Consider the following 72,089-nt stretch of genomic DNA (forward strand, 5'->3'; position numbering starts at 1 on the left):
GAATCGACAAAATTCGGGGAAAAAAGGAGATAAGTTTGTTTTTCATTTTCCATTGAACACTTCATTTGATACTCAAAATGAGAGTCTGGGCGATAACAAAACAAATCAAATGACATTGATAGATTAACTAATACTATATTTTCTGCAGTACAAGGTGCACTGGATTATAAGACCTACCCTCAAATAATAGTCTTTTGTCATACATTTTTCATACATATGGCGCAGCGGACTATACAGCACGTGAAATTGAGGCTACAAAAAAAGCTACGTTTTTATTTTGTATAACCGTTGCGCTCTTTATAGAATTACGGTATATATGTGTGCAATAATTGATCAGTCGATAAGTGTCGCTGACAAAAATTTCAAAACATTACACGCAACAGGAATCGAAACCGGGTTGCAGTGGTGAGAGAACCGACACTTGAACACTAAACCAACAGTGATACAGATGATGAAAGAATGGTCTTTTGATTTGATTTTATTATCACGCTATTTTTGCTCAAGGTGCCAGTAACACTGATGTGCATAATACATTTTGTTCGGCATTCTATTATACAGTCTCCCCACTTCTTCCTCTGTGAGTCAATAACGTCGTGGTGTAATATGCATATGTACAGATGCTGCCCAGCTTATAAACGAGATCGTTCATAAATTTAATTTGTTCGTAAGTTGCTTCAGTCACATATTTTGTATGTTTAAGGTTTGTATAAGTATGTTCAAGGTTTGCATAATTAACCTGTATTGTTTCAAAACTGAAAAATAAATGTACTATAAAAAATATGCTATATAACGTTACAAAGCAGGCTGAATGATAAAGCATGGAACTGAAAAACAAAACTTCACATTAGGTGTTGACATTCTGTGATGTGAAAAGCCCTTTGAGACTCCTTGTGATTAAGGGCTATACAAATAAACATGACTTGAATTGACTATAAAGATAAGTAAAGTTAAGTTTAACTTACTTTTGGAAGAGTTAGGCGACTTCCTCCTTCTTGCTAAAAAGTGGCCAAAAAAAATGATCCAACTAATTAACCAGATAGGTTTCGGACGATCGTTTGTAAGTTGAATTTGTTTGTAAGTTGCTTTAGTGCTATGTTTTGTATGGAATGTATGTTTAAAGTTTATATACGTATGGTGAAGGCTTGAATAAGAAACATGTATTGTTTTGTACTAAAATAAATAAATAAATAACATAATATGCTCTATAAAAAAAAATAAAGTTTAACTTATTTGTGTAAGATGGGCTTCAAGAGTTAGGCTACTCCCTCCTCCGTGGTAGAAAGTGGGCGAAAAAAAAATGTTGCGACCATTCTCTCAACCACATCAAGCTTTCTTATTCCACTTTCATTTCAAAAGAAACGTCTCGCCTCTTCTTTACACTTTACACGAACCATATCAAATGGATGCACAAGATATTAAACACAGTTTTCAAAGTTATTAGCGTGCTTAATTTACAGTGCAATGTGTTTACACACGAATTAGTAAGTAGAAGCCAGATTTCTTCTTTAGGTAGATGCTGGGTGACCTCTCACAGCGCTACGCGGCGGAAAGAAGCTCTGCAGTAATGTACTGTACTTGGAAAAAGGTGCACACAATACAAAATCTAACTTACAGTAATGTCCGGATATTTTTCGATATCCCGAAAAAAATTGTTGATATCTACCGTTTTGCCTAAGTCGAATGGTCGTGAGTAAGGGAGCGTCTGTACGTGAAAGAGATGGTATATCTTCATTCTCTAATATTTGCTTTTGGCACCATGAGCCAATATTGTGATCAGCGATGTTTATCGATTGATCAATCATTTGATCAATCATTGCACGAATACGGTTGAATAACGCCTAGAAATACTGTATCTTATCTTTCGTATTCTGGTACACATTTTTGAAGTATCGTTTCTAGATGAAAGTTTCTACATTATGCAGTGTCAGTGTTAAAACATAGCACTTTGGAAAGTGTTAACCCTCAAGGATGTAAAAAACTTTTTAAACACAAGCCAGAAATGGAGGTCTTTATTCTGAAAGGGTTCAGTTCACAGGAAGTCAGTAGCGAGCGGGGCAACAATCATGGTCTGAGATGCAGAATAGCCAGAAAGAAAGAAATAAAAAGAGAAAAGGAGAAACGTGACACGGAGAAAGAGTGAAATAAAAAAGAGAGCGAAAGCAAGTCAAAAGTTAGAAAAAGAAAATAGAGAATGATAGAAAGAAAAAACAGGAAAAAAGAGGAAAAAGAGAAATCCAGAAAGATGCAGAGAAAGAGAAAATGAAAGAAAAACAAATAGATGGAGCGAGGGAGGTAGATAAAAAGTAAGGGAGGGACAAATAAAAAACGTAGGAAAAAAGAAAAAAGAAAAAAAGACAGGTTTTCTGAGGTATCTTTGGGCAATTGACCAATTATAATGTAATAATATTTATACAATGAATCACTATTGTATCTATTCTACTAAATTGAAATAGCTTTTATTTTTTTCACAAACCAGTGAACTTTTAACTTATTTAAACTTTGAACCTTTTTATATTGAGCAACTAAAATCCCTGCATAACACAAGAAACTGTCAGTTAAACATATTGGCTTCAGTGCAACAACAAATAAACTCCAAAATAAATCAATATGTTATACAGTTTTTTGAAATTGTAAAATTCCTCCCTGAAAAACACTGCAAACATACAATAAAATAATTACAGATCTAAAGAAAAAGTGAGAAATACATATATTCTTAAGTATGTTATATACTTAACGTATATAAAGTCAACAACAGAGAATCCATGGGAAAATGCATATTGACCAATTACAAGAGGGAAAAAACGTCTGGAAAGAGAGCCGGCTGTCTATTGTTTTGAAATATGAAGCTTGATAAAAACTGTTGCTGGATGTGCCGTTACGTTTGACGTGCAGTACTACTAGGCACACATTTTTACCTTATTTTGTATAATAATAGTTGTGCCCTGTCTGCCCACCCCCTTTCATTTGATCTGCCCCACCCTGAAACTTATGTCTGGTGACGCCACTGCTACAACTCATGAAGCAGTAACAATACTGTTTGAAGAAAAATCAAAACATGCCTTTCTGCTTATTACTGTACACATAATACTGGATGATACACATTTTTAAAGGCACTAATTTAAAATCGTGCCCCTCGGTATTTCCAGCAGCAGATCCGTGTTCGGGCGATGACTCGGCTTGTTAACATTACTTGGTGAAGACTGACACCTGCTGGCTGTTTCGAGAGGCCATACATTTCTGCAGAAAGAAAAAAAAATAACATTCAAAAGCAATGGATGAATTTTAATTCTGCGAGCCTGCACTGCCACCTGCTGGATTTAACATGCTCTCCACTGCTCAATATTGTATTGGCTATCATGTGCTAAAACATTTTTTTTTGTTAAATTAAAAGGCGTGGAGTCCCCCTGTCAAATAGAGAAACGTTTTATTTTGAAAAATACATGCATTTCTGTGCATTATTCCTGTAATACATCACAGGGAGGTGCGTTTCTGATTTTGTGGCCCTGCCATGATTCAGATACTGCAGACAAACCAATGGAAATGCCATTATTATGTCAACCATTCTTTTGCATTTTGCATCCTCATTTGCATGGATTAAAACTGATCACTTAAGTTAATAATGTGTACCTTATGCATCGGTTTCTTTACCTTTTGAACATGTTTCAAGATGTAAATCATTTTATCATTCCGTCAAAATGACAGTATCTTCCATGGTTTTATTCTTCCTGGAGTACTCCATCTCCAACGGTATTGTAACGTGAAAAACTGCATTGCTTTTAATGGTTGGAAAACATGAAAAATAAGCAGCACATCGTGTATTATTGTCATAAACATACAGTACTCATAACATATTTCAGGGATTCAATGCACACATTTATTAAAACACGTACATTTTTTTTATGATTTCAAAGAGACTTCATGTGGTACAATTTCTGAGGTGAGTAAAGATACTTGATTTTAGGTAGTAGGGGAAAATGATTTGCTGACATCTTGCGGAATCTATTTGAAATAACATACATGTAGGCTCAGACAATTTGTACATATAAAATCCATAAGCAATTAACTTAAAACCAAAACCAAGGTATTTATTCTTATTGTATACCGAAAATATCATAATGTTACTTAGATAATATGAATGTATCAGTATTTCAGAAATAAACTATATTATTTCAAATAAAGACTATTTTTTCATCCATTCATTCATTCACTCAATTATTATCTGCACTGCTTATCCTCAGTAGGGTCGCAGGGGTGCTGTAGACCATCCCCGCCATCCTCGGACAGTGGGCAGGGGAAACCATGAACTGGTCGCCAGCCATTCGCAGGGCACAGAGGGACAGACAATTCCGTCGCTCATTCACACCTAGGGACAATTTGGACCGGCCAATTGACCTGACATACATGTTTTTGGAATGTGGGAGAAAACCAGAGTGCGCGAAGGAAACCCACGCAAGCACGGGGAGAACATGCAAACTCCACACAGGAGGTACGATCTCATGACCTCAGAAATATGCCGCACACGCGCTAACCACTGCCCCACCGTGCTGCCACTATGATTTTACTCAAATTACATTATTAGTTGGTATCACCTTGTGAAAATTACTTGAAGGGAGTGAGGTTTGAGCAGTTGATCAAAAACAAATAATTTGAGTGATATGCAGGATTGATTTAAATGAGCAAAAAGAAAAGACCGTCTTGCACCCAAGAATGTTTCATTTCTGATATTTTCTTTTCAATGACAGGGATGGTGGAGTCCAAGTTCATAATTTAGCCAAATAAACCCAAGAATGTAGGTTATGAATATTTATATTACCAACGGCCCATGTTTCCACCCGCATACTGAACGTGTTTGAATGTAAACATATCCAAAAGACAGTTTGTTCGTAGGTAGCAACCGTCTGGTGCAGCCAGGCAATATGTTTCAACAAAAATGTAATAAATTAATATGTTTATGCCTCTGTAGGTATAAAAAGGTTTCTAATTATTGTACATAAAATAATAACCACATATGTTACACTGAATCCTGCTCGGAATGTAACCCCAATTTATCCAAACTAGCCAAGCCATTGTCACACTGTACAGACACACACACAAATAAAATAAAATAGAATTACAGCTTATTCATTTTAACGTTTACATGTTTTAGGTAATACATCTTTAAAATGTATTTCATTCTTTAATACATTTATAGTCCAACAGCTCATTGCAGCTATTTACTTAAAAAAAAATGAATGCATTTTATTCCCCTGATCTATTCAAAATTTGTGTTGTTAGCGCCTGGCTTCACAGTGCGGAGGCCCAGGGTTCAATTTGAGCATTGTGTTTTTTAACAAATGTTGTTCTTATTTCTTACCCAGGGCCTTCACCACCCTTAACAAGCACGCAGCACGGTGAAAAATGTATATTTTGCCAGTTGTACTGAAAAACTCATTTCTTGTTTATCGACTTGTGGCTGCTAAATATCATTGCACTACTTTTCATTGAACTATTCTTATGATGCACTATTTTTCATTAGATAGATAGATAGATAGATACTTTGTTCATCCCCGAAGGGAAATTCACATTTCCAGCAGCATCCCTGAGCTGAGAACAATCGAGAACAATCGAAAATAACACGGGAGCTGCTGGAGTGGCTGCCATTCGTGACGGCGCCGGAAGAAAAGATTCAATTTGAATCATGTACAAACAAACAAACAATTGAATCATGTACAAACAAACAAACAAACTATAGGCCGGTCTCTAAGCACTCATATATTTTTGCCTATTTATCCTGACATTCTTTTATCTTATTTTTCTCTTTTAAATCTTTATTACATGTTTATCCGTGAGTGCAGTTTGTTATCTTGTTGAAAAAAATGTTCATAATAATGTTTTTAATGACAATTAGGAAAATTCAATTTACTAAAATTTTCTTCCAGCATCACATCACAAATAACAATAATGAGGAAATTGTTGACCCGAAAAAAGATTTCAGTAGTGTACTGCATAGGCCAATATTTCACAATAAAAGCAGGTTAACAAACATTCAGAGAATATTCCTGGCCCTAATCAAGATTTAAGATTTTTGTTTCATTGTGCAATAATTCACCACTAGATGTCACTGTCATGTTTACTGCAACCGAAAACTAGAGCCCCCAAAGCCCAAGGACGAAAGACAATCATGTCAGCTCCCAGTAGTTGAGCCTCATGTTCTGTAGATAAATACAAATTTACCTACGAGTATTTAAAAGAATGCATGTTTAAATTATAGTTCATGTAAATGTGCTTATTATTCAAATCAATCAATGCTAATTAATACATGATGTCCCTTTAATAAAGACGGGATTATTCCTGTCTACTATTAATATGTAGGAAATAATTTATTAAACAAATACATCAAAGCATGCAGAAAATATAAATGCTGATAATGATGTCGTCCTGCAAAAAACAGAACAGCAAAATTGATGAACTGCATGTAACATTTTCAATGGCATCAGAAATAAATCGATACAAATAGAACATATAAACCCATCCACGAATCGGATGCCACATACGTAGCTAAACACTGATTTTATTTGTCTATTGCCATCAAATGTCCCCCCCAAAAAAATCAGTCAGTCTCATACTAACCTTGGTCTTGTTCCCTAATGATATAAGCATGACGAACAAACTGCGTGTTCTCAATCACCTGTGACCATTTTCGCTCTCCAACAGACATGTCATCGCTTGGCACCGTCTTTTTGATGCTATCGCTGTGTCAACATTCTCCCCGCTGAGAAGTCGATACAACCCGCTGGCTGAAAGATAAAAAAAAGTCCAAGAAATGATATGTAGATTCACGCAAGAAGGGCAACATATTTATCTCAGATACCTTTATGTCGCACATTTTTATTTTTTAGTCTGGCCCACCATGATTTCACATTATGTCAAAAACAGAAGCGAGTCCCTTAGTAAATTATATCCAAAGTTATGATTTATAAAACATAAGCAAACCAAATGCTCCCTCCAGCCGCTAGAGGGCCATGAAGGATATATTGTCAACTTTAATAGGGGCAGCCTAGTAGTTTGATCTGATGTGGTCTAATCGTAATGCCCATGCATTGCCAAAATTTTATTTTCTATTTCTTTTTGATTCATTTAAAACCAGTACGAACATTAAGGCAAAAATAATACATTTCTATACCACCCACTTGCTTTTCTATAGCGTGGTGAGTTGTTTTAAGTGTAAAACTGCATTCACACAACTGTTAGAATGAACCAGTTAACACATTTAGTGCCCAACATGAAAACACATAAATGTGTTGTGCATAGAAAAATCCCTTGTCATCCATGATTACAATATTTGGGGTGGACTACTACAGTTGGCTGAATGATAAAAAATAATACTAAAAAAACTATGGTGAGCTAATTTTTTTTAAGTGGACATGATTTTACTGATGTGGCCCGTCTGAGAACAGAAAGTCTGGATCTGAGTTTGACATCCCTGCAATAAGGGATCCTTCATTTCAATCAAAGATGATATTAAAACAAAAACCTCTGGTTTATCGGCTCCAATCTTGTAAGCTAGCTGGCCGTGTGGGTTCACAAAAGAAAACTATTACTAGTAGCCCATCAAACCTGTCCTCCAGGACTTGCCGGTGCTTGTTTGGGTTCAAGTTCAGTGAAGGATAAGGAGGCTTCTTATGAGTCACAAGACGTTCACTCTGAAGTTTGACTCAAAGGTTTAGGCAATGGAATACTAAAATAAGGACATGTCAACCTTGTGCTAACACTACAACTGCTCAATTATCAACAGGGTATATAACCACCATCGATAATAAGTCTTAATAGACCATATTTAATTATTTTTCGCACAAAAAACAAACAAAACACCCAAACATTATTTTCCATACATTGACATCTAATCGTTGCCCAATAAAATAGCAGAAGAGCACACTCAACTCTTTTCTAAAGGATTTTGTGGTCTAGTGTAGGTTTCAATGACATCGGCTTAATGAAACGCTGTAGCTTGGTTGCCATGGACACCACAACAACATGAACTAAAAACATAGTGATGTTGACACGAAAAGAAACCAGTAAGGTGCCAATTGACGACTCTGAGATGTTGAGGTGCTTTTAATGTGTGAGGCCTATCATAAGAATCTTGTCCCATTTGCCACGAAACATTGTTTTATAACAGTTTTGCATGTACAGACGCTGCCCTACATTTGAACCAGATAGGTTCCCGACGATCGTTCGTAAGTCGAATTTGTTCGTAAGCTGCTTTAGTGCTATACTTTGTATGGAATGTATATTTAAGGTTTATATAAGTATGTTGAAGGCTTGTATAAGTAATCTGTATTGTTTTGTACTAAGAAATAAAAACATCCATCCATCCATTATCTGCACCGCTTATCCTCAGTAGGGTCGCGGGGGTGCTGGAGCCCATCCCAGCCATCTCCGGGCAGTGGGCAGGGGACACTCCAAACTGGTTGCCAGCCAGTCGCAGGGCACACGGGGACAGACAATTCGCTCGCTCATTCACACCTATGGACAATTTTCGACCGGCCAATCAACCTGACATGCATGTTTTTGGAATGTGGGAGGCCCGGAGGAAACGCACGCAAGCACGGGGAGAACATGCAAACTCTGCACAGGAAGGTTGGTAGCTGGATTTGAACCCATGACCTCAGAACTGTGCCGCACACGTGCTAAGCACCGCGCCGCCGGGCTGCAAAATAAAAGCATTTAATACAATAATATGCTCTGCAAAGAAAAATAACGTGAAGTTTAGCTTACTTGTGAAAGATGGGCTTCAAGAGTTAGGCTACTCCCTCCTCCGTGGTAGAAAGTGGGTGAAAAAAAGCATTCTGGCCATTTTCTCAACCGCATAGTTTTCTTATTCCACTTTCATTTCAAAAGAAAAGGCTCACCTCTTCTTTACTCTTTACACCAACCATATTGAATGGATGCACAAGATATTAAACAATGAAAATGTTCTCAGCGCGATAGAGATACAGTATCGAATGTTTACAAACGAATTAGGAAGAGGAAGTGGATTTCTTCTCTGGGGTGGATGCTGGGTGACCTCTCAGAGCGCCACCACACACCAGTAGCGGCGGAAAGAAGCACAACAGTAATGTCCTGTACTCGGAAAAAGGTGCTCACAATACAAAATGTATCATACAGCAACGTCCAGATATTTCTCTGCATCCCGAAAAAAATGTTCATATCTACTGTTCTCCGTAAGTCAAATGGTCATAAGTAGGGGAGAGTCTGTATACCCAGAACGTTAGCAATTAATGATGATGAACAATTACTTAAATAGTCTTTAGTACCATCTGGTGGTTAAGAGATCTCAACACACATTTCTTGGCTTATTTTCACATCAAACATCAGGTATCAGTGATCGAAATTAAGCATTTATCGGGTTAACGAGATATAGAATAGAATAGAATAGAATAGAATAGAATAGAATAGAATAGAATAGAATAGAATAGAATAGAATAGAATATGCCTTTATTGTCATTGTTACAATATGGGATATATTGTAACAACGAAATTGGACGACTCCAGTTCCACATTTTACAGTGAGGATAATGAAACAAAGTGATAAAGGAACAAAACATGTCTTAACTGTCAAATGAACTAATGCTTACAATGCAAATCCTAGCCAAATAACATCACCTTACAGAAATCCCTTGTTTTTAGTGGGGTTTAGTTGTGTTCCAAAAAAACTCAGCGATGGGCAAAGCCTGTGAAGAAGAAACCTTTAAAGCCAAATTACAACCCTTTTTACAAACTCAAGCATTTGTTTAACCAATAAAAGGACGGTATACATGTTTTGTTGTATTTATGAATTTTCATAAATAACCATTGTGTAGTCAAATAAATATAAGCAGGACCATTGTTAAGTCAATCAGAACGCAGAACACAATGCACAATATAAAATCCAAGAAGAGGTAAAAACATGAAAATTAATTAAGTGTTATCGCGAGGGATTGCTGTACTTATAAATAGTTCCCTCACAAAATTTTGAACCTTAACCTCTTTTTTATTAACTCAGGTACATTTTTCAGAACCCTGAAGATTGATTTTAAATATTTTATTCTTAATTTAACACACCAAAAACAACAATAGAAAGAAATCGGACACTTTATACAAGTTTCTGTAACATCACCAGTTTAATGTCTGACACAATATTTACGACCCATTGATAATAACCACAACAATAATTATATAAGTAAATCTACTTTGTGATTACGTGCAATAACTGAGTTTCCTTATAACATAGCACCAACATCACATTAAATGGGCAAACTTAAGCCAACTCACTGGAACACATTTTGGTCACTATTGTAACATTTCTTGTCATGCTCCAAATTCATCCATCCATTATCTGCACCATTTATCCTCAGTAGGGTGGGGGCGGGGGTGGTTGCTGGAGCCCATTCCAGTCATCTGGGCAGTGGGCAGGGGACACCCTGAACTGGTTGCCAGCCAGTCGCAGGGCACGCAGAGACAATTTGCTCGCTCATTCACACCTAGGGACAATTTAGACCGGACAATTAACTTGACATGCCTGTTTTTGGAATGTGGGAGTGCCCGGAGGTAAACCCATGCAAGCACGGGGAGAACAGGCAAACTCCACACAGGAATGTTTGATCCGATGACCTCAGAACCGTGCAAACTTTCTATCTCTATATATCAATCCATTATCTGCACCGCTTATCCTCAATAGGGTCGTGAGGGTGCTGGAGCCCATTCCAGCTATCTTCGGACAGTGGGCAGGGGACACCCTGAACTGGTTGCCAGCCAGTCAAAGGGCACACAGAGACAGACAATTCATTTGCTCATTCACACCTAGGGACAGTTTGGACCGGCTAATTAACCTGACATGCATGTTTTTGGAATTTGGAAGAAAACTGGAGTGCCTGGAGGAAACCCACGAAAGCACGGGGAGAACATGCAACCTCCACACAGGAATGTTTGATCCCATGACCTAAGAACCGTGCTGCACAACCGCTAATCACTGCGCTGCCTGCTCAAATTTCCAACTCAACAAATATTCTATCTATCTTTCTACCTTGGTCATATCCCTCAAGAGGGGTGACCGACAGCAAGAGACACACATACAATAACAAAGAAAATAAAAGGGAAATAAATAGCAAAAAAAACACACAAAACATTTTTGGACCATGGCCAACCCAATTGCCCAAACACTCAAACAAGTTAAGCACCTCGGCACCCAAGTTGGTCATGCTTTCGTCCCTCCAGATGAAATGGGACATCAGAAAGCGGCCATGTCACTCGGGTCAGGGTGACACAACACACTCTTTTGTTCAACAGCAGGGCCCGACAGCTTTCACTGGTTTACCCCTGCCGCATCATACGGGTGCCCAGCCCATCCTTAAGAACGCGTCCACAATCCCACTATCCTTTCACAACACCTCTCCATTCCTTTCTATCACCAACAAGAGCTCTAGCTTCCATTATATTTAGACCTCTTTCCTGCAGTGCACCCATAACACCATCCATCCACGTCAATCGCGGCCTTCCTCTTGGTCTCCTTCCATTGACTTCTGCTCCGTAGATCCTCTTCAACATTCGCTCCTCATCCATCCTCTCCATGTGTCCAAACCAACCGAGTACTCTCTTATCAACATGCTTGCTCAGTTCCACGACTACTCCAGTTCTGTCTCTCACAATTTCATTTCGAACAAATATACCTCGCAAAAAGTGTATTTTGTATCGTGTGGACTACGAGCACTTTTTGTGTTCTCGACTTTAGGATCCCATTCTTAAATTCAAATGATGGATCTTTCCTAAACTACCAAAACTTTTTCCATGGTCGCTAGTTTGTTTCCTATCTTAGTAACATGACGTAGCAGGCTTAAGCTGACTATTTTTCATTGGCTATAGCTTACATTAAAGCACAGCCGTTTGGTTTGAATCTTCCTGAGTTGAGCTGCTCGAGAACCAAACTGCCTCAAATTCGAACGCACTGCTTTAAAAGCCCGGAACATGTTCAATGTGACCGTAGTGGTTTTAAATAATACCACGATAAGCAAAAAGTATTATATCTTATTATTGTATCTTCTTTCTTTGCCACCCTGTACTAAATGAACCAAAGCCTGCTTTTTTACTCCGGGTGGCTCCATCTTGCGGACCATGATCAAGGTCTGGACCTTGAGATCCTTTCATCAAGGCCTCCACAAATATGTCTTTGAAATACATTTTGTTTTTATAATAATTGATTATTGAACAGGTCTACACAGAAACAGATATGCCCTAGGCGGGGCTCCTTTGATTGCACATGTAATCCTTAATGTTCTGGGACATAAGGACTTCAATTTAATACACGCAGACATTTCATGTTTCGAAAGCCGGGAAAATGAAATAGGGATGTTAACGGGACATTGGGCCGTGCTACTAAAAATGAGTGCTAAAAAGCACTGGGAAGAACACATAATATGGAGACTCAAAGTAAAGACATCGCACCATTTTTCTTTTAATTTTTTTAACCAAGCATTTCTTGTGGTTTTTCGATTTTCTAGGGTAGTAGTAAATGCAGGAGTGTCAAACTCTAAACTTTCTGTTTTCTGCGGGCCGGATCAGTAAAAGATTTTTAACTCCCAAATCTTAGCTTTGTTTTTAAGTATAATGCTTTAACATTCAGCCTACATTGGTATCCCACCCTACATATTATGATCACAAGGGAGCTTTTTTAACACAAAAGATTTATTCACAAAGACTGGGCAACGAACATTTTTCTTGTTTGGCATTGAATCTGTTAGCTGTTTTATTTTAACAGTTGAGTAAATGCAGTTTTACACCTGAAGCAACACCAGGCTATACAAACTCAACACTGCACTCTGCGTTTGGTTGCATTCATTAAAAATATCACAACTTTTGACAGAAATCCCCTAGAGACTCACTTCTGTTTACGACTACGTAATACTCGGATATGTATGGCGAGCCGGATAAAATCATCCAATATGTATGCCTGGCATGCCTGCCGTAGTAGCAAGATGGCGGACAACTATGTCAGCTCTCATTAGGTGAGGCTCATGTTTTGTCAAAATAAATGCTAGTCAGTCAACCTACATTTAAAAAATATTACGTTTATGTGATAGTTTATGTATAGTTTTTTTTTTGTCCCTTTAAGGAGGTTATTTTGGAAGAAAACTTTTTGTCTGTCAAAAATAAAACATTTTTGCCACTAAAAAGGTTTGTGATCAATAAACAAGAATACACTCACTTTTGAAATAGTAAAACCTAGGTTTAAAAAAACTTAGCGTGTTGATTGATTGAGGTGAGGTTTTCGTCACTCACATCAAGTCAATCACTAAAAAAACATGTTACCAGACTAAAGGGTTGGTTGCATGCTCCAAGCAGAGCAGGAGAAGCGTGTCCATGCTTTTATCTCCAATTGACGTGAATACTGTAATGCTCCTCTGACTGACCTCAAATGCTTTTAAATGTTTTACTTGTAACAAAGTGAAGCAAGGTAACTCATACCCAGGTGTCCTTTACAGTGTTTATATTACTCCATCAATTTATTCTTGATGAAGCCATTATTCAACTTTTCCTTGAAACAAAACTGGCCAAAATTACCTGTAGGCTTTATACAAATTAGTTTGTTTTTTTTAATTCGGACAGCTGCCCTACAAAGTCCATATTTTCAATTGGGATCACTACTTGGACTTTCAATCTTATCAAAAAAGACCTTACCATTTTCGTCTTGGCAAATATTTGTTGGAAAGAGAAATTATTACTTTGTTTCTGGCAAATTCTCATGACCAATGGCAGGTAGTAATAACACATTTTTAGATCTGATATTGACTAGTGAGTTAAAGTAATAGAAGACAAACTTTTAAAAAGACAGTGTGTAATACTTAGGGCCTCCTAGTGGTACAAGAAAACTTTCATGTCGTAAAATAAGTATTGTATTGATTTGCTTACTGAGCCGAAATACATGAACTATCATACCAATGCTATCTTTCATTAAAAAAATCATAGATTGAGAAATTTGTATTTCTTTTACACAGTGGAATCCCCATGTTTGTACGGCATCCTGCTGCCACGCTATGCCATATGTCTCTGGGCCTTGCTTGTACCAGACAACACTGTGTCATCTAGTGGTCAATTAATACACACTGGGGCTTTAGAACAATGATTTATTTGGTTGTTAGCTTGTACTTTATCCTATAGTCAAACCAACCAACCTACCGACAAACTTACCAACCAACCAACCATCAACCAACCAACCAACCAACTAATCAATTAACTAACTAACCAAATAACATACCAATCAACAGATATACGTATAAAAAATAAATATGCATACCTGCATCCGTGCATATATATACAATGTATGCATGCATACATACTCAAGTAAATGTATTTTCTATAAAGTAGGTAAATATATGAATGAATTCATATTTTTAAACTGGCGTCAGTGTATTTCCATTAATCATAAGAAATGGATAATAAGTGTAACTGATCCAAGACCATTCATCATAGCGTCATAGCACCTTTTCTGCGCATGTGTGTATGTGTATTTGTACTTTTCAGTGTAGGACTTTGGCCATTACCATGTATTTTCAACTCATAGCTGACTAAAGTCTTCAGGAAACGAGCAGAGGGGAAATGTAGATGCGGCAGTCCCAATGTAATGAAATTAAAATTGTTTTTATAAATGAAAAGATATGGATTTATTTATTTATTTCTAAAATGTGTTGCCATAATAAATGCACACTTCTTCAGCTATCCTATTGTGAGTTTAGAATTACTTTACACATAGAGATGTTTACTGATTCATATTTTCTTTAAATAATTAGCAATATTATTGTTCATATGTAATATAAATATTTCTATATAGTAAACATTTGTCTATGTTTTATATATTTTTTAAATGTAATCATCCATTTTTGTATGTATTTATTAATTAAAATGCATTTCTTTGTTTATCTATCAATTATCTACATACATTTTGGTTAACTTTTTGACATAGACATTTGATTTTTGTGATTGATTTTGAGGCATTTTTCAAAACATTCAGTAAGTGTTGGAAGCCATGCAATTGAAAAAATAGTATCATATTTGTGTTAAAGCTTCCTGTTTGACCATATATCAATCCCACTCTTCCCTTTTCTGACGTGCAATGGGACGCAATAAATATTTCACCGCATTTCCTCCTCTAACATTGATTTAAATGAGCACCACAATAGACAAAGAACATCAATTATTACAACAACTGAAGTTGTCACTCCTGGGAGGGGGCTGCCTGCATGGGAAAACAGGGGAACGTTGAGGGTTTTTTCTCTCGACTTGCAAGTCTGGACTTGGTTCCAGACCCGTCTGTCCCGCCTTACTGCAAACATATCAGACATTTCACCACCAGGACATGTGAGCTCCCCCTATAGTAGCTTGAACTAATCTTTACCTTGCACTGACTGTCGGCTTGAAATGTGCAACATATTTACTGTACAATATTTTCTGGACTATAAGGCGAACCTAAAAACCCTAAATTGACCAGAAATTGAAAAGTGCCCTTTATAATCTTATGCACCCTATAAACCAAAGAATATGCTGGATACAATTTTGGGAAACATATAGAGTGGGTGTGGTCTTAGAATGCTTTCCTGTGGTTCACACGTAAATTGTTTGTTGCTAAAAAGAAACAAAAAGGAAGTGCAGAATTGTTGCTCGCTTGTTTTAAATCCTCTTGTTGTTGCTTTGGACAATAATTTTGTCAGTATGAAACATATTGTGATGACTTGAATGAAGATTTTTGTTTTTCAAAACGTTCCGTACAAAATTACCTACTCTTGTTTGATTTGTTGCTAAACGATACTGCAGACGGTAACTATTCTCCCTTTGATAAACATATAGAGTGGTCTTTGAGTGCCCCCTTGTGGTCAACATGTTGTTTGTTGCTAAAATTAATTGTAATGTTGAAACCAGACATTATAATGTAAATCTGTGTTCTAAGAAATCAATAATTTGAATTTAAATGTATTTATATATTTCTGCAACACTAGCTTTTGCTGTTGTTTTGATTCTATGTGCCTTACAGTCCAGTGCTCCTTATACTGTAATCCCTCGGTGTACAGCAGTTTACTTCGTGGTGTGCCTGGATTTTAATAAGATTGTGTTTTGTATTCTATTTCGCTAAAATGTCACCTCGCCCTTTTTTTGTGTCAAGAACCAGAACAGGATCAGGACCCAAACACGTGACGTTCTCAAAAAAGCCTTTTATTTTACAGGAATTGGGGAGTCATGCACGTTAGACAGCGGTCTGGCATGGAAAGACAGGAAGCCAAAGACCGACGAGATTGATTCCAATTGCCCGAGTAGATATCGGACAGATGGGGTCGATACCGGACAGGACGGGACAGACAGACAGGATAGATAATGAAACAGGATATAGAAACAGGACAAACAAGATGGGAACAAAAACTGGAGAGAATAATAAACAGGACAAAAATAGACGGGAACGAAACTGGAAACCGATATTAACCAGGACAAAAATAAACGGGAACAATACCGGACTGGAAATACCAACAGGAAAACAGGACCAAGTCAGAACCCACGTCTTGCGGGGCAGTTGGCAGACGTTGACGGACTTACAAAGTAAAAGAGAGCGCACTGAGCTTAAAAAGACGGAAAGCCAATCTGTTAATGAGCCGCAGTTGGCGCCACACAGGCGGGGCCAATTGGGTGCCATGGCAACCGTGACATTCTCCCTGTGTCCGCCTGTATCCGATCTGAGTTGTAAAACAGTAGTAAAACAGCTTCACATCTACATAACATTTGTACAAATAGTTTTCAATGTTAAGTTTCTACAAAAGTCAATCATAAGATTATTTTTTAAATTATAATTTGACAGTCCAAAAGTTGTTTGTTAAAAAAAAAATAAACTTATAAAGTACAGTATTTGTATCTATTAAACAAATGCTTAAGCCTGTGAATTGGGTTTGTTCTTTGGTTTCAATCTATAATAGAACACTTTAAATAAATATAGCTTTCTACTTTGCGGGTTTTGACTATTTCAGGACCTTTTTGGGACGCAGCCGCTGTGAAGAATGAGGGATTATGGTACACAACAAAATTATATCTTAGAAGACTATTTTGTAGGGAGTGCGCCTTATAGTGCGGTACTCACGCTGCTTAATTTTTAAAAGGCATGAAGTTATTCATTCTAAACGTCGGCCGCCCAATGAGAGAAATCAAGGCTTCCTGAAAGGCTTGAAAGGCTTCTTCTGCGCCAACCATAAAACAAATACAAATTTTTCACAAGCTGAAAGGCAATGTGTCTACATTTGACCGAAAAAGAAGCATGCGGGCTGAGGTTCTGACATCAGTCATCTACTCGCGTACACTGAAAGGTTCGTTTTACAGGTGCGGCCTTCTTCAATGCAAACTTCAGAACGCCATCACAATTCACAGAGGACCGATCTAGAGTTAATTAAAACCGTTGGCAGCGGGACGAACAAGTGTCCGTTATGCGGACTCTGGACTTGGGTTAGGCCGCTTTCAGCAGAATCCCTCCGTGACAGGTGACCGCAGGCGGGAAAACATAGTGTGTGCGATTCAGGATGTCCTGAAAGAGGAGCTATTGCGGGAATATACACAGGACACCCAAAACAAACCAAGATCTTGGCCTAAATGGGAGGCACAGAAGGGTAGAAATAAGGGAGCATATTTATGACTGTGTGGTTCACTGAGGTTGCAGCACAAGGCCAGATATGCTGGGCCACCAGAAGAGAAGGCATGATGATTATTATTTCCTTTTCAGACACGGCCGATAAAAAATTGTATTTGGCAGCAATTTTAGGTGCAGTGATCTGTGGTCAAGAGCTGCAGTACCCAATTTGGCCACTAGAGAGCATTAGACACCCTGCGATAGCATACTGCCCGAAAGAAATGGTTATTGATTTTGTTGGTATCTATTAGGGGTGCATTGACATGAAATCTAGCTAAAGACACTTTCGAAGACCCAAAGCACAACTGTGTACCGCAAAATTCGGACTATAGGCCGCAACATTTTTCCCAAGGTTTCAACCCTGAGGCTTATGCAATGAAGATGCAAGTATAATGTAACTTTGCACTTTGTGCATGAATGAAACGAGCAAGAACAGACCCTCATCATGGAAAAGGTGTAAATCAAACGGGTAGGGTTATAACCACCATATTGGGAACAATTTTACAAGTCTGTTTATTTGTAAACGGAAATAGTGTTGCGAAACAAACGGATTACAAGAAGCAACCTCCAACGAAGCAGAAATGTTTTAAGGCGTATTTGTATGTATCTGTTTGCATTATCGTGTGTTTTGGAGTAAATACGGTTGGATTTTATGGATTATTATCAATGTAACATTTTCACAGGCATTCATAGAAGTTGAGTTATGCCAGCTTTATAGTTTTTGATTATCTTGTTTCAGACTATTCGTGCTGTTTCTCTGATGAGTATATTTTGAAATGGTCGTATCCCGAGAGTTTAAGCTCTCCAATGATATGTGGCATGACGTACTTCAGTGACTGAAGACACTGTACAGACATGTATTTGTTTAGCGACCCAAGGGCAGATCTTTGTGACATTAAAGGGGTTAAGGTACAGTATACTACCAAAACTCTTTCTGTGTACCGTCTTTCCTTGTAAATATCTCATGTTTCAATGTGGGCACATGCGGCTTATAGTCAGGGATGCCTTATGTATGCATGTTAGAATACATGTATTTCCTTTAAAAATGTAATATGATTATTATCAGGTGCGCCTTATAGTCCAAATGTAAACCAAAAAATGCTTTCATTTTTTCTTTAAATCTTTATAAACCTTGATTAAATTGACGGGCAAAACGGACTTATTCATGATTCTTGATTGCCCTACATCAATAAATAAAATGACTCTTAACAAATACAACATTTGAACCGTTTACACATATGAAAACAGCTTTACCTACAAATAAAACCAATCCTTGAAGATTATCATTGTATGCACATTTAAAGTTCTCTTGGGTTTTGACTTTAATTTTCATCCTTGGATTTCTTCTGTGAGGAGGTCCCATTGCATATCTCAGGGAAGAGTTTCGGAAAGAATACACACGGTTTTCATAAGGCTATTAATCTTAAAAGGAGTAGCTGTCAGAGCAAATACAATAGTCCTGTTCCTGACATAAAAAAGGCTTGTCCGAGGCCTTGATTTCTGGTTTGGCGGAAAAGAATATCACACTGCCTCTGATAGAAGGCCTTGACTTGCCTTTTCCAGACTTCTCCATAATGGATCCAGTATTCTTACACTTAAGGGCACCGCATTACACTCAAACACACAATTTGATTCCTCACTCCTCACGAGGTAAAAGCAAAGGTAAGACTCTTATTAGATGTGTCAAAGCTGCAAGTGAAAGCGGGGTAAGGTTTCATCTGAAAGACATCACGGTGCCTACATGTGAAAGATAGGCACAGGCGTAAACGTTAAACATCAGAGCAGACATAAAATGAAAATTGTGTACAAGGCTTATGTTAACAACCAGCTGTAACCAATATCTATATATTTTTTAACTCCGTGGCTGACGTCCAAGCAGAGCGAGCATGAATCAGCAGCAGCTGGAGATGAAGTCTGAAGTGCTCCCAAAGTAATAAGGTTGCTCAGCTAATTGATAACAGACTAGCGCAACAGAGTTGAAACCAGCTAGCATTTGATTCAAATAGATTCAAATGTGCAAACTGTGAAAGGGTTTGAGAGTATACCAACTGAAGACAGTTTTGTTTGGAGAACCCTAACCTGAACAATATATACTTAAATGTTTTCTGAAGACGCCTTGTTTTTTTTTTTTCTTTTGTGCTTTGTTTTGTCTTGTTTTTTTTGGGATAGGTACACATATCGAAGCGATCTTTAAACCTTTAAGATAAACATGACTTTTTTTGGGTGAATGTTTGTTAAAATGTATTGTAAAAAAATGAGTTATCAGCCAAAGAACCTAGTTTTCTTGAGTACGTATTACTGTTAGATGTAATGTTTAGTAGAAACTCAAAATAAGGGGAGAAGACATCAATAAACTTTGAACGTGCAAGTAGAACAGTGCAGGGAGAACGAACCACTCACAAGAAATTCCAAGTTCCTCATCTGGGCCCTTTTTTTAATTAAGTATCCTAGGTTACAAAAAGATGATCCACCATTTAGGATGTGAATATCAACGGACAACAACATGATTAGCCGATGCTGACAGTGTTGTAATCAGTGCTCAATAGTCAAAACAATAAACACAAGTGCACAATAATACTCAAAATAATGAACTGGCGTCCTGTGCAATCTCCTTTGCAGATGTCCAATATTAAATGTACAATACAATTATCAATCACTATGGTGCAATATCTTTGACTGGTTACAAAAGCAACCACATATTTTTCTTCGAACAAAGTAATTCGGATACCTTCTGCGTACTCGCCATAGGCACATGTTTATGTATTATATTATTCTAAAATTTGTATTGTACAGATTTTTTTTGTTATGCAACTGTTTTAACTGAAAAAATGTATAGGTTGTTTCAAAAATCAAATGGCAGGATGTTTTGGTGTAGCTTTGTTTAATGCAACCTAATTTGGGGGCTGGGCGGCACAGCGGCTGAGTGGTTAGCGCATCCACGGCACAGTTCTCAGGTCATGGAATCAAGTCTTCCATTAGGACAAATATATTCATTTTGACTGAGCATGAAGCCCCTCTCTGCATTCTAAAACCAAACCCTGCTCCACTTTTACTACTGTTGGTAAAGAGTTGATATCTCTTGTTTTACAAAGAAGGAGCTTGTAAGCTCCCAAGAGAGAAAGACATTTTGACAAAAACTATTTTAGAATCAAAACAACATACCAAGATTGGCTAATTGAAATAGACAAAAAGATAAGTAGATATACAAAATTATTACATTTTTGCTTAATAAATTGCGAACAATAAGCCGTAATAGTGACAAAAGAAATTGTGATCAGATTCCAATGTTTTCCCTATTTATTAATCACGGTTCTCTACTGGAAAGCATAAAACATTCATTATAAAGGTTTGAGTCCTACAATTGGATCACTAAAGTTGTTAAAGTCAAAGTGTGCAATATTCGACCACTAGAGGGCACTGTTTTCTAATTTGAAGGAAAACCAGAGCCAAATGTTCACTGTGTAGCAGCTTGATGCCAGAAATATCTGTCAGCGTCTACTAGGTATGGCTTCCACTATGTAAAAGAAATGCAAATTTATTGAACTATGATTTGTTATAAAAATTAAAATTGATATGAAAGTTTTAGTAATTTCGCCTGGTTTTAAATTCAATGTTTTTTTTTTATTGAGTATAGGTTTTTGTACCACTAGGAGGCACTAAATATCACACACCGTCCCTTTGAAGGGACATTTATTATTTAGCACCTCCTGTTGGTTACAACAGCAAGAAATTTGTATTTATTTTTTTAAAAAAAAACAGGATCACCTAGAGAGAGTTACCATTATTGCTTACTTGCTTCCATGGGTAACCCAAAAACCAATTACCTTGTAAAATCTTGGGCAAAAAAAGAAAGGGTGCGATTTGGGCACTTTGTGTCTCAGTAGTTTGTATTTTTCCTTGTGCTTATCAGCCCTCGTTTTTGGTCACACTACAAAACACAGTGATATCAAGTGTATATATAATAGTGTATAATAATAATCAATGTCCCTTTAATGGTATTCAATTAAGAATGATTAGGTTTTAACATTCAGATATTTGCATACGTTTAAAAATCATCAAAAATATTTGAAATTCAAACAGAAGTTGAGATACATTTTTCACAAAGTTTACCACTCATGTCTGGACTTCTATCTTTGTTGTCACTAACAAAAACACACACATCAGTCTGGACTACCATTACAATTTCTGCCCAAACCTGCTTGGAAGGTAATGCAAGTTCTTCTTATCAGGGACGGATAACCCATCTCCAAACAAATGGGGACACCACACCTGTTCTTACTGAAATCTCACATTACGACCGGGCTTATATATGCATACTAGTGTATTTGTGTATTTCCAAGTACGGTATATAATTTCCAGATTCACTTCTAGTCTAACTGAAGGCAGGACCACTTTATGTGTCCATTGCAGAATTAAGTCCTGGCATTTCCAAAGCACTTCTGCGGGTAGCAACCTATCTATTATAGGTTGTTATCATGGCATTTCTTTCAATGAGATCAAAACTGAACCACATATGAATCTCCAAACCTAAACTAGTAATATCTCAAAAAAGTAAAATAGAGCCGATGCAGCTGCCTTACTGTACAGATTACAACTCAAAGACATATGGTTTAAGATCAGGTAATTGTGTCATTGTAATCCTGTGCAGTCCTTTGAGACATTTTTGTGATTAAGGGCTATATAAATAATTTTGACTTGACTTGACATATGAACGTTTTTTATTGGCGGTCACAAGCAATTAGCTGGCTTGCTAAAGCTGGCATGTGTCACATGGCACCGCTGCACGTCCTCATTAAGTGTAGAGGACTGCTCAGAGTGTTTTTCAGGCTTATAAAAGAAGCTAGTTTGCTATCCTCCAGCCCACATTTTCTCTAGCCAGCAGAAACACAAAAACAGACGATGTTATGCACCAATCCTTATATCAGTTAGATGTGAGCAAACAACAGCCTATTGGCCACATGAGGCCCACCAAGTTTTTAGATGTGATAACAAACGCCCCATCAAACAAAAATGTTAAATATATAAGGATAATACCACGGTTCCACCTGGGTCATTGGTGCACCGATGACAACATCACTCTGGATAGCTTTCTCCACTGTCGACGGTTACTCGTCTATTTTTCGGTCGTTGTTTTTATATAAATCGAATACAATTTATCCATCTAATCTATTGGATTTTAAGTATATTATAAATTCAGATTAGTATGTGTGTGAACCAATTTTCGGGGAAATTTACACAGTTGTACTTGAGGCCTCCGCAAATATCTTGAGCTAGGTTTTGTGCCAAGGCCCCCCCACTAAATACAAACAAAAATTGATAAACATTTGCTTTGTGTGGTCAGCGTTGGCAGGGTCTGTAACGCCCTCTGGCGGGCAAATCAGGTACTGCAGCTCCCAATCACCGAACACTCAAAGCAGCCCAATCCAATTGTTCATCGTTTCGACAATGCGGGTTCATTTTTAATAATTTAAATTAATAAAAATGGTAATTTTGGTGTCCCTTGTCTCCAGTGTCCCTTTTGGTGTCCCTCCAACACATAAAAAATACATTTTTCATGAAGCATTGATGTTCACTAGACTAAAGGCCATCCCTCAAATAGTTGGGTACATTTTTCTGTACTTGCTGTTTTTTAAATTTTATTTATTTTATAGATCAAGATAGTTGTCGAAGGCCATGCAAAAATACTAAAAAAAATAAAACTTCAGAGCTAGCACTATTAGTTTTGGAGTTGTTCTCATTTTTACTTTGATTCTGGTGATTCTGAGGCAAGTTCATGAAATAAATCCATATACAAACAACTATAAAATGGAATATACATGTACGTGTTTGCATATTTATTCATAAATGTATATGAGAAAAAAACGATAAGTCTGCATGATCTGTTTTCCTCATGCATTGCAGAGGTATAGATTTGAGACTATCAGCTGATATACAGAAAATCAAATCAAGCATTCATTCATTTTTCTCTCTCATGGCATGGTACATCTTCCATTTTTTTAACCCAAAGCTGCCCGTCACTCAAAAATGTTTGCCCACCCCTAAAAGGTAAGAGCTGGACCTTCTGGGTAATTATGCATGTGTTTGCTGCATACCAATTCCTGGCGAGCCTAAAACGCAACATTAACAATAATAGTTGAACATTGCAAACCATTATTCATATCAATTACAGCATGCACACTTTTTCCCAGTGTTTGTTATACTTTATTTACATTTTCAAATAATTTTAATTCATTAAATATTATACTAAAAGCATACGCATTTTTATTTCAAATATGACTAAAAATATCTAATAATAACTCCCATTTCCATAAGCCCATTCTATATAAAATCATAGTGCTAGACAGTAAAGGAAGTGAATCCTTAATTTAATTATATATTAAACGAACGTCAATATTTACCTTCGGGGGTTTTGGAGGAAGGAAGGAATGGATTGGGTGTAGTAACTCGGTGATGTTGAATGCACCTTGCTGGTGTCAGGTGTTGACCAAGGGTTTACTCAGACGACATTTACTTTTGGATGGTTTTTGGATGCTAAACATATCCTCACGCAACAAACAAGTCATTAACCTCTGCAACTCGTTTTATAGTGGGCCAACCAACCCGGGTGTAGAAGCGAATTTGTTTTTGTAATTTCTTTTTTTTTTAAAACAAAAAAGATAATTTTATTTTTTTAGATAATGATTTTAATTTATCTAATAAACAGTTTGGTTTTCACTAACTCAACGCTAGCACTGAACATGCTTGTAATGTGTTTTGTGGCCTTCATACGGCTTCAATTTTGCTGTCCTGAATACTGTATTTGTGGTTGTGCCAAGTTTTGAATGAGAGTTATGTTTACAGAATAACTTCATTTGAAATAATTATGGTTTTTTTTGCAATAGCTCTCGTTGACAAAAACAAGGGTAAACATTTTTATTATTATTATTATTATTATTAAACTAATAGCAAGCCACGTTATTTTATATCAGGAAGAGTTCGTTGTTTAAAAACATGCACATTAAACCTTTAAAAGTGCATTGGTTGTATTACCGAAGTGAGTTTGAAAAGCATCAATAAAATATTGTTTTTGTTTTACGGATACACAAAACAATTACTTTCAATCAAACTACCTTGACTACCAGCATCGAATTAAGTGTTTGCATAGCTGAAAGCACGCAAAACCGCACGTTACGGCACACTATAACTCCACGATTGAAATATTGTTTTGAGTTTTATTTTTTGTGAAGCAATACTTTGTTTTTTGACCAAACAAAAGGAGTTATTTTATTAGTTATTAACTCCTTCAATGGCTCTACGCGGTTAAAATGGATATTTTAACTACTATCTGAAGATCAATTTTGAAATATGAAACAGGCACTGTTGCAAATAATGCTTTTGGAAATAAGCGGGTGATTTGTTTAAATTTTACCGTATTTCTCACAAAACTATTCAATTTCCTCCTCCTAATTTTTATGAAAACATAGTTAGTTTTCTACAAACAAAAATGATTCATGTACATTGGAGTGTTTTGGGAAAGTTATGTGATGTCATGTATTTTTTTATTAGTTTTTTTCTCCTTTATTTTTTGAATTTGTTGCATAGGGTGGGCAGTGGTGAGTTTCTTGTTGTATATTTATTGTTTTATACCGAGCTTTGGGTTGCATTTTGGTGTCTAAAATGTGATATACAAATATATTTTGATTTGATTGCATTTGATTTGATCAATGGCATCATAATAATGATAATAATAATAATAATAATAATAATAATAATAATAATAATAATAATAATAATAATAATAATAATAATAATAATAATAATAATAATAATAATAATCTCATCTCATCTCATTAGCTGCACTGCTTATCCTCAGTAGGGTCGCAGGGTGCTGGAGCCCATCCCAGCAATCATCGGGCAGTGGGCAGGGGACACCCTGAACTGGTTGCCAGCCAATCGCAGGGCACACGGGGACAGACAACTCACTAGCCCAGTCAAACCTAGGGACAATTTATATTTATTATTATTATTATTATTATTATTATTATTATTATTATTATTATTATTATTATTATTATTATTATTATTATTATTATTATTATTATTATTATTATTATATTAATAATAATAATACAATTGTCTATAGGTCGTTAATGGCAACGTTCTGAACATCGTCCAAAATGAGATTAGACCCTGCACTCCAGGATGAACATGTTATAAAGACTTTAACGTAGATAATATTTTTCTTAAATTATTGAAAATGTAATGATAGTGATAAAAAGGATAGTTGTGAATTTTGCATATGTAAGAGTCGACCAACCTGAAGATTTGCCCCATTTGCGGACAAGGAAGCATGCAGTTTTTGTAATGTCCAGCTGGAGGAGCCCTGCAATACACCCAAGAAGAAAGGGGAAAACACTTCATCTGGAGAGAATTTTTGCCATCAGAATGACAGACAACTATTTATGATGATGACAATCAAGAGAAAACATAGATGGTGTTAACCCTCCTCTCGTGTTAGGTTTGCCACCGACTTGTTTTGGATCTTAAAATCATACAGAAACACATAAATGTGTTCATTGTATCAGTGCAGTTTGACTTTATGGCCATTTAAACAAAAAAAAATTAAAGACATGTGTTTACAATATGATTTAATTAAAACTGTCAATTTTACTTAGTTAGAGTCAGTTTCAACCCGACTATAGAGACAAAATTCTAAAACACCAACCGCGCAAAAAATGAAATCATAGGTGAATTGTCAGTCAACAAGGTGACAGGCAGCCCACATCCCACTCATCTGAGCATTAGGGGAATGTCATTTGGCCTTTTATACCACTATATCTGCAAAAAAAAAAAAAAACAGCTCGTTGAGACATGTAAGGTCAATTCAGTATACGGCTGGTAATTTGCAGACTATTTTCCAGGCAACAATGCCAATTCAGACCTTTCAGATACAAGCTAGCCAGGGGAGTATGGCATAGAAAATATGGGCATGAATGCAAACACGAACTATATCTAGAATTTAAAGATTGACTCGCGTAAAGCAGTAAGTGGAATCACTAAGAAAAATATATTAAAACGAATGCATGCAGGGCCACAACGTCAATTGTGACATTTTTCACCATGCAGCTATGACCTTGGACAAGAACTTCTGAAGAGGAAATTTACCATATAAAGGAGAGATTAATTTTACCATTTAAAAAAAAAATCAAAATTAAAGGGTATATTATCAGAGAAAAATCCCAGAAACTCACACAAAAAAATAGAAAAAAAAAATATTTTCATGGTTTAGAAGCATAACAATGTACCCAATGGATGAGGGGACTAATGGGATGATATGTTTTTGTTGTGTCGTGTATTTTACAGATAATTAAAATTACCGGTCTCGACGGACCCGCTAACATGAGTTTTGTTACCCAAAAGCTACCACAAGAGGTGGGTTAATGTCGGCTTAGTGCGTGCATTTGGGTGCTGCATCTTGTTACTTCGAGGTCGGCTGTAGTCTTTTTACGAGGGCCATTTTGCGAGCGTGTAAATGATGCAGTTGCGTCGCAGGTCTGCAAACCCACTGTGATAACAAGCTGCGCGTGTCTGGAAAGGCGGGACATGCACAAAGATATCGATTACACCAGGTTACTCCAGTTTGATTCTCCCTTCGAGATTGTTAAAGTCTAGAGGCAATGTTTGTACAATCAGTATGTCAAATAGGAAATAAAATCTTATTATCTGCATGTATTTAAATTGTATGAAATTAAAACATCACGTTTTGCCCTCATTTATTAGTTCCGTTAGAAATACGTGTTATTGTTGTTTTACTACTATGTATTTTTGCTTATTTATGATATCTATAATTCTGAATTGAATTGTCTTTATTGTCATTGATATAAACTTGGTGAAACATTGGATGTAACGAGATTAGACATGACACTCCAGGATAAAACTAAGATAAAGGTGTCAGGATAAAGAAGCAAACATATTTACAAAGTAGTGCTTAGAGACTTTAGAGGTTATAATGAAACAGTAGTGCATCTCAACAGTTGTGCAATAAACAATAGTGCAACTACATTTAGCAGCAAAAATATTCCCAAATAAGTCACAAGATATATATTTTCAGTTTTTCAGGGTGGTGATGGCCCTTCAGGATGAACTGTCTCTGAGCCTGTTAGTTCTTGTATAGTTACAATTGCAACTTTGTGGTGGAATTCTTTTAACCATAATAAATATCCTTAATCTATATTTTTACGGTTTAAATTCTTACCTGGAGGCTGCAAGTTGGATGAAACCTTTCCACTTTCTGCTTCTTCCCCTATGTAAAAAAACTACCAAAAGAGGCTGCACCCCCTAAATGATATTGGACACGTTTTCTATTGGCTGAAAGCTCTCGAGGGAGCTCCACTCGACCAATGAGATACCAAACCCCGCCTCCGTCTCCACACAGCCACGATTGACGTGGAGAGGACGCATCAAATTAATTCCAGCAAAGTTGCCGCTCCCCTGGATAACTTCAATTTGCTTTTATCAGGGGAAGATCACTTTTTTGCCCGCTGCGCGTATTGCATGAACGATCGAAGAAGGACGTGCAGCACTGCACATCGGGGACGTTTAAAAGGACTATTTTCTCCCTCCCCCTTCTTATTGTGAGTTTTCTCTTCGCCGCCATCTAAAGAGGGACTAGTTGGTTTCCAAAAATTACGGAACATAAAGGAGCAAATGGGTAAGGCTGTGTTTCATTTATTGCACGCTTGGTTGGTTCAAAGCTTATGGAAGCGTGTCCTGGCAGGACGCATGCGTAACAATGCTCAGTGCGTGGCCGAGTTTTGGAAGCATCGACTACACGATGGATGCATCATGTTTTAAATAAAAAAGAGACAATTAGAACAACTTTCCGGAACTATAATATTTTTTTCCCTAAAAGCAAATGCATTGTTAAAATACAAAACGCAAAGTTAAGTGGTAATACATAAATACAATGATAAATAAAAAACATGTATTGGGATATAAAATAACTTCAAAACCTTATTTTTGAGATTTAAAATGTATATCTTTAGTAAAAGATGCATTGTTAAAATTAAAAGCAAAAAAATTAACAAGTTAAATTTTAATACATAACTACAATAATTAATACATACCCTGAGTTATGTTCAACGCCAAAACTTTATTCTATTACATCTAGACTTCATGTTTTTTTCTAGATCTAACGGGTGAATTATTTGAAGTATGCATAAAATAAAATATAAATGAAACACTCATTATAATGATACATGCAACAGATTTCTCTTAACATTGCAAAGACGATTTAAATAAAAACGAAAAAAAACAATTGGAGTCATTAATAATAGAGGATAGAGGATAGAATTGGGGAAGGATGTATTTTCCCCAAGAACAGGTAAATGCATTATTAGAATTGCAACGTAATGTAAAAATCAGTGATACATTACTGTCTTCTTTTTGAAATGCAGAAAATCTAAAAAAAAAAAACGTCAAAAGAGCACAAATATTGTCAAAACTATATAAATATATATATATATATATATATATACATATATATATATATATATATATATATATATATATATATATATATATATATATATATATATATATATATATATATATATATATATATATATATATATATATATATATATATATATATATATATATATATATATATATATATATATATATATATATATATATATATATATATATATATATATATATATATATATATATATATATATATATATATATATATATATATATATATATAGCGCTACAATGTTTGAGTTTTTCAAGGACAAACATATGCATGGTTTCATGTAGTCATATTAAAAATGCTAACGGTACAGTACAATTGAAAATAATAAGTTAATACATTTATACATAATCTACATATTGGTGTCTTTTAAATAAATAACACTTTACGTGAACAAAAAAGGACAACAACAGATAAAAACTGAAATCATTTATAACTACATGTATCATTGAAACTATCTCCCTTAGCATGCCCAGTTGTTAACAAAATAGTTAAAAAGTATACTGCTTTTTATTTATCCACAAATTATTTTGAACTGCTTTTTTTGCTTGTCTGTCTTGAGTTTGCTTGGGGTGGTATTTTATTTTAGTTTTTTATAAAAAATTGTAGAAACTTTAATAAAAATTACAAGATTTAAAAAATGAAGTATTAGAATTGTGTTTTCCATATTAATGACATGAAAATAAAATAAAGTATGACGTATATTACCTTTCATTTCAGCATACCTGTCAGCTGATAGATTTTGGCCGTATTATATACATTATTTGATATGTGACCATTTTTTTCCGAGATTTTTTTTAAAGGCCTATCTAGTCCTGCACAATTCTGCCCTAATCCTGATCGTCTCGGTCATTAGTATCAGATGACAACGTCACCGTAGATTGCTAATATCGTTGTGGTAATCTACGTCCATCTAGCTTTAATAAATAGGTACCACGTTGTGTTTGTAAGGTTAAAATGGCTGAATACGGGGAATTGCAACCATTCATGCGGGGAACAATTGGTTGAATTGACAGATATATGCATATAATCACCTTTGATGTTAAATACATATATTAAAGTTTTTGTTTTGTTTTTTTGGACGCGGTTGGACACAGAGCAGACCTACGGTGAGGTGAACCAACTGGGCGGCGTTTTCGTGAATGGGAGACCCCTACCCAACGCCATCCGGCTTCGAATCGTGGAACTGGCACAATTGGGCATCCGACCCTGCGATATAAGCCGCCAATTGCGCGTTTCGCACGGATGCGTCAGCAAAATCCTAGCACGCTACAACGAGACCGGCTCCATCCTTCCAGGCGCCATCGGTGGCAGCAAGCCCCGCGTCACCACGCCCAATGTGGTCAAAAATATCAGGGAATACAAACACAATGACCCCGGCATCTTTGCGTGGGAGATCCGGGACAGGCTCCTGGCGGACGGCGTGTGCGATAAGTACAACGTCCCGTCGGTCAGCTCCATCAGCAGGATTTTACGCAATAAAATCGGGAATCTGTCGCAGCCCGGCCAGTATGAAGGCGGAAAGCAAGCCTCAACGCAGGCAGCCCTGCCTTACAACCACATTTATCCGTACTCGTACCCCAATGCAATGTCTCCTGCTGGCACCAAAATGGGGGGCCCGGGTGGGGTCCCTGTGACTGGGGGTCACGTTAGCATCTCACGAGCTTGGCCCTCGGCGCACACCGTGAGCAACATCCTTGGGATTCGAGCCTTCATGGACCCTGCAGGTGAGAGCAAATGAATTGATTTTCTCATACTTGTCAACCTCAGTCAATATCTCCCCTTATTAATGATTGTGATTCCCCCTCATGTTGAAAAGGTGTGCGTCCGTGCGTCCACTTTCCATGCGTCTTTTCACGCGTGACGTGTGTGCAAACAGCTCGAGCCACCTTTAATCCCACCCGATTGGTCTTCTTTTGACATTTCAAATCGTTAAATAACTGTTAAAACAACCTGTTTGTTCAAATTAACGCCTAATGATATGTAACATTTCAAATACAGTAAATTAGCTCGTAGTAAAGAATTAACACTTTGTAAATAAGAAGCAAAACAATTATGTGAACTAATATGTTTTTAAAGTCACACAAAAATTGAATGAGAAAGAGTATGTATGCAAATGTTTCACATTTTAAAGGAGAGCAATTGGAATACGTAAATTTTCTCATGACAGGGACACCTACCTTCGGTCACCTGCAATAAATTTAAAGTGAAATTCACAAAAGAAACAAACTTGATTTAAAATAAGATGTTATAGAACAACATTTTTAACATTAAAGCAGATATTTAAAAAAAACTGATCTAATATCAGTCACAAGAAAACTCAATGTGCACGACTATTTATAAAAATGTTTTAAATCTTAAAGGATACATTATTAAAGCGATGGATAAAAGGATGCTCCAAAACAAAGTTTTGTTGGTCTACCAAGCTAAGGAAAACATATGTTCACTGAGGTAGTGTTAAAAGCTTACTCTTTAAATTTTACGTTTACACTATTACTGAGTACCTAAGAATAAACAGTGTTTTTAATGAGTAAAATTTTAACATTACCTCCTTGGACATTCTGTATTAAATTTTAACTGGGTATTTTACTGTGGCGTTATTAATATGTTAATTAAGATTTAGCTATACATGTGTTTAAGCTAGTGATGTTCATTTAATTTTTTATTTTTTAAAACATTTGAAATATTCGGATGAATCCTATTTTACATTAAATGTATATGAGACTCTTATAACACACTAGTGTTTTATTTCCTTTGAAATCCTCCCGTTATACCTACTTCTTAAAATGATTTTATCTTAATTGTGTATTTTATTATAAGAAAAACGGCAGCACACATAAGGAATTCGTTTCTCTCGTGTTAAAAAATCTCTCTCTCTCTCTCTCTCTCTCTCTCTCTCTCTCTCTCTCTCTCTCTCTCTCTCTCTCTCTCTCTCTCTCTCTCTCTCTCTCTCTCTCTCTCTCTCTCTATATATATATATATATATATATATATATATATATATATACATATATCATTTTTTTGTACTTTTTAATTGAATGTTACAATGCAAAAAATGTGTTTATTAAACGTATTAGCAGATGCTGGTGCATTGATAACATTTGAAGAGCACATAATGCAAAAAAAAAAGAAAAATAAAGAAAAATAACAAAAACAAATGTGTCCCCTGCCCACTGCCTGATGATTGCTGGGATGAGCTCCAGCACCCCCGCGACCCTACTGAGGATAAGCGGTGCAGCTAATGAGATGGGAGATGAGATGGGAACAAAAACATTACAAAAATAGGCATACAGTTTTTCCCCATAAGGTTATTTTAACATGGCAAATGCATACTATCAATACAAGGAAAGGAAAATAGCAAAAAGTGGAATATGTTTACTCGACAGCATTTGGATGCAAGTTCTTACCCCATTTAAAAGTTGTGTATACATTTTTCTCTCTCTTGTGTAGTTTTTCACGGTATAAACAATTTAAGATTTCATAAATGCAGAAAAAGAAGAAGAATGAAGAACGGTAAAAAAAAATGGCACTACGTTTTTTCCCACATGGCATCTTTGAAGTGCAACTTCTTGCCTTTTTCTAATGCTATTCCTAAAGTTTTTATTTTATCAAAAATCAGGGTCGCATAGAGGGATCGATTGTGGTTGTTAGATTTTGATTTAATTGGACACACAAATTATATTGACAAGAAAATACAACATTTAGATAGGTAAACAAAATCATTATTTGCAAATGATGTGCAAACAGTAGGGGTAGGGAGAAGACCTACTGCTAACTATCATATTATGACACCTCTAAATTAGTATTATCATCGTTTAGCTATTGCTGGAGCAGAAGGCTATCCGACGAAAATGGAAGATTGGGGCAGCGTCAACCGAGCTGCGTTTCCTGCAGCTCACACAGTCAACGGCATCGACAAATCAGCGATCGATGCTGATATCAAATACGCTCAGGTAATAATTGATCTTAAAGTAGGGTTTGGCTTTTTCATTTAGATGTCATTCATAATGTATTGATTTTCCTGCATGCAGCCGTCCTCAACCCTTTCGAGCTATGTGTCTGCTTGTGCGTACTCACCCACGAACCAGTACGGAGTGTATAGTGGCCCCGCGGGAGGATACGTGGCCCCGGGCCACCACCACTGGCAGCCGCAAAGCCCGGTTCTGTCTCACCCAGCCGGCGGGATGAGCATGCACGCGGGGGAGATTCACTCTCCAATGCCCTTCAAGCACCACGTACGAGAAGGTATATACAATAAGGTACATCGAGTCATGATTAACACAATCAAAGTGCGTGGGTGAAAATCACTCAAGTGTTCATTGGCTATTATATATTTTTTAAACCCTTTGACCCTCCCTTTGTGTTAGTTTTAAGGTAGCACGCCCTGTGTTAGCGTGTTGGCGCCGACCCGTGTTTATAAAAGGACAGCGTCTAATATTTAGTGCCTCCTAGTGGGACAAAAACCTTCATTCAGTAAAAAAATATTGATTAGAATGATGGAGGGAAAAACATTAACTATGATACCATTTTTTTATAAGTATTCATATAAGTCGAAAATCTGTATTGTTTTTATATATACCAGAATCCATACCTAGTAGTGGACAACATGTTTGTCTGGCATCTTGCTGCTACGCATCGTTTGGCACACTAAACAATACAGGTAATCTAGAAGTCGAATACTACACAACACATTTTTTAATCAACTGTAAGATTATACTATCCTCTTTTTCTCATCTCTTAGTTATCTTGTTAGTCTTCATAATGCAGGAAAATTTTGTTTTTCCTTTCTTTGGTTTCTTTTTCTTGCGAATCTCTAAACCTTTCCTCTGCCCAGTAAACACCTCAATATCAGTTTTGAAAAAATGTAAAGCTACATGTCGTTTAAGTTTAATATTGATACTATTAACTGCAATAGTGTTAGACCGCTCAGATATTAGATAGAAGACCTCAGCTCATTGCTGTGACCTTGCTTGGCGCATTCCTATCCAAAAGCACTCTTCCACACTTTACCCAGGCCATGAAGTTAAGACGATTGCGTCTCACATTTGCACAAGGGCGAAGATTGGGCACTATTTTATATGATACTTTTTATTCCGAGGCATACGGAAAAAGACACAACATTGAATACACAAGTGTATTCAAAATATCTGTAATCCAATAAACATTTAAAAGAAAATATGCAGTCTCTTGGTTTTTATTTCTTGCGACTATTTAAGTTAAAAGAACCAAGGTGAGGTTCAGGCGAACCTTACAACAGCACCTATAGTGTTTCGGCTCATATACATATTTACTTCAAGAACAAGGCTAATAATCATTGTTTCACCCGTAGAAATTTAAAATGAAAGGCACAACTGGTCGAAAAAAATATATAAATTTGCAAGACTAAACAGACAACAGCCAAAACGGACCAAGATTTATCTACTCATTCCTAAACAAATAGATATCACAATTAGAGTAAACGTCTCTGTGCGGAAGAACTTGCAGGTATGCGTTAAGGGTTACATTATATGGACTTTTCTTGCAGAAATATTATTTGTCCAGGCCACGTATGATTTCCTTTTTGGTTATAGCTAGTGTTTTATAATCTTGTTTTGGTAGCTGGGTTGAAAACGACCCCAAGAAAACAATTTCAATTAGGGTATTCTATAATGTAGTTTAATTTTATACTCGATTTTGTTAAAATAGGCATTTCTGACGGTCAAGAAACCTTGATGCAATAAACAAACGTAGGTGTTTTTTTATGCATTTAACACCCAAAACAGGTCGGTCAGTGGTGACCCTATCACAAGAGGAGGGTTAAAAAAAAGTAGTTTGAGCAAAGCTGTAATATTTTCTTTTTTATAATTTCAGGAGAAAGAAAACCCTCCAGTCCGCTAAGCAAGCAACAGCACGGAGACCTGAACAGTGTGCATGGACTCAGTCTCGCTACCTCATCATCATAACAGAGACATTTGTTTCCCAGCTTGCTACTCAGATTTAATTGAACGGAACTCATTTCATCTCCAGTAAGTCTGACCGCCATCAAACACGCACAGGACTTTCTCTCCATGTCGTGGTTGCAAAACGGGCCTGACGGCCTCTATGAATGTAAGCTTGCACGGTGCTCCGCAAAGTACAATTATTTTGTCATTAAAAAAAATGAAAAGAAAGAGAATGTTGTGCATGTCTGGTTTTTAATTAATTGAATAGGATGAAGTAATATTAGAAGAAAAAGCTGATATGGGTGTGTTATGTGTGCCTTAAACCATAGTAGACAATGTTGAACATTTTATTTTAAATGAAAGCATGTCGTTTTTTATAGAAATATACTTTTTTTCTGACTACATTATTTTGTCTTTCTTTTAAATAATCAATAAATTTAATGTTTAAAGGTCATTCTTCTATTCGTCCATTTAAAATAACATTTTAGGGGAATAGCTATATAGCTATAGTATTTTTGTCTTTGATTTTACCATGGCTTCCAATTTTCATGAATATTTCTTAATTCCCTTTAACACTGGAGTGTAAGTAGTAAAATAAATAGGAATTCTGCTTAAGAGTTTTTTGTTTGTTTATTTCAGAAAATCAGAGTACATGTAATCAATTTCTTGGAATATATTTATTTTCCATTTTTTAACATAGCATTTTTCTGTCTTTGTTTTCCCCAGTACTTCCCTGTTCCTTCTGAATTTTTTCATACCCTTTGAAGTTAGTGTCCAAATCACAATGTGTTATAAAAGATATCTGTAGGTTTTTTTTAATACCCCCTGGATATTTGTTATAAGATTATTTGTTGGATTTTTTTGCACTGTCTTGCGAAATGAATCGATTTTTTTTTCACGAGTATTTTTTTTTCTTTGCCCACTTCCCCCCATTCTTCCCTCTATTTTGAGAATATTTTTATTTTGAAATTAGAGTGCAAATTACATTGCAACTTGCAATCTACTAGGATGTTTTTTTGTTTTTGTTTTATTTTTTGGGTTGGGGTTCTTTCCTTCTGAAGTTTTATAGCATATTTCCCTCTGTTTCATAGGATATATTAATATTCTATTTTTCCCTAGCATTCTGGTCTTTATTCCTGTTCGTTCCTTTTTTTCAATGAATACTTTTTTAAATTCCCTTTTCAACACCCTGAGTGGAAATGCCAATGCAATATGAGACCTAACAGGAGATTTTAGAAACTTCAGATATATAAAGTTTTAAACAGTATTATGGCTGAGGTAATAAAGCAGGGGTAGGCAAACTACAGCCCATGGGCTACATGTGTCCCATAGGCGAACATAAATGGCAAAAAAAATGGTAACAATATCAATTAATATGATAGTAGATGCTACTCTACTATGAAAATATGTATTTTGGGTGCCAGCTTTGTCCCCTCTTGTCCCTTTATTTGTCCATATAAAATACAATAAAATACGACATAAATATTACAAAAACTAAATATCAAATATAGTGCATACAAGCAGGGAACTAACATATTGATTTGCATTAGTTCTAAAAAGAAAAATAGATAGTAAAGAAATACTTCAAAAATTATCCTACGATAATATTATAAAACAAAAAACCTTTACACAAATACCTGACAAATCCAGTAATTCTAAAAATTACCACATAAATACAACAAAACTAAATGACAAATTAAGTGCTTAAATCAAGAACTTCATTTATTATTATGCTTTGATTCAGAGAGTTTTCAAAGCCATTTTGATAAAAGTAATCTATTTAAAAACATACATAAAAGAAAAAATAACAAGAACATGTCTGAATGCATGTTAATTTTTGAATCCAATTAATGAGAAAATTTGGATATGTCTCCAGGCCTGGCCTGTTGGAAAAATGTTTGAACCCGGTACAGCCTGCCACTCCAATATGTTTGCTCATGCACCCCTGGTATAGAGGCACATAACGATTGAAAAAATGTCCACCATTAACCACGTAATTGGCAACGGATATTTCTCTGGTCAGAAAAAAACAAAAAAACAAAAACAAACATAAATAGTCACAATAACTATAAATCCCAGAAAAGGAGATAATTAACTTTTTAAAGGTATCTATGGGTTTGTCATTGTAATGATTGAATTTTCCCCTCAGTTCATCTGTTATTAAATGAATGAATGAATTAATAACTAACTAAATGAATGAATGAATGAATGAATAAATAAATAAATAAAAAGATACATGTGATTGATTATTTCTTCACAGCATTAATAAATAAGTCAATTAAAAATCAAGAAAAAATGAAAAAACATCAACAAATAGATACAAAAATAAATAAATACATACATATAAGAATAAATAAATAAATAAATAAAAATCCCAAAATTGTTTTAAAAAATTAATCTGGTTAGAAAATGAGATTTCCAACATGAGTCATGCCATTTCTAGGGGGGTGTATTCAAATTAGGGCCGAAAATAACGTGCGCAATGACAATCATTGATTTGACTCCTGGAAAGAGAGGTCAAACATTAACATCTCTTTCACAATGTCTAAAAGATTGGCTAAAGAAAAATACACGAAAGCAAAATTTTAGGGCTGTAAACTGGTTCTCTCATAATGGCCACTTTTGGAAACGCCTAGACCTACCGTTTGAAAAATGCATGGTTAATTTTTCAGATTGTGATCAAATTTGACAAGGTACCAGGTAAGGCTTCAAGCTATTGTCTCACCTGTTTTCCAACTAAGATGCCCATGCTAAAATGATCTGCTGGCATTTAATTGCATTCAGTTAACATTCAGGCGCAAATAAATATGCTCTACTTCTGAGTGTTCCGACTCAGATTACTCGATGTGAGTAGCATGAAGAATACCTGGAATAAGACAATATTCAATATTATATTCAATCTTTTCTTTAATTTTAATGTTTTTAAAGAATTACAACCAATTGTGTCATTTTTGACCCCACTTGTTTGTTTTGGATCAGGGGATGGAGTAATAATAGTCTGTGCTTTGCAATAATCTGTGGTCTGTGCAGCCCTTTGAGACTCGTTGTGATTAAGGCCTATACAAATAAACATGACTTGACTTGATCTCTGAAGCATTTTTCTAGCTGCAGCAACTCATCGTTATTGCTGGATTTCCAGCAAGTCAAGCAGTTTTTTTGGATTCCTAATAGCCTGCAGATTTTACCTATACAGGGCAGATTTAAGCTTTTCCTGGAATTATAATATTTTTGGGTGATTAAACGGGTGCTTAGCTGAAGGGGGCACCCAGGTGTGACCACCTCACCTTCCAGGAGACTTCCAGCCTCGGAGACTTTGCTGATCTTATCTGAGCTGTAATGAAAGTTGCCATGATGGTAAGCAAAATTGGGCGACAGCAAATACACAGAGCTCCTCTGCAAGTTGCATAATATAAATTTATAATGTGTTCCCTCCTACTCTTTCCTCTTAAACTATGCTGTTTGCTCTGTGGTCTCGTAGCTTTTTAATTGACTGGCTTGCATTTCCAAAGGCCTGTTCTGATGTCAGAGCTAAGCTATGCCCGTTTTAAATTGTTTGGAATCAACGGTCTTGAAAATACTTTATGAAATGCGATTTGCTTGCCACCTCCCCCAAATGTTTAATCCTACAAACACCTTAACCTAGAGCTAGTTTTGTATTTGTGAAATTTCGGGTGACCTGTCTACACCTGAATTGAGGTGTTGACTGTCTCTTCTTCAAACAAACATGAGTGATTGTGATTTAAGGACTGTGAGGTCAGGAAAGAATGTTGTCGGGCAACTTATCGTATTTCATTTGAAAGAAATAGGACCTTATTTAATATTGGAAGCAAAGCCTAAACTTGTAAAAAGCCCACTGATTTATTTTTTTTATGAAGCAGTGGCACTGCCACTGGCCCAGGAGTGCTGTGGTACATTTCTACCATTACGAATAAAAACACATCTAAATTATTTGTCCCTCCCCCCTTATTTTCAGTTTTCTAATTTATCAGGGCCTTGCGTACTTTTAAAGTGGCACTCAATATATGTAGCTACTCTTTCTGGTAATAAACTAAAAACGCTACAAAACACTTTATTTAAATAAGAAAACATACATGGATCAAAAAAAAAAGTTGTTGGTCAAACAAATTTGCATTTATTTTATGTAACACTAGCCTCACCTTGAAGGAGTTGACATATATGTTTGCAATTTTGCTGCTAAAAAAACCCAAAACCTTATGAAAGACTTGGCAAAGATGAAGAGAAGAAAGTTGCAGTTTGGTCACTTGGAGCCTCCGTGGTGTTTATTGTTCTTTGTGCATTTTAGCTCTTGGTTTTTGGTTGCACAACACAATACAGTTACGTCTAGTGGTCAAATAAAGGTAGAAAGCTCGGAACAAGGCAGCGATTATTTATTTTGGGAGTTGTATTTTTATGTTCGTCATGGGTTGGTTAGTTTTAAAGTGCCAGCCATGTTCATCCTTTGTCACGACCGAAACGAGCAGTGGACCCAAATCCGTAACGTTTCACACAATGCTTTATTAAGGGATCGGGGAAGCCAGGCAAGATCTGGTGCTCGCTGGGCAGGAGAAGCGGGAAGCCCTCATGAATAAAGCGTGGTTTGGGATCGGAAGCAAGTCGGTAAGCCATGATGGGAGAATGGAGCGTGGTCAGGGATCCGAACAAGTCTTGTAGCCGGGGCGGGAAACCGAAGTGTGATCGTGGATTGGAAGCAAGTCAGGTAATCGGAGAGGATCAGGAAGCCAGGGACAGGGGATTGATACATAAAACAGAGGACGGAATCAGGCAGAATACAGGACAAGTCGGAATCAGAATGGGAGCTAAGGTCAAAAAGTGATTGCCTGGCATGTGCGAAGGTTCGCTGACGGACTGACAAAGAGTGAACGAGAATGAAGGCTTTAAATAGGGAGAGGTGTACTTAGGAAGCGAATGGCAGCTGGGGTTGAAAGAGTGAGTGCAGGTGAGGGAGATTAGCGGGCAAGTGACAGAATCGTGACATCCTTAATGTGTTGAATCTTCAGATGTGATTTCAAGGTTCTGTCGGTATTATACAAAATCATGCATGGACTTGCTCCCTCACATCTTTCAGATTTAATTTCCCCCTGTGTTCAAGTCCGGAGCCTTTGCTCTGAAAATGCTGGTCTACTAGTGATCCCAAGAGCCAAGAAGGATTCCGCAGATAAGAGAGCGTTCTCCATTCGGGCCCCGGTGCTGTTAAATGCTCTGCCCCCTGAGATACAATCTGCAACCTCAGTGAAACTGTTTATCCAGGCTTAAAACACACTTATATTCTGCACCTTAGGAATGACCTATATTTCATGTTGTAAATATCTGTGTATTATTTGTTATCACAACATCCGTTGCAGCCTGGTCATCCTTGAACAGGGATTACCTCATGTGCGGCCCCTTCTCAAGGTCTCTTCATTTTCCTCATGTTGAGTTTTTTGAGTTGTTCTTGCCCTCATGTACGCTTTAGATCAGGGGATGATGTAATAATAGTCTGTAGTTTGTGATAATCGGTGGTCTGTGCAGCCCTTTGAGACTCGTTGTGATTAAGGCGTACACAAATAAACATGACTTGACTTGACATGAATCCTAAATGTCATGTTGTCGTTTTCTCTGTTTTGTATTTATTTTTGGATTATTTATACTGTATACTTCTATGCTCCTGGCCAAAACCTTTAGCCTCCAAAAGCATGCTTGTTCAAGGATTACTATCATAGAATGATATGAAATTATTTTCAACCCGTTTGTTGATATTTTGAATATATATATTTATATACAGATATACAGGATATATATATATATATATATATATATATATATATATATATATATATATATATATATATATATATATATGTGTGTGTGTATGCATATAAAACAAGACTAAGATCTGCAGACTTTATTTTTGAGGAAAAAAAATACTAGGGATGGAGGAGTATTGTGAGTACAGTCCTTAGAATTATATTGGTATTTGTATTATTCATGGTTTTGTAATCAAAAACCATAATATTTAGTGAGTAATATTATATTGTTAATTCCACTAAATCCGAGATCAACATTATGCTTGGATGTAAAGGTTTTTAAAATATGTCTTATTTGGGGAAGAGAGATGTGGAGTTATTGTACTAGGTCACATTGATGATAAGTTGAATGTTCAGTATCAGTACTTGGCTGAAAAAAGCTGGCTTTAAACATATTTCATCTCATCTCATTAGCTACACCGCTTATCCTCAGTAGGGTCGCGGGGGTGCTGGAGCCCATCCCAGTAATCATCGGGCAGTGGGCAGGGGACACCCTGAACTGGTTGCCATCCAATCACAGGGCACACGGGGACAGAAAACTCACTCGCTCATTTACACCTAGGGACAATTTGAACCGACCAATTCACCTGAGATGCATGTTTTTGGAATGTGGGAGGAAACCGGAGTTCCCAGGGGAAACCCACGCAAGCACGGGGAGAACATACAAACTCCGCACAGGAAGTCTGGAGCTGGATTTGAACCCACGCAGGAGGTTCCCAAGACATGAACTGTGCCGCACATGCGCTAACCACTGCGCTGCCGTGCTGCCCGGCTTTAAACATGCATTTTAGAATTCACTCATTAAGATTTTGCACCTAAGGGAATTTACGTATCTTGGCTACAGTTAGGTTTGTCCGCATGGTACAGAGCTCAACTGGCCATCTGGAATGCACAGAATATGCCCAAAGGGTCTAATGTATGGGAGGAGTATTTTAGTACTATTTAATGACCATTTTACTCAACTTTCATTCAGTGGTTTAGCCATTGATGTCAAAATACATTTAAATACATTCTATATGGGTGATCAATAAGTGAATTAATCCATTTATGGCATAGACCAGACGTAGGCAAACCTGGTTTGCATTAGGTTAAAGATACAGCAAAGGGACTAGAAGAAAAAAATGATCAACTGATGGATCTGATTTTTTTGTATCTTCGGATAAGTCCCGGATCTGATACCTCAGCAGGTCAAGAGGAAAATAAAATATTGTAGTCCTAACCCATATTCCTTTGAATTTTTATTTGAATATATGAATAAATAAACATGAAGACATGTACATGTACATACAGTATTTCCTTTTATTGTTTTAAATAGATAGATTAATTTCATTAGAGTGGTTTTGAAAATCTCAAAATTCATACTGAGTACAATATTATGCCCCATTTTTAAACAATACATTTGAAAACGCCAAATACAATAGGCTAGCTCAGAAGTTTTTTTATTGCATAAAAAATAATGAATATCTCGATAAACAAATAAAATGATTGATTTAAAAAAATTGCAAATGCAAACAAATGGAGCCAGCTACAGTTGTTGATGATATATTTTCAAAGTATACATTACTTCTTCATGAAATATATATTTTTTATGGGGGTACCCAAAGGGACACTTGCACAAGAGCAGTACCAATTTAACTTAATTTTAACACATATCATGAATAATACCATATTTGGTCCTGCATGACCATAATTAAATTAGTGAATGTATGTTTTCTTAAATTGAATCAAATTAAGTTACAGTGCATGAAATAAGCAATACAATATTTGAGTGTACTTAGTGCACATTCATAATATTGAAATTTTCCACGGAGTATTTATTATTCAATCATATTTTTCTCGGCTGACCATGTGTATGAATAGTTCTGCTTGAGCCGCCCAAGGAGAAATCCCACTGTTCCAATTAAACGGCGGGTTGTAGAATTCAAGGGTCCTCCCCGTGCTGTGTTTTGTTGGCCCCAATTCCTTTCCCCCCATATTTTTTACTTTTGCAGCATAGCCCCCACGAGACTGGCCAAGTCCAAACATTAGCACGGCCGCTGAGCGCGCACATGCTCCCTGACTGAAGTCGCTGATGTTTTTCCGGATACCACTTGGGGTTCAGAAAACACTCCTTCATGGTGGTGGGGTTATTTCCTGCGGGACCCGTGATCATCAATCAGGGGTTCTTCGGATGCCCCATGCTGTGGTCTCCATGCTGGATGGACAGCAGGTGGGCCGTTGGGATGGAAGTTTCCGACTCAGTCGCAGAAACATGGACATTGGGCCTCTGTAATTTTGTGTATGCCCTTAGAGTATATTGTAATCTACCGTCCTATAAGGCGCACTCCCCATAAACTGTATTTTGTGATATTGTTTTTGATACATAACGTGCACCGGACAATATAGCATACGGAAATATAACAACTGCAACTGCCATTTTTGCACATGGATTGACCAGATGGATTGTATTACTGATCACAATTGCATACGATTGCATAACAATGGATGTACCGTATTTTCCGCACTATAAGGCGCACCTAAAAGCCTTTATTTTTTTCAAAAGCTGACCATGCGCGTTATAATACAGTGCGCCTTATATGGATCAATATTAAGTCGCAAAGTCTTGCAACTAAGGCAAGCAGCCGCCGACTAGATTTTTCCCCGAAGGCGAAGTAGTCCGCGGTGTATGCTGGGATTTATATACCGGCTTTTCATTTCCTAACCAATGTGTCAATCATCAGTTGAATCAGTCACTATTGGCTAAAGTTATTCGGAGGTAAAGGGGCGGATCCTTTTTATCATTTACAGGCTCGCATAGGCTAAAGGGGCGAAACAAAGCCTGCAATTGGCCGAAAAAGAGGAATGTGAATCACACGTTGGGTTGCACTACGGCATAGAGAAAACATTTTTTACTGAGACACGGCGGCGCAGTGGTTAGCGCTTGTGCGGCACAGTTCATGTCATGGGAACCTGTCGTGGGTTCAAATCCAGCTCCAGACTTTCTGTGCGGAGTTTGTATGTTCTCCCCGTGCTTGCGTGGGTTTCCTCCGGGCACTCCGGTTTCCTCCCACATTCCAAAAACATGCATTTCAGGTTAATTGGCCGGTCCAAATTGTCCCTAGGTGTGAATGAGCGAATGAGTTGTCTGTCCCCGTGTGCCCTGCGATTGGCTGGCAACCAGTTCAGGGTGTCCCCTGCCCACTGCCCGAAGATGGCTGGGCACCAGCCCCCCCGCGACCCTAATGAGGATAAGCGGTACGGCTAATGAGATGAGATGAGATGCATTTGAGTGATTGGTGACATCGTACAGACACTGTTTCCGTACATGTCTGAGACACGTATTTGCTTCTTTGCAAGCTTTCGGAATATAAGTTTGACTGAACTATCTGACTGTGTTGTCGACGTTCCCATTGTAGTGCCTTATAATCCGGTGCGCCTTATGTATGGAAAATATAGGACCAAAAACTATTTTTTGGGGGTGCGCCCTATAACCCGGTGCGCTTTATAGTGTGGAAAATACGGTAATAGGAATGCAATCAAGATCGTAGCGTGGAGTGGGGTTTTGGGGTTTTTAAGGGTTATTGATCTATCTTCGTTATTCATTATCCATTATCCGTTATCGGTCAGTTCATAATACGCTACAAAGCCTAGGAGCCAGGACACTTACTCTCAGCCAAAAGGCCAAGCTAAGGTCCTAGTCCTAAAGCCATGCTGCGATCATTGCGAATGCACCGTTCCCGGAGGTACTGCAATACCGGGCCGATGCGTGGAGTGGACAGAGCAAATACTATCCACTACACCAGTCGGGATACATACAACATATGAAAAGGCATTAGGTCTTATCTTATCATCACTCTATTTTTAGTCATGGTCCCAAATTATATAGTGTCAGAAATTAAACTGGTCCATTATTCAGCTGACTCACAAATCCATTACGAAGAGCATGAGGTTCTTAACTGAATGACAATAAGAACATAGTGGTAGGTAAATTAGTCATTCTTGCTGCTAAATAAACACATGGCCGCACATATTCAAAACATTTGTCACTTTCAATACTTAGTTTGAGCTAAGAAACGGGGAAGATACACTCTACTCTAATATATATGGTTACTGAAAATAGTGTGATAATGAGATAAGACCTAACGCCTTTTCATTTGACGTTTGTATCTCTTGCGGTCTTGTGGAGTGATTTGGGTGTGCCCCACACTGCTATTCAGGTTTGATTTCCATTGCATTCAATGTAATGCAATGTGAACAAACATCCATAGACATCCCAAGTGCCCTAGTGATTCGTAAACTTGTTATCCGTTTAGAGCACTATTGATACCACTAAAATGCAATTGGGGTCAGTGATAAAATGTATCGACTGATCAATGATTGCACCAAAAAGGTAACAAGTTTCCAATTTTGTCCGCTTATAAGGCCCAACTTATTATGAGGCGGATGTTCAAATTTCTGGCCGTTTTAAGGATTTTTGCATGCGCCTCACAGTCCATGAAATAGGATAACTAATTGTTTTTACTAGGTATGAAATCAAAACATTGTTTAGTATGTTATAGATGTCCCCAAGAACTTAACATAATCATAAGTGTTTTTATCATTCACCTTTAATAAGTTTGCTAGCCCGAGAAAAACTTAACTTGAGGTTTACGTAGTTTTCCAAATTTGATATTTTAATCCAGACCACTGCTCTACTTATAATAAAAGGCTAAAATCAAAAGAATATCAAAAGTCTTTTCATTTTATCAATTATATAAATTTCTGTAGCAAAGTTTGCTGTTTAACATATGCATGCTTTCCCTATGGTTGTGTGGGTTTGCCAGGAGCCCTCCCACATTCCAAGAACATGCATGTAAGGATCACCGCTAACACTAAATATAGATGTAATTGATTGGCAGGTTACTAAATAGTTTCCAGCTCACCCAAAGGCCGTAAACAAATCAATAACTCAAAATGCTCAAGTTGAACCTCAGACCACATTACGTTTGACATTAGAGGTTCCATTCCTTGTTTGACCAGAAGACAGACGTCTGTAATTAAGAGGGATTATAAAACTGACCGCCCAGAAATTCTCCAAGTAACCCATCAAAGACGACAGGGGCTCTCCAAAAAAGCATAAACTGGCCTTCAAATCAAAATCAAATGACCCGTCACACGTACAGTTCAGATCATGTAGTTTAAACTTATACTTGAATCAAACTGTACAGCAGGTTATAAATCTCACAGCATTTGACATGATTGGGTACTGCGAGGGCGCAGTCCCGTCCCTACCTTCTTTGGAGATCTCCGCAGGACAGCGATGGAAGGTGGGGCACATGTTGAAAAAAAGTAAAAGAGCTTTGCTCACGTCTCATCTCACAAAGACGGCGTGTGTCAACGCTTTGCTACCCTGTCTAAATTTTAAATAAATGGGTTTTCCATAGCGACCAGGATTGCAAACATGTACGACAGCTGAAGGTAAAGTCTGCTTTTGTCGTGCTGAGGGTGAACGTTTGACAAGTTCAACTGTCATTGACGCCAACTTTATTTTGAGAAAGCCCTTGCGGTATTGGCACTATTGAAAAACACAATTAATAGATACTCAACTAGTTCAACAAAGATATACTTATCGCCCTGCAACTGTCTGGAATCCAGTTCAAGGTGTCCCCTGCCTGTGGCCTGAAGATGGCTGGGATGGGCTCCAGCCCCCTCGCAATCCTACTGAGTCTAACTGGTGCCAATGATGGATGGGTGAATGGATACACTTATCTTAAAAATGATCCTACTGTATATGCATGCTTATTCATGAATCCATATCGTCACTGCTTTTCTAAAAAGACCTATCTCAATTTTCTTGTCATTTGTATTTTTTGGATGAAGGAAATGTTTACAAAAAAGTAAAAAAAAACCGAGAGATACTTTTTATATAGCAGTGAAAATTTGAGAAATATTAGATATGCATTTTCTCTTGTATTGCCGATATATCGGATTGCAGACTGTATTGATAGATTCAAAAATCAAAATCAACAATTGTTTTAATCTAACTTGGCCCACAAGACAAAAAAGTTATAGATTGTATATCCCATTTGATTCATTTGCTGTTTACCTTTCTTTTTCCCCTCTGACTATCCTTAATGTTTCCAAACAGGCAGTGTTACAGCTTCAGGGACTGCAGCATGATAAATGCGTGATGGCCATGTCCCTACTTGCAGCACCAGCTCACCACTTCAACCGGATGTTCGAGAGGGCCAAAACAGGCTGAGAAGCCAAGTTTGGACGTTAGAATTTCTGAGTCGTTGAATAGAACAAAGAAGTTAAATTGTGGAGGCCCAAGTAAAGAAGATAGCTAAAAGACAGATTTACATAATCCATTGCCAGTGAAAAATGCTTACGAGAAGGTCCTACATTAATCTTAACCTGCCAGATTCCTCATCTGAAAAGCATCTAAAGTTTGTTGAAACTGTCAGCCTTCTTTTGTGGCTTAAATTCTTATTAGATGATAGTAAGATGATGACATCACTCTAATAACAAGAGGTAATCCTACTTCATGTCATGGTTTAGGAAGTAAAGTTGTGCATTGAAAAGCTTTTGGCTATTGCATCATGCCCTTTTAGTATTGGTAACGTGTACCAATACAAAGGATTGGTATCCTTGTTTATACCAGTTTTTTTTAAGGTATCTGTACTAGCGACAAGCCGATAGTAGAATCACTGGGCCTCTAAGGGATTTTTACAATTAGGAACTACAAATTACTCATTACAGCAAAATTATTTTGTCACTAAATGTATGCATTTTTTGGGAATAGTATATTTTTAGCTTTAAAAGCTTTTCTTTAAAATTATTTTTATCCTAAAGTTTAAACTTTGGTAGACGCCCAAAATAATGAGCGGAACTTTCAGATAAAATAATTTCATCCCGTCCTAAATCCCTCCCCAAGGCCCCCTCTTTTTATTAAATCTTAAAAAAAAAGATCATCCCTAAGGGGGTGTAGAAATCAAAAAATAGCAACATGATTTGGTGACAATGACACTGATGTAATATTCAAAACAACGCAAAATAAGGAAAAGGCCTCCCTTTCGCATTTTTTTAATATCAAAAACAGAATATTAAGTAATATATATTTCTTTGATGGGATACTTATATGTACAAGGTAGTACTATTATCCATGACTACTGAAGAATTTAAAACAGCCCAAAAAATGGGATTGAACATAAAAATAACGGTTTATATATTTATTTGAAGGAAAGTACAATGATGATTGCTGATAGTTTGATTGAATTAAACAATGCTTGATTTGGATTATTTTTGGATTTTTCAAATTATTTGTCATTGTTTCTTTATTTCATTGTACAGATCAAAAGTAGAAGAGTAATGGATATTTCATATGACAAGGACTCATTGTTCAAGACGCGAGTTGAGTATATTAATTGGAGTCTAAAAAAAAAGCTAAACATTTATTTTAATTGTCGAAGATAATAAGCTTGAATAACTAGTAATACATAATCAGTAACCAAAGTAGAATATGCATTACAAAGAGTGTAATCACCAATGCATTTATTTTCATTTTTTTAAGTTAAGGTCTACTCCAAAAACCAGCGCCAGAGCTTTTAAAAACAGATACGTCGAAATTGGTCCTTGTGAAACGAAATGGTTGCTTAGAATGGTAGATTTTTTTTTTAAATCAAACATACCTAAGCCAATTGTTCCCCTTATTAAATATTGCAATTCTTCATATTTAGTTGTAATTTTCCTTACAAACACAAAGCAGCACTACTCACAGCAAGACACAGCAAGACTGACTATGTAGAATACTGCAGCAATATTAAAATTACGATGATATTGTTTTCTGCTACGAGTGACCGAGACGATCCAGATACGAGGTGAAATGGGCAGGACTAAATAGTTTAAAAGAAAAAAAAGTGTCTTTTAAAATAAAAAAATCCTGTACAAAAATGGTTATACTTCATTTGAAATGATCAAAAACATTTACTACGGTGAAACGTATAAGTTAAAAAGTATGCTCACGTTCAACAAATTCAGCTATAATTAACTACATAGAGTCTTATACAAAATGTATTTTCCCAAATCATACGTTACCTTTTTCTTAAAGTAAAAAAAAAAAATGTCATCTATCCCTTATACGAGATTTTGCACTCGCTCAAGAAGCTTCTTTATCAAACGAAAGAAGCATAACCTGTTTTTGGTGGAGTTCAATACTTCTTGTGCTCTGCGGAGGTTTAGCGTTGAACTGCTACCACTATGTCGTGAGTGGAAGAGATAATGCAACAAAAGGTAAAAGGTAAACAAGCGCGTAGGTCATTAATCAAGCTTTTGCCTCTGCCCTGCTGCAGCCGCACCTTAGCCGGTTGTGACAACAGCAGCAGACGGAGCTGCCGGCCCACATCAACTCTCATATTTTAAGGTACGTTGGACGAGCTCAAGTCTAAATAAACACAAACTAGAAAGACCTATTGACTTCAGAAACATCCGGGATGCAGTAAAACTTGTATAAAACTGTCTGGCTTGGCCTGAATTGACAGTATCATTGGTCAAACAGATGACATTTTTCGGTTTGGGCCTCACAGAGCCAAAAAGCCATACTTTAAAGATTGCTGGCTGTGGAGAAGCATGTCGCTCGTCCGTTGGTGCTCTTAGCACAAAAGCAATGGAGGAATGCTCCTGCCATGTTTGCAAAAAAGTCCAATGTTAGCCTTTACCCAAGTTTTTCTTTTGTTTAATGTTTTTAGGTATTTGAACATGTCAGTGCAAGCTATCACAGTTATAGTAGTTTATACTGTAGTTCTACAAAGCATAGCATCATGGTTAACGGTTACATGACTGTCAACTTTAACGCCCATGAAGTTTTTAGATGATTTCAAATGGTTTATGGAAATGTAAATGAAAAATGCATTAATAGGCTATATGAATAAATGGCATTAATGGTAGATATTAAGTTATTGCGTGATTTATTCATGCGTTCATTCATTCAAACGGCACGTATTTGTACATAGGTACAGTCACTATTTATGTCTACATTTTATTTCAACATATATCAGGATCCTCCATAAAAAGTTGTCTGCTAATTTTGCATGGCGAAACATGTCATGAAAGTGGATAAAGGTTCCGATAAAGGGAGTGTTTTCGTTCTTATGGCATCACAACTGTCTGCGACATAACATTGGGTACCTTTACATGCAGGCAATAACCCAATTGGAAACAATATATTGCTACTATTCCAATTATGTAATGCCATGTAAATGCACACAATAATCCGATTAAGTTCTTAGTTCAAGTACTCTGATTCTATTAGTTGGGTTAGTCATTTGATTTTCTGATTACCTGTGCGTGGATACACTTTATTTGTCATATCGAGATTTCTTTTATGCCCCAAAGCACTTGGGGATTGGTAGTACAGAGACAATTAATAAACACAAATTCCCAATTATTTGCTGCAAAAGCCTCATTCGTATTATTGTGTTTCTGGGACATTTTAATTTTATTTTCAGGACACACTGTAATCAATTGTATTTCATATATATATATATATATATATATATATATATATATATATATATATATATATATATATATATATATATATATATATATATATATATATATAAAATATATATATATATATACAGGACTGTCTCAGATAATTAGAATATTGTGATAAAGTTCTTTATTTTCTGTAATGCAATTAAAAAAACAAAAATGTCATACATTCTGGATTCATTACACATCAACTGAACTATTTCAAGCCTTTTATTATTTTAATATTGCTGAATTTGGTTTACAGCTTAAAAAAACTCAAAAATCCTATCTCAAAATATTAGAATATCATGAAAAAGTATAAAAGTAGGCTATTCAACTAATCACCTGAATCATCTAATTAACTCGAAACACCTTGCGAGGGTTTCCTGAGCCTTAAAAACACTCAGCTTGGTTCAGTAAACTAAATCACAAGTATGGGGAAGACTGCTGATCTGACTGCTGTCCAGAGGACCATCATTGATACCCTCAATCAGGAGGGTAAGACACAAAAATAAATTTCTCAAAGACCAGGCTGTACACAGAGTGCAGTTTCAAAGCATATCCACAAAAAGTCTGTTGGAAGGGAAAAATGTGGCCGGAAACGCTGCACAACCAAGAGAGATGACCACAGCCTTAACAAAATTGTGAAGAAGAGCTGCTTCCAGAATTTGGGGGAGCTTCAAAGACAGTGGGCAGAAGCTGGAGTCCAGGTATCAAAAGCCACAGTTCACAGACGTGTCCGGGAAATGGGCTACAATAGCCGTATTCCCATGGTCAAGCCACTTCTGAACTCAAGACAACGGAAGAAGCGTCTGACTTGGGCTATGGAGAAGAAACACTGGACAGTTGCAGAGTGGTCCAAAGTCCTCTTTTCAGACGAAAGCAAGTTTTGCATTTCATTTGGAAGTCAAGGCGCCAGAGTCTGGAGAAAGGCTGGAGAGGAGCAAAATCCAAGTTGCTTGAAATCCAGTGTGAAGTTCCCACAGTCAGCAATGGTTTGGGGAGCCATGTCAGCTGCTGGTGTTGGTCCACTGTGTTTTATCAAGTCCAGAGTAAATGCAACTGTGTACCAAGAGATTTTAGAGCACTACATGATTCCATCTGCTGAAAAGCTCTATGGAGATGAGGATTTCATTTTCCAGCATGATCTGGCACCTGCCCACAGTGCCAAAACCACCAGTAACTGGTGCACTGACCATGGCATCACTGTCCTTGATTGGCCTGCTAATTCCCCCGACCTGAACCCCATCGAGAATTTGTGGGGTATAGTTAAGAAGAAGATGAAAGACACCAGACCTACAAATGCAAATGAGCTGAAGGCCGCTATCGAAGCATCCTGGGCATCAATAACACCTCAGCAATGCCACAGGCTGATTGCCTCCATGCCACGCCGGATTGATGCAGTAATCCGTGCAAAAGGATTCCCAACCAAGTACTGAGTGCATCAATGGACATTTTCAAATGTTTGATTTAGTTTTGCTGTTATAAAATTATTTTTTACTTGGTCTGAGGAAGTATTCTAATATTTTGAGATAGGATTTTTGAGTTTTTTTCAGCTGTAAGCCAAAATCAGCAATATTCAAATAATAAAAGGCTTGAAATAGTTCAGTTGATGTGTAATGAATCCAGAATGTATGACATTTTTGTTTTTTAATTGCATTACAGAAAATAAAGAACTTTATCACAGGACTGTCTCAGAAAATTAGAATATTGTGATAAAGTTCTTTATTTTCTGTAATGCAATTAAAAAACAAAAATGTCATACATTCTGGATTCATTACACATCAACTGAACTATTTCAAGCCTTTCATTATTTTAATATTGCTGAATTTGGCTTACAGCTTAAGAAAACTCAAAAATCCCATCTCAAAATATTAGAATATAATGAAAAAGTATACAAGTAGGCTATTCAACTAATCACCTGAATCATCTAATTAACTCGAAACACCTTGCGAGGGTTTCCTGAGCCTTAAAAATACTCAGCTTGGTTCAGTAAACTAAATCACTGCTGATCTGACTGCTGTCCAGAGGACCATCATTGATACCCTCCATCAGGAGGGTAAGACACAAAAAGAAATTTCTCAAAGAGCAGGCTGTTCACAGAGTGCAGTTTCAAAGCATATCCACAAAAAGTCTGTTGGAAGGGAAAAATGTGGCCGGAAATGCTGCACAACCAAGAGAGATGACCGCAGCCTTAACAAAATTGTGAAGAAGAGCCGCTTCCAGAATTTGAGGGAGCTTCAAAGACAGTGGGCTGAAGCTGGAGTCCAGGTATCAAAAGCCACAGTTCACAGACGTGTCCGGGAAATGGGCTACAATAGCCGTATTCCCATGGTCAAGCCACTTCTGAACTCAAGACAACGGAAGAAGCGTCTGACTTGGGCTATGGAGAATAAGCACTGGACAGTTGCAGAGTGTTCCAAAGTCCTCTTTTCAGACGAAAGCAAGTTTTGCATTTCATTTGGAAGTCAAGGCGCCAGAGTCTGGAGAAAGGCTGGAGAAGAGCAAAATCCAAGTTGCTTGAAATCCAGTGTGAAGTTCCCACAGTCAGCAATGGTTTGGGGAGCCATGTCAGCTGCTGGTGTTGGTCCACTGTGTTTCATCAAGTCCAGAGTAAATGCAACTGTGTACCAAGAGATTTTAGAGCACTACATGCTTCCATCTGCTGAAAAGCTCTATGGAGATGAGGATTTCATTTTTCAGCATGATCTGGCACCTGCCCACAGTGCCAAAACCACCAGTAACTGGTGCACTGACCATGGCATCACTGTCCTTGATTGGCCTGCTAATTCCCCTGACCTGAACCCCATCGAGAATTTGTGGGGTATAGTTAAGAAGAAGATGAAAGACACCAGACCTACAAATGCAAATGAGCTGAAGGCCGCTATCGAAGCATCCTGGGCATCAATAACACCTCAGCAATGCCACAGGCTGATTGCCTCCATGCCACGCCGGATTGATGCAGTAATCCGTGCAAAAGGATTCCCAACCAAGTACTGAGTGCATCAATGGACATTTTCAAATGTTTGATTTAGTTTTGCTGTTATAAAATTATTTTTTTACTTGGTCTGAGGAAGTATTCTAATATTTTGAGATAGGATTTTTGATTTTTTTTCAGCTGTAAGCCAAAATCAGCAATATTCAAATAATAAAAGGCTTGAAATAGTTCAGTTGATGTGTAATGAATCCAGAATGTATGACATTTTTGTTTTTTTTAATTGCATTACAGAAAATAAAGAACTTTATCACAATATTCTAATTTTCTGAGACAGTCCAGTATATATATATATATATATATATATATATATATATATATATATATATATATATATATATAATTTTGGCCATATACGAGCACACCCTGTAAAAAATAAAACGCAGAAAGAGCTCACCTTTGGAAGAAACAAGCGCAGTACTTGAATTTAGTGAGTGCCATATCTTTACACAAAAGCATTTATTTTCTTAACTTTGTAATTGGAATACTCGCAAAAGGCCATGTAGATGGGGTTATTTGTTTTTCTCCATGTGTGTTATTATTTATTTTTGTAATACTTGTGTCCTTTTGTAACACATTTAATATTTTCCTTTCAAGTAATTTCCAGTGTTTTTGAGTGTCTATAAAAGTGCTGTATAAATCTGATGCATTAAATACACAGTCACCAGCTGATTTAATGAGGGTACCCGCTTTAGATGTCTGTTGCCACACCAACCACTAACAGTCACAATGCCCTGTGAATCTTTAGTTTATTCAAACGAGATTTTTCCATGCGGGATATGAGTGAGGCACATTTATATGGAATGAACGGAGGCTTTTTGGATACAGTAAGCTTTGGAGTTCATATCCAGAATGGATAAAACCCACTTTTAAAATGTGCTTGAAAGGATCCTTGATATACAGCCTAAATAACAAAATATATAGATACATGCTATTTATAAATAGGTATTTACATGAATCCAATTTATTCAACATTTAAACAGCATTTTTAAAATGGACATTAGTTCAGGAGGTAGAGCACTCGTCTTGGGATCAAGAGGTCGCATTCCCAGCTCCTCCGTGTTGTATGTTGAAGTGTCCTTGGGCAAGACACCGATAGCAAGTAGTTGCCTTGCATGGCTGACGCTGGTATTGGTTAGTTAGTGTGTAAAAGGGAAAAATGTGAAGCACATTGTAAAACGCTTTGGGAGGTTCTTTATTGATTCGAAAAGCGCTATATAAATGCAGACCATTTACATTTAAAATCATGAATTTTGAGAAAAAATGATCTTTGCAGTAATGGATATGTGTAGAATATTTTTCCTATAATTTTAACCTAGCCAAATGTGATGAATAGACCATGATCTAATATGGATTTTAAGAAACATTTGTTTGAAACTATCAGCGTTATTTTATATAATGTCTTCTCATCATGGTCCAAATTTACTTTAATTTAGGTTTAACAAATGGTCTGTTTAGTCAGTGCACATCCCATCAAAAAATCTTTTCTGGATAAGTATGACTGTCAAAAGATAAAGCTTTCTTCCTAGTTTAACACGAGAGCTAATGCAGATTTAAAACTTTAATTTGTGAGTCAAAGTAGCTTTAAAGTATTAACTCTGAAGTCAAACTAACTTTAATCTTAATAAGTTTAAATCTTCAACTTTGACAGGAACACCTTTTTTTGGAATGCACTTTTGTGGGTTTATAGGAAATGGCGAAGAAAAGTGCTGCGAGCTGGCATCAGGACAAAAGGTGAGTGTCAGAATGAAAAAGAAGCGCTTCCTCCGTCTTTATGCTCTCAGCATCTCAAAAATCAGGAGGATGTATCCATTACTAAGTTAACAAAGTTCCAGTGACTCCATAAGTGAAACCCAAAGACACTTACAGGCAAAAAACAAACATGTGCACACAGGAATTCTGTCTGAGGTGACTTTTGGCCATTAAAAGCTGAATTGTGCTTACTGATATCCCACATTTTCAATTCCTTGCTTTTTTTCCTTAGGGTGACATCTGCTTCACGGATTCTGCATGTGAATTTCATATTGGAGGATATGCTCATCATGGGTTCTCCCCACATGTTGAGCGCCTAGCTTTCATCCTTGAGTTGCGAGTCACGGAAATATAATTTGTCAATTGGGTGCTGATAGGGAGCTTAAATGGAGCTGAAGAAAGACCACCTTCCTACCCTCACTGTTACATCGGTGCAGGTGCAGGTTGGCTTTCCTTGGAGAAGAAGTTTCTTATTATGTGATGGTGACAAGAAGGACCTTAAGCCCTGGTGCATTCCTACAATGTCTTAAGAGTGTGTAGTTTTGGAGACTAAAATTAGTAGGGGGGAAGGCAAATCAGTCTTTATTCAAAGCAGACTTGCCCAAAACACAGATTCACCGCACTGTGGTTGAACTTTAAGCCAACTCATTATTTGGCCTTTTTCATGTGAAAACTGCAGCAAATCTCTTATTCCTCTGAACATGGCTTTAGATAAAATAGGAACAGGCTGTCGTTGATTTTCTTTCCCAACCTAGTGGGGGTTCGGCCATCATGATAATGCGTTGCAATGACAGTGTAGCAGCTAGATCAGGGGTCAGAAGGCGATGGCTTGCAAGCCATGAATGACTCTTTGAATGAGTTCATATGGTTCGGAGACAAAACAGATTCTGACCTGCTAATTTATAAATATTGAAAAACACATTGAGACATGAAAATACCAGATAAGAATTCAGTCCAGTTTATACAAGAGGTCATTTTTACCACTGTTTACGGTCAAGGTGTTGCACAAACAGACCCCGTTTTAGCTGTAAATCGCTAAATAATACTTTATGTTGAAGGTCGATAAACAATCTATGTTCATTGTCTAGTTACCTTATGATAAAAAGCCACATATAAAAGTTTAAGCACCCGGAAGCACTTGCACAAATACCTAGAGCAATTTATTTAGATGAGTGGTAGGAATGGGCGGAACTATACACACGGCATGTGCACTCCTTATTCTCTCACTGCACTGAATTCTTGTTTGCAATATTTTGTGACATTTTTAAGAAAGAACTTTGCTCGCACCTTGTTTTGAAACTATAATTTAGGACAAAAAAATGAACAAATAGCCTCAACACTCTTTAGGGTCTGCAGGAGGGAAACCAATTTTATGTGGTATATTTCTATTCATATGGGACACAAACTCTTACATTAATATTATTATGTTATAGATTTGATCAAATCATCAAACATCACATAGTGAAATAAAATGCTCGAGAATAAACGTCTGCGGAGTCGGTTTGGCAGTTTTGACTAATATTGTCTTAAAATATATGGTGGGGCTCTCTCCCCCCCAAAAAATCAAACTAATTTTGCTTTAATGGCTTTTGGGGTCAAAAAGGTTCCAAACCACTGAGCTAGCTGATCAGTGCAGCCCCTATTTGCTTCCAAGTTTGCATTACTAATTCCCTTTTAAGTGACTGATGCCCTTCCTCAAGAGAATCCTTCAGATCAAACTAAGAAGAAGATTTCAAAGTTAGATTTTCACATTTGAGTTAATCCATCAACAATGGGTCAATGAGTGTGTTTGCTCTGTCCTGGAGTCAATATTAGTTTGTCCAGATAATGCTACTGGCTGCCCAAGCTTTCCACAATGCTTAGGTTACACACGTCTGTTCTTTCCACCAAAAGAAATGTTGCTTCCTGTTTCTTCTTCTTGAAAGCCCAAACATCAGAAGCCATCTCAAGTGGCTGAAAGTTTTAGTTGATAATCCATCGTGTCACAAGGAGACACAGTAAGATTAATGACAGGGGAACTCCGTGGCAGCAGACGTCACAAGCAATCCAAATACAAGACTCACACTCAAAAAAATGCAACAGGAAATATTGTATTTATCTGCTTGTTTGTGCCTTGGTTTCGCAAAATAGTTGAGGTTTGATGGTTGATGTTTTGTCCCTAAAAGTCACCAAAGAGATAACCTCTTAACTTTGTTAATATACTGTAAATGGAAACGTATAATATTTTCACAAATATAGTGCACAGGGTGTTAAAAGGCGCTGTCTCCTGGCTGGTTCTATTTCTGTATTTAACACTGTATAGGGCGCACCGCACGATAGGGCACGCGTGCCTTCGGCTACTGCCATGTTACAATGACACAGACAAGCATACAAAGTGTTTGTATTTAAAAATACAATGGAACCAAACCTGAGTTTTGTTGTGCTTTTTTAAAGTATTGATTACAAAGTACAACACATTAATAAAACACAATTTTAGAATAAAAGCTGGTGCGAAACAGACATTTTTAACCGATAATCCGTATAAAACAAAATCTTTGTTAAAAGGTTGAGTTTCTTAACTTTTAGAGTGACTTTCTGTTCAGTGCAGCTCCTCTGAAATAATGCTGAATTTGCGAAAGCTTAAACAACAGTTGGCAGACACGTTTGTCAAAATTACCCATTCCCCTCACCTGTGCCCGCTCGTTTGGCGCCAGCTGCTGCTGGTAGTTGCCTGATTGGTTTCCCTCCTATTTAAATTCAACACTTCCATTCACTCCTTGTCAGTCCGTCAGCAAACCTCCGTACACGCAAGGCAAGCATTATTTGACTCTAGCTCCCGTCTGTCCCATTCTCACATGTATCCTGCTTGTCTGCTCCTGGCTTCCAGATCGTCTCTGGCTCCCTGACTTTTTCCTTTCTTCGACCACGCTCCGATCTCCCACCCCGGCTGCTTGATCTGTGTTTGCCCACCGACCACGCTCTGATCTCCCGTCCTGGCTACTCAACTCGTTTCTGCCCATCGACCACACTCCAATCGCCCGTCCCGTCTGCTCAACTCGTTCTTGCCTTCTGACCACGTTCCGATCCCTTGAGCTCCCTGCTCCTACTGCCCAGGAATCACACGATTGCTGGCGCTCACTTTCCCATACCTGACTTCTCATCTTCCGCAATTAAGTTTGTTGCGAAACGTTACGCATTTGGGTCTACCACCTGTTATGGCTCTGACAACGTTAGCCCAAGTGTTGAAAATCCATTCTTTTAATTATAATCCACTGAATGCTTCTGTGATACCGTAGTCCTGGCCTAGAGGGGAAACAAATCACAGTTTCATGAAACAAAAGCAGAGAGGAATAATATTTCAGAATAAACAAACGTATATATTAAATTACTTACAATTCTTTGCTCTCCATAAAAATCTCTCCTGTCAAAGCCAAATTAAAAAAAAATAGAAAAAGAAAATCTGAACATAATTTGTGCTTTTCACTTTGGGATATTGCTCGGTGAAAAACATCTCCTGAATCTTCATATTTTCCTTTAACTCTTCATCTTTTTGTATTTTCTGCTTTGCGTTCAGGTTTTTCAGCTCATCATGATGTTTTCTCTCTCAGTGCCGTTTTATATTACATTCCTTAATTAGGGCCACATTAGCACATGGTTTTACTGGCAATGTCAGTAAACATATATTCCGCCTCCCATCGGTTTTGAAAGGCTCTTTTTTCAGAATCACATTTTCTTTTAGCCATTGTGTGGGTTTACCATCTGCGTAATCCAACACCTAGAGCTAACTCAATTTATGTGCAAACGTTTACGAGAAGTCTTGCATCGGCAAGGCAGCTGAAGCACTGCACTATGGGACGTGTAGTTTGAGTTATCTGCCAAGCCATTATATAAGATGTATATAAATTGATATCACGGGGCGGATATAATTATACGCCGCGCCGCATGTGGCCCGCGGGCCGTGAGTTTGATACTTATGAATTAAGGGAAATAGACAGTCAACCACTTTGGTCATATGAGTAAGTGATTCAGAAGAGAACGTGATTTAGTGATGCTGGGTAAATGAGATCAATCAATCTTTTCTTTTTTTAATGGATCACAGAATAATGGTGGTGACATAGCAAATATTGCTCAATTGTGGTGGGTACATGTAACCTCTGTCTATGCCAAAACTACACCCTTGGTTACTAGTACCGATGTCTTCAGTTGGATACTGGGATAAGAATGGATCAGAAAAAAAGGGTATTGATGTCCCTAGGTTTCATTGTGTAATTATGTGGGTGCCATTCATATCATCCTGGACGGGGTGGAAAAAAGATTGGATTATTTCTTTGAAATACCTCCAAGTTTCTCTATTTATTTGGGTATGAAATAATTGCTGCAAAAGAAAACCAAAGCCCTCTGATGCCTCCAATAGGCCACTCCTTACACTACCTGGGTCAGCTTAGGTGAGCATATACAAACATTTTAATGGACTAGTTTTATCACTGCTAACGTATGCATCAAAGTGACCAAGAAAAAATTGAACAAACTGTCGATGATTAGATCGCTTGACCCCCACCTTAGATGAGAGCGAGTGATTCCCTCGCAGAAAACCTTTCTCTCACCTCGGCCTTGCGTGATAACGTCTTTAATGAATAGCTGCATGCTTAAAGGAGTGCCGGCCGATAGCAATCGCTTCGTGACCGGTTGTGCGCAGCTCTATGTAACAATCAGGGAATTCCATCTCAACCATCTGGATGTTCTTCTTAATGCCACACACTCTGAGATGGACCTACCTTACTCGTCATGAGGTGACATGACCGTGGCTTAGCAGCTCTCCTTTTCTTTCTACCCCGGAGGATCCTTGGAATCTTATTCTTGGCCAATTCAAAATGGCACAAGCAAGGTTCAGGAATAAAAACTAAAACAAAGTCTACCTCCAAGGAGGCTGCTTATCATCTGCTTGATCCACAGCAGAATGTTTATAATTTTGCAAATGAGCTTTGATAGCCGTTGAGGTCTAATTGCTCTACATAGTATTTTGGTGTTTGATAAGCACTAGCACATTTCTTTTTGTATTTTTCCATGACAGATAAGTAAAACTATTAGTGAGGAAGGCAACTGCTGTCACACTTGAAGACTTGGCAACAGAACAACTCATCTTGTCACCTTAAAGCGATTTCATGCGAGCAAGGCAAGGTCGCACTTTTTTGTTCCCTCAGGGAAGACAAAACAGTAATTAGTCTTGTTTCCACGCCCTGACAAGCTGTCAAATATAAATATGATGTTTACTGCACCTAGACACCTCTTTGCTAATATATTACTTGCAAAAATGAAAGTAAGAAAAATAGAGTGAGTTATTGTTGTCAGCATTGTGATCAATTATGTCAGATTTATTTTTGATACACATTACAAGAAGACTTTGCCTCTCCGAGAGCAAAACAATGCAACTTCTTGTGAGTTTCAGTATGCATTGCATGGATTGTCCCCTTTATCACTCGCAGTTTCTACCTCTGGACTACAGTGTTACAACAGCCACTTATCTAAAGTTCATATGAAATATTTATCCTTTCCTGAATTTTAACCGGCAGCACGACTGCGCAGTGGTTAGCGCGTGTGCGGCACAGTTCTGAGGTCATGGGAAGAAACCTTCCTGTGTGGAGTTTGCATGTTCTCCCCGTGCTTGAATGGTTCCTCATGGCACTATGGTCTCCTCCCACATTCCACAAACATGCATGTGAGGTTTTTTGGACGATTTTTTTTTAATTGTCCCTAAGTGTGAATGAGCGAGTGAATTGTCTGTCTCTGTGTGCCCTGCGACTGTCTGGCAACCTGTTCAGAGTGTCCCATGGGCTCCAGCACCCCAGTGACCTTACTGAAGATAATGGATGCATGGAGGGATGAATTTTAACCTTTATTTTTATAATAGAATTTTGTATTATTATAATCATTATTATATTTTCAAACATAAGAATTGAACGTATTTATTTAATTTATTTTTCAGTATATTTTATTTCTTATTGAATTATATTTTCAATTTCATGTAAAGAGCATATTCATCTTCAACATTGTTCAACAGCCCATTTGATTTAAATTTTTAAGAAGTTGCCAGGGGAACGGATTATTTTTGATGTGGCAATGGTTCATATTTTAATTAATGCAATACATAGATACATTTATTTATCACCCCAATAATCACCAATTTTAGTCGTAAAATACCTACCTTGAGAATTTTTGAACATAATATTTACATTTCATTGCAAATCCTTTTCTTTTATTTGAACACATCTTTTTCATTTTACTCGTAAGACAAGAAGGAAAACCTTATAGTTTCACAGATTTTTACTTTGAAAACATTAAAATGGATCAATAAAAATGTTATTGAATAATACAAACATTCATTGATATTAGCAAAAGTATGCGCTAATCAGAAACAAATGTCGAGTGTAAAATGTTTATTCAAAAACTGCACATGAAAGAAAGAATCAGAATTTACTAGCAACAGTGACACATCTATTCATTATTAGGACACATTGAAGATATGACACCAGAGATAGAAATTCCCCGAATCTCAAATATATATAATTTGGATAATACAATCCATATAGGGCGGCATGATAGATGAGTGATTAGCACGTCCACGGCACAGTTCTAAGGTCATGGGTTCAAATCCAGCTATCAGCCTTCCTGTGCGGAGTTTGCATGTTCTCCCCATGCTTGCATAGGTTTGCTCCAGGCACTCCCTTATTCCAAAAACATGCATGTCAGGTTAATTGGCCAGTCTATAATTCTGAGGGGCTGAGGTGAGCACCAAAGTCTTTGGTCTCACTATCACCCTTTTCCATGTGGCAAGAGAAATGGATGCATCACACTGCCCTTGGAGACGCTCAGCAGAGTAATAAATTACATTCTAATTGTATTAATAATATTTATAATATAATGTGAAAATTCAGCGGAGTAGAAAGTCCAAAAAGGGTGAATTTAAAATACAGTGGAACCTCGGTTCTTGGCCATAATCCGTTCCAGAACCCTGTTCGAAAACCGATTTGTTTGATCACCGAAATCATTTTTCCCATTAAAAATAATGTAAATCATTTTAATCCGTTCCAACACCCTGAATGTTTACCTTGAATGTTTAACGTAAAGCTGACCCAGGCTAATCGTACGTTCGCGTTATCGTAATCTTCCGTACGAAAGATTACGCTAACATGAACGTGTAAAAATAAAAAAAAGGATAAAGAAAAGAATTATGAATAGGATTTCTCACCTTTGTGGTGGTCAGCAGAAGGCGCAGGTGGACAGTGGGGAGAGGAAAATCATCAAAAGTTCTTTAACCTCTTCCAAAACTTGCGGCCGTTACTTGCTTATAGCACTCACTCCCTTAGCCACATCACTAGATTTCACAGCCTCCTTATTCTTTAGTATCGTACTGATCATAGACTTAGCCATGCTGTATTCCCTAGCAATATCAGACACTCGTACACCTCCTTCATATTTTGCTATTATTTCTTTCTTAAATGCAACAGTTGTACGCACTACTTTTCTTTTTTCACCTGTAGCAACTTTGCTGCTTGCACTGACTTTCTTTAGAGGCATAATAAGGGGCTAAAACACCCGTACGCTGCTCAGCATCGCACCCTAGCGTACGCACTCACGCAATACCGGTGTTCGAACTCCGATTTTTTGACCGAACAGCAAAGCAAGAATATCTCAAAATTTTTGGTTGGACTCCGATTTGTCCGAAATGAGCGGCGTTCGAAAACCGAGGTTCCACTGTATAATAAACACTGAATAAATGTAACCTTGTAATATATGTATTTTTGTTCTTATATTTCCATGATAACAGGCCAGGCACATCACTGGATAACATAAAACAGTTCATCATTTAGGTATTAGAAATGTCACCAGAAGTGTATCCTATGGCTATTTAAGAGGGGATTATTCATATAAAGAAAAATGCAAAGCCATAGATGAGACAATGTTGATAGAAAACAAACAACCAGGTGTGACAGAAACTGACTTGCCTTCACCAGGTAACTTAATATAATTCACCATTTTGGGGGGGATTTTCTTCCTCCAACTACTTTTGTCCACTTGGGGACGTTACATTAAATACTCAAAAATAGGCAGCGTATCTAAAACGAAGACCTCAAAAGAGAGGGAAATGGCAGCATCCGTCATTGGGGATGAAACGGTGAGACCACAGATAGGCTAAGCAAACACATTCCCATCCGCTAGTGAAAATGGATACGCTGTTGACTTGACTAGCAGCACAAAAGACATTGGCAAAGCTCAGGTGGGTTACCTTCCTCTCACCTGAATCACTTAACTAAATATTTTGAGTGTCTCTCTTTTATATCTTTGAATCTTGATGTTTACCCTCAGAGGCAAAGGATGAAAAGATCGACACTTTGGTCAAGTCGGGGGTGGTGGGAGTTTTTGAGGGGTTCGGTTGGTTACTAAAGCATGATTAAGAATGAAAAAAAGAGAAGCGAACACCATTTGTCAGCACATTATTATCATCATTATTTTCCGTTGTTAGGAAAATACATACTCTTGCATTTGTGCATGGAGACCGAGGCAACTCAGATATAATGGTTGTATTTTTCTGATTTACAAGCAATGCAAGTAAATACAAATACATTTCCATTTTTATCGTATTTGCTATCTCATTTTTTGAAGGGGTGAAAAACTGCTAAAGTGCCAAAATGTGCTTCTCCCAATCTCATCTCATCTAACTTAGGCTGTGGTCCAACTGATTGTGAGGGCTTATTTTCTTAAATGAGGGCACATTGACTAGAAGCAGTGGAGGGTGGAATCTCAAAGTGGGAGACATCCACTTGGGTGGTAAAAAAGCAATATAGGTACGCTTTCCGCAATCCGGTCACAAAAAAGGTGAAAGCGAGAAAGCTTCATGAAAGTGCTTTGTACTCCCTGATATATTATGGAGTATTTATCTTCAAAAATCACAACTATAAGTAAGAACGGCTGGTCTCTGGACAGAGCTTTTTCTATATCCTCAATTTTGGTTCCTTGGATGGTGGTTTAAGGCCGCTGCCTTGCGTGCAAGCCCACACAAATTATGGATTAATTTATGACTGATATGTATAATACACAATTAAATTAAGTGCTATCCTGAAGTACAAGATAATATACAATCAGGTAAAATAGAACATTATTTATTTATTCATTTATTTATTCATCTTATTTTATGTAGAAAATGTATAGAGTATATGAAAAAAGATATTTCAGAACAGTGTTATGTTTTTATCAGAGCTTTTCCAGGTGAAAAGCCCGATTTGGCCTAGCCTTGCCTTAGCCAGATGCCATTTAGGGTGGATCTGCTTTTTGTAACCTAGGAGAATAAATTAAAAGCAGGTTTATGGCAGGATCTGCATAACAGACTGGAATTTTGCATATTGAGGCTATGAGTACCGTTGTGTCCTGTTCTCTCTGTAAATATGGAAGATAATTGGTGTTTTCTTTCCTCAATTTGAACATTTTTTTAATGCTCACCTCCAATGTTGGGAATAATGCGTTAAAAAACGCGATCCTGGAATTAAATTTCATTTCTCTGTACATTATAGGGGTACTACGTTATTCCACTTCTTATTAATGCAGATCGTAATTTGCATAGTCTTCTGATTGTAGAATATTCTTGCCTCATGATGATGACATTAATAAGTGATTCAATGATGTATGATGTCACATACAACCCAAAATGGACCAGCGGCATCCTCTGTAAGGTGGCCATGTTTATATTTACCAACAAAGAACAACTAAATACAGATTTGGCGGTGATGTCTCAAGCATAAAGTACAAGAACGCTGAGTTTCACCTCATAAAGATATTTTCCCTACCCTAGTTTTGGGAATAACGCCACTATGTAACAATGTCATTTTTTCAGTAAGAGGGTAATCGAATTGACTATTTCATCCGGCGTTACAACGCCATTACCATTATTGACGGTCAAAAGCAGCTAATTGCTTTAGCTGCAGAACGACAATGTAATGCCCTCGCCAACCCGATGCCATCTTCAGCTGAGCCGTCTTCCGTTCTCCTAGTTCTTTTAGGTCATTCTTCTTGAATCATGTAACAAATCAAAATAGCGTCTGCCATATAAAAACGGATTACGAATATAAAGCGCTGAAAGAAAAAGTGGTTGAGGGCTGAGTTTTGACAGCGCCCGACTCATGAAGTTCTTTGAAGTGAACAAAGGGAACTGGGTCACCACCAATCAACAGCCTTTTTTCTCTTTTTGCCTGGGTTTATACAGTAAACAACAAACATACAGAAAATCATTGGGGCAAACATGAGCACTTAATTTACGATAAAAGGGTGCGGAATATTTGTACTCCTTTGGGCAAAATTATTTCTTCAATACGCCATGCCTGGAGAAAAAAAAGAAAGTGTTTGTTTGTAAGCCCTAAATATTGAACAAGCCAAGAAATATAAGGGTTTCAATGCTTCCGCAGGTTGCTGTACACGTTGTACACGTTACTTTAAATCAGTTTTAGGGGGTCGGCCATTATTCAAGTATATACGGTGATTTGTAACTAGATAGTTACTTTAAGAGTAATGTGCTACTTTTTGGTAATATCCAGGTGTAACTGAATTATTTTTTAAATGAATTAGCTTGTAATTAGTTACTGTTTTTTAGTAAAATGTCCAAAACTAATGACCTCATACTCGACTGGATTCTTCAAGAATGTTTCTGCTAAATACAGTATGTAGCACACAACAAACAATGATCTTCACAACTGTTAAAAACACAGAATGGTCAGGTTGTAATATTTTCCTTTTGTTCCCCCCAAGGACATTTAAACTTAAATCCATTTCATCTGTCTTCATTCGTCAGGTAAAAGATGACCGACTTAGATTTTTGTCGGCAAAACTGCAAAGCTGGTTTTCATAAGACTTAAATATCTGTTAAAAGTTTGAGCGTGTTCACTTTTTCAAAAATGAGGAGGAATATTTCCTGGTTGGTGGTGCTTTGTGAGAAGTTGCCAATTTTATTATCTTCTCTACAGCAGTTGTGCAGCAGTATTATACTCAAGAGAATAGCACACTATCATCACTTCCAACATTGAAGAAGCTTCAGAGTATTAAAAAAAAGTTATAACCACAAACAGCATTTCAGTCAGTCTCGCTTTCATAAATCGTTCATTATGTTACTCGGAACAAATGTTTTGGAAGAGGCATTGACCGCAATTTTCTGGAACCTCTATTAAGTTAGTAAATATTTGAGGAGGAAAACAGATACTTACATATTTAATGTTTAGCACCCAGAAGACATAAAATCACAGATATCTTTGCTATTAACTCATTCGATGCCAGACGTTTCTCTCGAAGTGCGGGTGCCAGCCAATTTTTGCCCTTTTGGAGTCATTTTCAAGGCCTATAGAATGTTAAGTTCTTTAGCTTTATAGGGAGGTTTCTAGCTGTTACCATTGTTCATTAAACAACAGTTGAACATTGCTAAGTGACACATCCAAGAAAAACAGTTTTTTTTGTGAACAAAATGCATTTCAAATAGAACTTGCTTTTCTTTGGCATTTGCAATAACTCTAATTCTAAACAATGCTTTCCACAAACACAAGGAAACGTTTTTGCAAGATAATATTTATTTCAAGAAGAGTAAACTTGGTAAGTAAACTTTGCAAGAACTTTTCAGTGCTTAGTGTTTCCGGTGATGTGATCACACAATTTCGGTCACTCTGGGCTGCTTAAACACTGTCAATCGCTGAATAGAGGATGGAACACGAGGTAGTGGGGGGTCCTCGATGTGTGGACAAAGATCTGATCACAGCCTTTCTTGCCATTTTGTGGTGATTTATCATACCTAAATAATTCATACAGGCTTGGTACTTATTGATCAGCAGTGCCAAGGCCTTTGAAATAGTTTATTTAAAATTAACGCGGAAAAACATGTTTCTATTTTTTGGCACTCAGGGGCAATGCTTCTGAAAATGAAATTTATACATTATCACACTGAATAATTTAATGCGAAAAAATTCTGGTCAAATGTGTTTTTTTTTTTTTTTTGTAGTGTGGATTACCTCGTCACGTTTGCCTTTTACTTCGATTTTTCACCCCAATCGTGCATATTTGAGCCCAACTTCCTTTTCAAAATAAGCCGTTTATATGTCATCCTCCTCATTTGGGGATGGACTATTTGGACAGCTTTATTCCTTTGTGCTTCCCGCTCTCAATGAGCTGCGGCGCGCTAAGGTACAACACTGTTGGGTATTCTCCTCTTGGAACGTTTGCTATGAATCAGAGCTAAGTTTCTGCCAAGGCCTGAAATGTGTGCATGTGCATGTCTGAAGACCACACAAGTTTCGAAAGCACGTCTAAATCTCTCTGCTGCCCTCTATCTTTGTCTGAACACGTCTCTGAGGGATGAGGTCACAAGTTCAATAACAGCAGGGAAGCCTGCACTAGGATGAACACATCATTGTGCTGCTAATTTGACTTCTAAAGACACCCTGAGGATTACACCTAGGATCATTATGTCGGAAGTTACCTGTATTCATTTTAACCAAGTTACTCTATTTTTCATTAAAACATTTCACAACTGAAAACAAGTGCTACAAAGAGCAGGTAAGACTACAAACTACGGAGACTCAGAGTGATCAAACCACAACATTTTTCTTCTCATTTTTTGCCCAGCCTTTCACAATTTTTTGGGGTTATGTAGGGCACCCTTAGCAGCAAGATGGAGGGCAATCATGTCAGCTCCCCAGAGGTGAGCTTCATTTTATGTAAAGTAAATACACATCTCTAAACCTACGGATATTTAAAAAAATGCAAGTTTAGATACTATTGCTTCTTTAAATATATATAAATATATATATATATATATATATATATATATATATATATATATATATATAGTGCATCCGGAAAGTATTCACAGCGCTTCACTTTTATATATATATATATATATATATATATATATATATATATATATATATATATATATATATATATATATATATATATATATATATATATATATATATATATTTTTATGAATTAAGTTCCTTTAAGATGTTTACATTTTGTGCTGAAATAGCAACTATTTCAAATGATGTTCATAGGTTTCTTTATTTTCCTCATTTTGAGGTTTTTGAGTTTTTGCTTGCCCTCATGTAGTTTTTAGATCAGGGGATGGTGTAATAATAGTCTGTGGTTTGCAATAATCTGTGGTCTGTGCAGCCCTTTGAGACACTTTGTGATTAAGGGCTATACAAATGAACATGACTTGAGTTGACTAGTTGATTTCATTTGTTTTTCATCACTTTAACTACCAGCACTCAAAACAATACCCATAAACCTACATACATCTGGCAATGTGTGTTGTTGTTTTTGAATGTATTTGCATCCCTCAATTTCAACAAAAAGAAAGTTATTTTTAGAAATTAGTTTTTGGACAATATCCTCGTATCCGCAAAGGAGTATTTTTTTAACCTTTAAGATAAGCAACATTTTTAGCCAAAGAAACGATAAATGTATTTATTGTCCTGCTATGTATGTAAAATGAATGAATTTCCTGCGGGATGAATAAAGTATCTATCTATCTATCTCTAAAAGTGAAACAAGAGCACTTAAGACTAAAGAATTTCAAGTACCTCTTTAAGTGTCTTCAAGTATCTTCATATGACAGCTACTGATTTTAAACTTGAGTATTTAGCTCTTGAACTTATACTAACTCATGTCCCAGAAATAGAAGACTGTTCTCTCCTAAGTATGAATAAATCGCCTCGTTCTTATATGATGTTTCTCGATAATGATACTAATAGAGGAAAGCCCAAGTGATGTCATGAAAAATGTGGAATCTGGTCTTTTATAAATATCCTTTGTCATCCCAACCCGATGGCCATAAATGATCTCACTAGCTAAGTTGGCTTCTAAAAATCAAACAAGGAGAACGCGTAGGAAAAAACACAACTCCTGCAGAGAGCTACTGAGAAGAAACTGGAATTCATCCTGAAAAATCTTAATGGATACTCAATTGTGTATGTGTGCTCACATTAACGCTCGCACACATGCTAGTGCAGACCTTGGCCATCCGCAGTCTGCTGCAAAAAGAGACTTCCATATGTACTTGAACATTCTGCGGCCCTTTAACCTGTACCAGATGTCAACAATAAAACCCCCTGACCCATGGAGGCATTTGCAGCGTGTGAGCCGACCAGTGTCCTAACCCAGCTTGTCTAGATGGTCGACACCTGATTAAACGGTGAAACTCAGCATAATGCACAGGATATACAACAGGCAGCTATCGGCTACAAAGTGAAACAACAGCTGAGACCAGGGGTCTCAAAGTCAATTTACCTAGACACAAGAACACCTCTGATAAAAACATTGCAAGGCAAATATTTTTATTTTTTTAACTCAAATTAAGATCACAAAATTAATAAACATATTCAAATTTATAATAAAAAGAATCAATCGAGAATAGATACATAATCTAATAAAACAACAGGACACATAATTACTGAAGAAACCACATATTATGTAGTTGGGTGACCAGAAAAAAACGTTAACACTTCTTTGAATTTTAACTTTTTTACACATGAATAGAACAATGAACATGAACTGTTCTGAATATAATTTATTTTGCCTACTCCTTGACGCAAGACAACTGAAATTTTTCCCCAAAAAAACCTCAAAATGAAAATCAACCCCCCAAGAGACCTCCAAAATGACCAAAACGACCTAAAAATCCCAGCAAAACGTTATTTTTTAAGATGGGGGCCACAAAACTATCATCCCGCAGACCAAAGATGTTTGAGACCCCGGTTGAGACGTTGCAAGTGGCCTCCTGTTTAAAGGTCTGCTACCAAGTAATGACCTAGCTACTCACCATTCTAATCTTTCCACAAACATCTGTAACAGGAGACTTAGATGTCTCCCCGCCTCCTCCTCATTTATTTTAACACGTCCTCAGTTTTCCAACGGCTTTCAAGCAGCACCAGTCTCGTAAAAAGTGAAAAAAAAATCACAGTTTTCACATAAGCGTATGTTGGAGTCACTTGGCATTGCTTTGTCCGTTGTCAGTGATGCATTGCTATCCTGATTCATCTTTTCTTGTCTGAGGCTTTGTGGGGAAATGCCACAGTCACTTGGCCCCTTTCAAAATGTCTTTAAAGACATGACAGATTTTCCACGACAATGTACCTGTCAAGCTTATGAATTGTCCCTTTTCCCCCTGCTAAACCAGCATTATGGATATAACTACAACCAAGAAAAATATCGATGAAGTTTTTGTTAATATTTTCCCGATTCTTCACTCATCTGCATCTGATAACCATCACAGATGAGTGGAACATTTCAATAGGACACCAAACTTTTCGGAAAGATACTGTCATATTTTTCATCCTGTGCAAAACAATGCTTTTAGGGCCCAGTCACACAGCCGTTTGCGTCTGTATCGCGGCTGAATCACGACCAGAAATTTCTGCCCGTGAGGCAGACGCTGTTGGACGCTTTGAGATCGCGATACAGACAAGATACAGCCGTGCTTTACACGCGGCAAGAAATTCACACGCGGTTGGCCGCGCGAAAAAGTTTTGCGCTGCTCAAAACTTTAGACCACGGGTAACCGCGGGCGGCACACGTGGTACACACGCGGATATGACGCGGTACAGACGCGGAACGACGTGCTACGGCCGCGGCCAGGGCGTGGTTACACGCGCGTAGAACGCGGAATTTTAGCGGGTAATCGCGGGTGGAGCACGGTCATAGCACGATTGTTCTGCGCCTGTATCCCGGCGTTATCACGTGAATTAGCGTGTGTAACGCAGGTGACGGTCAATCGCCTATTCTGTCTATTATGCACTGTTTACATCATAGTCGCTATTGCACAATAATGTTGCTGTTCTTTTAAATCAACACCCTTTAGGGATGATTTGCTGTTGAAACACAAGATATTTAGCAAAAAGAAAGAGCTCAGGGAAGGACTTTTTGAACAGATTCAGAATTTGGAATTGTAAGCGTTTCTTTTACAGTCCTATCCTGTTCTCATTGCATGTTCGAAATTCATTCTTTCCCTTTTTGAGTATTTACTAAACATTAAGCCGATCAATGGGTTAATCACAACCAACATTTTAGGCGTCTACTGAATAAACAAGATCAGATTCAGGCCCAATTCTAATATGGCATTCGCGAGTAAAAAAGAAGCGACCGTTTGCGCAACACACTCAAAAACTCACCTCAGTTATTATTTCTCTGTAATGTTTTACAGACTCCCCTGGTGAACCAGTTGAGAAATGATGAATCACGCCGTTTTAAAAGGAAAAAATAAAAACACTGATTCATCCATCAGTCTAAATCAAACCACAGCCAGCACGTCTATCATTAGTTAGATGTCAAGTTAATGAGGTGAATCCTGTGGAGAGGTTTGACAAATCTGGTGACTCAGAACCTTCACATGTTAAAAGACTGAATCTCGGTGGTCCATTTTAAGTCATTATTAAACCTGCTTTATCGTTTTTCTTCTTGACCTGTGCAAATGTATACAACACCAAGATTCCCTCTTAGAAATTGCAGATGTGTATGGTTGTACTAAAGGAAACATCTGTCAGAAGCAAACTCATTGTCTGAACTTTAGCAAAACTGGCGAGACTTGAACAAATCTGGTTGTTGTGGGACTACCTTGGGAGTCAGGTTGAGATTTAAAGGGAGATGTTCGAACCCTTAAAGCGGGGGCCGGAAAGTGTTTTGACCCAAAAGAGCCATAATAACAAAACATTTTCATTTTCGTTTGAGTGAGAGCAATACCTTTTATTTTAAGAAGAAGTACAGTAAAACTGCCAAACCAGCTCGCCACGCAAAACCAAATATTTCTACGCGTTTTTGTTCCCTACATGACGTTTGATGATTTGATAAAAGTTATGAAAAAATAATAATGGCAAAGCCTGTACATACCACTTTAAACTTCTCTCCCTCTCACAGTTACATAAGTTCATTGAGGCTT

General features: G+C 37.2%; 1 protein-coding gene and 1 long non-coding RNA gene across 4 annotated transcripts; one reads left to right on the forward strand and one right to left on the reverse strand.

Moving 5' to 3' along the window:
* Positions 1-1,994: 1,994 nt before the first annotated feature.
* On the reverse strand, positions 1,995-28,038 carry LOC148351544 (uncharacterized). Of its 2 annotated transcripts, XR_015852862.1 has the most exons (5): positions 27,903-28,038; positions 27,130-27,235; positions 25,965-26,030; positions 6,668-6,776; positions 1,995-3,237 (listed from the first exon to the last, which is right to left on the reverse strand). It is a non-coding gene; the product is annotated as an uncharacterized LOC148351544 (long non-coding RNA). The 2 variants fall into 2 exon arrangements; XR_015852863.1 differs by lacking the exon at positions 27,130-27,235 and having other exon boundaries at positions 27,903-27,964.
* A 69-nt stretch (positions 28,039-28,107) lies between these two features.
* On the forward strand, positions 28,108-35,560 carry pax1a (paired box 1a). Of its 2 annotated transcripts, none has more exons than XM_088354825.1 (5): positions 28,108-28,358; positions 30,281-30,910; positions 33,003-33,136; positions 33,215-33,442; positions 35,034-35,560. In XM_088354825.1, exons 1-5 carry the CDS (start codon positions 28,355-28,357, stop codon positions 35,058-35,060), a joined length of 1,023 nt encoding a protein of 340 aa, XP_088210951.1. In that variant the 5' UTR covers positions 28,108-28,354; the 3' UTR covers positions 35,061-35,560. The 2 variants fall into 2 exon arrangements, with proteins under 2 accessions (XP_088210951.1, XP_088210950.1); XM_088354824.1 differs by having other exon boundaries at positions 33,215-33,428; positions 35,034-35,556.
* The last annotated feature ends 36,529 nt before the right edge of the window (positions 35,561-72,089 follow it).

This window comes from Urocampus carinirostris, chromosome 15 (assembly GCF_059441175.1).
Source record: "Urocampus carinirostris isolate Australia breed hairy pipefish chromosome 15, RoL_Ucar_1.0, whole genome shotgun sequence".
NCBI classification, from domain to species: Eukaryota; Metazoa; Chordata; class Actinopteri; order Syngnathiformes; family Syngnathidae; genus Urocampus; species Urocampus carinirostris.

Excerpts from the sequence above, each read along its gene's own strand:
- pax1a (XM_088354824.1), top strand. Across the intron at positions 30,911-33,002 it reads AGCCTTCATGGACCCTGCAG|CTATTGCTGGAGCAGAAGGC; the intron begins GTGAGAGCAAAT and ends ATCATCGTTTAG. Across the intron at positions 33,137-33,214 it reads CTGATATCAAATACGCTCAG|CCGTCCTCAACCCTTTCGAG; the intron begins GTAATAATTGAT and ends TCCTGCATGCAG.